The sequence below is a fragment of the Hippopotamus amphibius genome, chromosome 16, assembly GCF_030028045.1.
Source record: "Hippopotamus amphibius kiboko isolate mHipAmp2 chromosome 16, mHipAmp2.hap2, whole genome shotgun sequence".
Lineage (NCBI taxonomy): Eukaryota > Metazoa > Chordata > Mammalia > Artiodactyla > Hippopotamidae > Hippopotamus > Hippopotamus amphibius.
The window spans coordinates 54,133,181-54,200,226 of record NC_080201.1 but is presented as its reverse complement, the minus strand read 5'-3'; the positions used below and the strand labels follow the sequence as shown (position 1 = coordinate 54,200,226).

At 53.1% G+C, this 67,046-nt stretch overlaps 6 protein-coding genes across 14 annotated transcripts in view; 4 read left to right on the top strand and 2 right to left on the bottom strand.

The window, feature by feature from the left end:
- Positions 1 to 271, top strand: part of PLAUR (plasminogen activator, urokinase receptor) — a 14,018-nt gene extending 13,747 nt beyond the window's left edge. Inside the window, exon 7 of the mRNA XM_057710995.1 lies at positions 1 to 271. This exon is cut by the window's left edge and continues 279 nt beyond it. The gene's annotated coding sequence lies outside the window, so the exon portion shown is untranslated.
- Positions 272 to 8,481: 8,210 nt separating this feature from the next.
- Positions 8,482 to 22,401, top strand: CADM4 (cell adhesion molecule 4). Of its 2 annotated transcripts, none has more exons than XM_057710993.1 (9): positions 8,482 to 8,604; positions 17,573 to 17,719; positions 18,020 to 18,172; positions 18,426 to 18,560; positions 18,979 to 19,143; positions 19,274 to 19,364; positions 19,760 to 19,932; positions 20,706 to 20,834; positions 21,340 to 22,401. In XM_057710993.1, the coding sequence occupies exons 1-9, from the start codon at positions 8,541 to 8,543 to the stop codon at positions 21,447 to 21,449; spliced, it is 1,167 nt and encodes a 388-aa protein (XP_057566976.1). In that variant the 5' UTR covers positions 8,482 to 8,540; the 3' UTR covers positions 21,450 to 22,401. The 2 variants fall into 2 exon arrangements, with proteins under 2 accessions (XP_057566976.1, XP_057566977.1); XM_057710994.1 differs by lacking the exon at positions 8,482 to 8,604 and adding an exon at positions 16,908 to 17,166.
- A 2,114-nt stretch (positions 22,402 to 24,515) lies between these two features.
- Positions 24,516 to 32,469, top strand: ZNF428 (zinc finger protein 428). The gene is made up of 3 exons (XM_057711001.1): positions 24,516 to 24,725; positions 27,244 to 27,448; positions 31,938 to 32,469. The coding sequence occupies exons 2-3, from the start codon at positions 27,373 to 27,375 to the stop codon at positions 32,438 to 32,440; spliced, it is 579 nt and encodes a 192-aa protein (XP_057566984.1). The 5' UTR covers positions 24,516 to 24,725; positions 27,244 to 27,372; the 3' UTR covers positions 32,441 to 32,469.
- On the top strand, positions 31,968 to 48,462 carry IRGQ (immunity related GTPase Q). Of its 4 annotated transcripts, XM_057710991.1 has the most exons (5): positions 31,968 to 32,059; positions 34,061 to 34,176; positions 38,963 to 39,100; positions 41,463 to 41,994; positions 43,246 to 48,462. In XM_057710991.1, the coding sequence occupies exons 4-5, from the start codon at positions 41,465 to 41,467 to the stop codon at positions 44,579 to 44,581; spliced, it is 1,866 nt and encodes a 621-aa protein (XP_057566974.1). In that variant the 5' UTR covers positions 31,968 to 32,059; positions 34,061 to 34,176; positions 38,963 to 39,100; positions 41,463 to 41,464; the 3' UTR covers positions 44,582 to 48,462. The 4 variants fall into 4 exon arrangements, with proteins under 4 accessions (XP_057566974.1, XP_057566972.1, XP_057566975.1 ...); XM_057710989.1 differs by lacking the exons at positions 31,968 to 32,059; positions 34,061 to 34,176; positions 38,963 to 39,100 and adding an exon at positions 40,848 to 41,045; XM_057710992.1 differs by lacking the exons at positions 31,968 to 32,059; positions 34,061 to 34,176; positions 38,963 to 39,100 and adding an exon at positions 41,052 to 41,175.
- Positions 37,674 to 40,835, bottom strand: ZNF576 (zinc finger protein 576). 5 transcript variants are annotated; one of them, XM_057710996.1, is made up of 4 exons: positions 40,674 to 40,835; positions 39,942 to 40,042; positions 38,918 to 38,990; positions 37,674 to 38,398 (listed from the first exon to the last, which is right to left on the bottom strand). In XM_057710996.1, the coding sequence occupies exons 1-4, from the start codon at positions 40,747 to 40,749 to the stop codon at positions 37,974 to 37,976; spliced, it is 675 nt and encodes a 224-aa protein (XP_057566979.1). In that variant the 5' UTR covers positions 40,750 to 40,835; the 3' UTR covers positions 37,674 to 37,973. The 5 variants fall into 5 exon arrangements, with proteins under 5 accessions (XP_057566979.1, XP_057566981.1, XP_057566983.1 ...); XM_057710998.1 differs by lacking the exon at positions 40,674 to 40,835 and adding an exon at positions 40,433 to 40,667 and having other exon boundaries at positions 38,918 to 39,028; XM_057711000.1 differs by lacking the exon at positions 38,918 to 38,990 and having other exon boundaries at positions 40,674 to 40,804.
- Positions 48,463 to 50,879: 2,417 nt separating the features above from the next.
- LOC130837953 (phospholipase A2 inhibitor and Ly6/PLAUR domain-containing protein-like) lies at positions 50,880 to 54,251 on the bottom strand. Its single transcript, XM_057710675.1, has 5 exons — positions 54,182 to 54,251; positions 52,992 to 53,108; positions 51,597 to 51,749; positions 51,218 to 51,361; positions 50,880 to 51,025 (listed from the first exon to the last, which is right to left on the bottom strand). Exons 1-5 carry the CDS (start codon positions 54,249 to 54,251, stop codon positions 50,880 to 50,882), a joined length of 630 nt encoding a protein of 209 aa, XP_057566658.1.
- Positions 54,252 to 67,046: the final 12,795 nt, after the last annotated feature.

Genomic DNA, 67,046 nt, shown 5'->3' with positions numbered 1-67,046 from the left:
GGATCCAGGGGATCCCTTTGCCCTTCCCTCAGCTCCCAGCCCTACCGACTTGCTGTGTGACCTCAGGCCAGTGTGCTGCCCTCTCTGGGCCTTAGTTTTCCCAGCTGCCAAAACACCTATCTCAGAGAACTGTGAGAACCGGAGGAGAAAAGCTAAAGAAAGGCTGCGGGCCAGCAGGCGAGAGCTCTTGTGATTATTAATATTGTTGCCGCTATTATTATTAATTAATATTTGTTTTATTTAATATTTTGTACTTAAATAAAGATTTTTGTACCAGTGAACAAGGCCAGATCTGCCCTTCTCCAGTGAGGATGAATGGGAGACACCTTTCCTCAGGCTCCTGGAATTAGGGGTCACATTGTAGGACCCAGGCACTCGAGGTCCAGCCTTGGGAGCTGTCCCACGCAGTCTTCCACTCTAAGCTGCCTCCACATCTATTTCTGGGCTCCAAATGCCACCTTCCAACTCACTCACCCAAGCACTAACCTTCCAGTCTCTTCTCCCACATCCAAAGGTCAAGACTATTTTGTTGTTCTAAGGAGACATGTCTGCATTTCCTAGGGGGCTCTGAGACAGGAGATGACTAGGAGATGACCCCTGGATGTCCCGCAGTTAGGAGTAAGGACCAGACTTCACTCCCCTGCTGCTCCAGGGGCAGGAGATAAAGGCTGGGCTGTATTTCCTAGGATGCCCTCAGACCAACTGAGAAAAAGACAGAACTACCATTTCAATGTACTCTTTGAGCACAACATGGCAGAATTCATGTTTTCCATGGTTCGCTGAGGCAAGCCCACAGACACAAAATTACATTCCCCTGGGGACCTACAGCTTATGAAGAAAAGGACATTTTCCAAGGTATTTGGGGGCAGATGAAGGACAGGGTTTCTTTTCTTCTTTTTTTTTAATTTTTATTTTATTTTGGAGTATAGTTGATTAACAACGTTGTGTTAGTTTCAGGTGTATAGCAAAGTGATTCAGTTACACATATCCACGTATCTATTCTTTTTCAAGTTCTTTTCCCATTTAGGTTATTACAGAATATTGAGCAGAGTTCCCTGTGCTATACAGTAGGTCCTTGTTGGTTATCTTTTTAAAAATATAGTAGTGTGTACATGTCAATCCCAAACTCCCAATTTATCCCTCCCTGCCGAGGGACAGGATTTCTTTTTAGGATCTCCTTGAATCACATATCACCAACTAACTGTCACTGTGGTCGCCTAAAGGGACGATGTCAATATCACCACCCCTTGAGCATGACTGGCTCTTGGACTGCTTTGGCCAAGAGAATGTGGTGGAAGTGACACCATGCCGTGTTCTGGGCCCGGGGTATAAGAAACTGTCAGGCTCTGGGGAAGCTGGTTGCCATGTCAAAGTCCTCCTGCACTGAGGCTGCCATGCTCTGAGGACACCCCAGCTACTCGTGCATGGATGCCACATGGAGAGAGAGCCCCCGATGTTCCAGCCATCTCAGCCCGTGCACCAGCCGAATGGGCAAAGGAGCTACCCTGGACATCGCAACCCCAGCAAGATGTAATGTGCAGGAGACCCAGGAATCCCAACTCTTTTCATTTCCTAGGGCTGCCATGAAAAATGACTACAAACTTCCAAATGAGGTGGCTTCAAACGACAGAAGTTTATTCTCTCAGACTTCTGGATGCTAGAAAGAAAAAATCAAGGTGTTGGAGACTTCTCTGGTGGTCCAGGGGTAAGACTCTGTGCTCCCAATGCAGGGGGCCCAGGTTTGATCCCTGGGGTTGGGGAACTAGATCCTGCATGCATGCTGCAACTGAGAGTTCACATGCTGCAGCTAAAGATGCCACAGCTGAGATCCAGTGCAGCCAAAATAAATAAATAAGTAAATATTAAGAAAAAAATAAATAAAGGTGTTGGCAGAGCCATGTTCCTTCTAAAGTCTCTGGGGAAGAATCCTTCTTGGCCTCTTCCTCACTTCTGTGGGTGGCCCGACAGTCCTCAGAAGCGCTTGGCTTGTGGCTGCACCACTCCAGTCTCCGCCTCTGTCATCACGTGACCTCCTTTCCTGTGATTATGGCCCTGTGTTTGCAAGTCTCTCTGTCCTCATAAGGATACCAGTCATTGGATTTAGGGGCCCACCCTAACCCAGTTCGACCTCATCTTAACTTATCACATCCCAGACCTTATTTCCATATAAGGTCACACTCACAGAACCTGGGGCTTGGGATGTCAACATATTTTGGGGGGATACAATTCAACCCACACCACCAGCCAACAGCCGGAACCAAGGTTTCAGATATAAATCGGCCCATGCGTCTCCAACTGTTCAAGCCAGCCCATTTTGGCCCCAGTCCATTGTGGAGCAGATACGCACTGATCTCACTGTGCCTAGCTCAAATTCCCGACCCACAGAATCATAAAATAAAGAGGTTGTGGTTGTACATGGCTGAGTTTTGGGGGATTTTGTTATGCTGCAGTGGTTGGCTGGAACAGTCACTTTTTTGTCTGTTTTTTTGCTAACACTCCCCACTAGAATCTCCATAAAGGGCAAGGCCTTTTATTTGCTCACTACTGTATTCCCAGTACCTAGGCTAGTGCCCAGGACATGGCAGGCGATGAAGAAAGGAGAGAGGGAAGGAAGGAAAGACTACATCTTCTGTAGTACCTTACGACAAAACCTGGGCTAGGGCTATATCTCCCATGATGCCCTAAGGCAGAGATGAGGCTAAGATGACATTTTCTGAGATGCTTCACAATTAAAACTGAGGCTACTTTCACCTTTCTCATGATACCCTACAGCAGAAATTGTGTGACCAAATTAGGCGAGAGGCCACCCTCTTGGGGCCCTAGGGGAACCAAAGAGCGCCCCCCCCATCCCCACCCCCGTCCTTCAGGAAGTTCTTTCCGGGCTCAGGTTCTGCCAATAACGAAACTGAGTTTGGTGCGAGCAAGACAGGTTTTTATTCAATGGCCCGAGAATGGAGAAGGGAAGCTCATGCTCTAAAGGTACCTTCTCTCTGATTACAACCTGGACAAGTTTTTTATAGAAAAAGGTGAAGGAGGTTATTGGGAATGGGGGTCCTTTGTCATTGTGATTTGTGGAAATGGGTGTTGATTTCCCCGAATGCAATTCATGCATTTTTCTGCCCTTGTATGGACCTTGGGTGTCTGGGTGGGAATTGGGTTGAACCAATATGGCCAGGTGGATGGAGATCTTATTATTACAATGAGATGGTAATGAGCTGTAGAGCAACCTTTGTCCCAGTTTTGAAGTCCAGTCAGCTTGTACCAGTGTCTTGTAGTTAACGCTTTCCTGTGGGGTTTTTTGTTTTGGGGTTTTTTTTTAATACATTTATTTATTTATTTATTGGCTTGTTGGTTCTTTGTTGCTGCACGCGGGCTTTCTCTAGAGGCAGAGAGCGTGGGCTAGTCTTCCTTGCGGTGCACGGGCTTCTCATCACAGTGGTTTCTCTTGTTGTGGAGCAAGGGCTCTAGGCTCACAGAGCTTCGGTAGTTATGGCACACAGGCTCAATAGTTGTGGCTCGTGGGCTCTAGAGCACAGGCTCAGTAGTCATGGTGCACAGGCTTAGTTGCTCCGTGGCATATGGGATCTTCCCAGACCAGGGATCGAACCCATGTCCCCTGCGTTAGCAGGCAGATTCTCAACCACTGCACCACCAGGGAAGTCCCTCTTCCTCTTGTCTCGTAAACATAGCTAGAAGATACAGATACAGTCAGGTTTTTTGCAAGTTTGCCTGGAGTGAGGTTTTTATTAGAAATGGTGGGGAGGGGGATGGCTTCCTTACCTCCTTGCCTAAGACAGGTGTACTTGTTTTACAGAGACAGTTTAGGAGTAGGTTAGGGACTCTCGGGTTGCTCCCCTGGGTGACAACAGAAGGCTAGGATTGCATCCATCATGATACCCCACAACAGAGATTGGAGGCTAAGGAATACATTTCCCATGATGCCTCACAAAGAAATTGAGGCTAGGACTGCATTTCCCAGGAGACCCTGTGGCAAAGACTGGAGGCCAGGATTGCATATCCCATAATGCCCTACAGTGGGGATCAAAGGATGGAAATACATGTCCCATGGTGCAGATATTGAGGCTACAGATAAATTTCTCATGGTGTTCTACACCAGACCTTGTGATCAGGACCTCAGCGTTAACGGCTCCCAAGTTTTTGTTCGGGGATCTCGGTTGCAAGAATTAAAATCTGTTTAAGCTGACTCAAGCAAAAACGACAGCATTATTGGAGGTTTAGAATCCAAGCAAGAGCTAGGTCTCTAGGCTGCACCAGGGACAAGAAACAGAATTGAAAAGCTGGGTAAAATCAATGTTGTCTCCCTTCTGCAGAATCTCTCTGTCTCTTTGTGTCACTCTCTCTCTCCTATTCTGAGTGTGTGGTTTCCCTCATGCGCTGGGCTTTCACTTTATTTTTGTCTCTTCACAGACTACCTTCTGCTTCAAACATAGTAGCCAAGTATGCCCTTGAAATGTCAAGAACTACTTTTGTCTGGTTCTAAAATTTTAACCGACAGCCTCTTCTCTGGTGCGGTCCAGTTTGGGTCAGGGCTCTGCCTATAACCTCATCTGCTATGGCCAGGAAAGTTTATATCAAAGCCACCACATACAGTTGTTCACGTTGTAAACAGGTATCCACTGCTCAGGCAATTCTCATGGAAGGCAACCCACTTGGCCAGAGCTGAGAAAACAACCTTTGTGAGAGAGATCTTATCACAAGAATATGGGAGCAACTAAAAGGGAAACTACCACTTAGAATGTTTTAATCTGCAAGCAGGGCTGCCTCCATGTATTCTCTGTGAATTGCAGGCAATATGGTGGCCAGGGCTGTATTTAAGAGGACACCCAACTCAAAATGGTTGAAACAAAGAGGAAATTGATTCTCTCAGTGAACAAGGGATCATGACTTATGGCAGTTCCCGGGTTGACTTAGTCAATGTTTCCATTATGTCCTAAAGGATCCATTCAAGCTTGTCTACCTCACGGCCTCAAGATGGCCACTGCAGTTCCAGACATCACACCCACATTCAGAAGCAGTAACAAAGGGCCATCTCTTCTTGGGTCTCTTTTTTCAAACAAAGAAAGCTTATCCCCAAACTTCCAGGCTGACTTGTCCTCCCTACATTTTATTCGCCTGATTTGTTTCCCCTGTAGCACTCATGGAAGGGGGCGTGGAACCACAATATTTGGCAAAGTATATTCAGACCCAGCTCCTAGGGCTTCTCACACATCATCTGGCTATTCACGAAAGGGTGATGCCTGAACAAAATCAGGATTCTCTTAGGAAGGAACAGAGGAGGAGCGAATGTGTATTAGGAAAAAAATACCCAGCCAGGCTTCCTCCTGTATAGGGAACAACTCAGTTCTTCCCTACTGTGTGTCTCCTTTACCACACTCACAACACTTCTGGTCAGCAAATGTGGGGGGAGGGTTCCCCCACACCAAGCAATTCTCTGTGACACCAGCTGGTCTATTCTGACACTACCTACCTGGAAATAGCGTCAGATCCCACAGATTAAGGGCTCAGTCACACACTCCCCACCTCAGATGACAATCAAAAGTCTAGATTGTACTTCCGACCAATCGGCTACAAATCAGTGGTTCCCAGGACCGCCTCTTCAGGTTTGATGAACCTACTAGAGCGGCTCACAGAACTCAGGAAAACGGTTACTTACTTTTACCGGTTTATTATAAAAGGATGTGATAAAGGATACAGGTGAACATCCAGATGGGAGAGATGCACCAGACAAGGTATGTGTCAAGGCATACCCTCATACGTCAAGCTTCCATGCCCTCTCTGGGCATGTCATTCTCCCAGCACCTGCATGTGTTCACCAACCCAGAAGCTCCCTGAACCCCATACTACTGGGATTTTCACTGAGGCCTTATCACATAGCATCATGGATCATTAACTCCATTTTCAGCCCTTCTCCCTTCTCCAGAGAATGGGGAGCGGGGCTGAAAATGTCAGGCTTGTAATCATAGTTTGGTCTCTTCAGAGACCAGCCCTCATCCAGGAGCCCACCAAAAATCACCTATTAGAACAAAAGACACCGTTATCACCCAAGAAATTACAAGGATTTCAGGAGTCTTGTGTCGAGAACTGGGGTCAAAGACTAAATTTTAGAACAAAAGATGCTCTTGGTGTTCTTATCACTTAGGTAACTGCAAGGGTTTCAGGAGCTCCTTGCCAGGAACCAGGGGCAGAGACCAATATATATTTCTATTATCTCGCAGAATGATGCTGAGAAAACAACGAACAACTCTGAACCATCACAAGACTTCAGAAACTCAAGAATAGTCAACAAATGGTGTGCAGACCCATCCCCCCTCCAAAATAGCAAGCACAGCAGTTATCTCCCCAATATCTACTTCTGTTAGAGAAATCTAATTTCACCTCTGACCTGGGGGTATGGGGAGCCTGTGGCTCATATCTAATTCAATCAGCTTAATCTCATCCTCTGGCCATTGATAACGGTTCAGTGATAGGCAAGAGGCATCATCTGGACCAGTGAGACACAATGGAAGGTTTTTGGCAGGGGGAGCTTCTAAGGAAAAATATTTCCTCACTCTCTGAGGGAGCTGCTTCAAGTCTCTTTCCTCCGCTCAGTCTCCCACTGTCTGATTCTCTCAGTCTGTCTTTTTCTCTTTCTACCCATCTCCAAATGTGAAGGAAAAGTGTGGCCCCAGGGGTATTTGCCAGCCATCCTGCAACATGAAGGGACCATTTATCCTTAGGACAGACCATACTGAAGCCAGACATACCCAATAGTTTTTTACATGTGAAACAATCCTCTTTTTCTTAAGCCAATTGGGTTGGATTTGCTGTCACTTTCATGAAAACCCTAATGGATAAAGCACCCTGGAGTAAGGACAGGGACAGGACCACCTCAGGTGAAAGAAAAGGTGGGACCCAAAACAGACAGATGAGAACCAAATCAACATCCCCACAGGGTACCCTGCAGCTGGAGGAAGAGACACTGGTTAGAGCCGTGAGCAGGGAAAAGATAACTCTTAGCTACCTCCTAACCCAATATCCCAAATCCAGGTTGGACATCTCTCTCCCACCTATCTTAACATATAGAATGTGAGCCCTGGGAGGATTAGACTGACATCTCCTTCCCCGGCTTACAGAAAGGGAAACTGAGAATTGAAAAGGAAAGGAATCAGTTGGAGCTGTGGTCCTGGGCACATAGAGGTTGATGGGAGCTTGGGTTCCAAGGACAGAAAGGATGCTGGGAACTGGGCACTGAGGACAGAAAAGGTGTCAGAAGCTGAAGTCTGTTGGAGGACCTGGGTGTAGCACTTTTTGGTAGTGATGGAGATAAAGCGCAAGGATTTTTGTTGGCGTATCCCAGTTTCCCTGATTGTCAAAAGGTGGTGGGAGAGTTTGAGGTCTCCTACCTTCCATGGTTTCTCACTCTTCCTGGGTCCTAAGGCTGATAATCCTGCACCAGCTCTACAAGGTCCCACAGAAGTGGGCTCAGGGAGATCCACCTCCCAGGAGGGAGAAGGGACCCAAGTCTGGAGGAGTGAGTCAGCACCAATGAAGGGAGAGAAGCGGAGAGAGCACACAGAGAGACAGGGACACAAAGAGACTGGGGCGGGAAGATCAGGGAAGCAGGGTGGGGAAGCTAGACGCTAGAGCCTGGGAGGGTCCACTGGAGCCTCTGCCTCCAGGGGAATGAATGATGCACAAACACTGAGTTTCCGGGTGAGGACATGAGAGAGGGTGAGACCTGATCCCAGCCCAGCCGAGCCCTGCCCTGGGAGATCCTGGACCTGCCCAGACACCAGGCTGCTGCCTTCCCTCTCAAGGTGGCTCATCTCACAGCCTGTCACATGACACTTTCCACCTCACACTCACCTGTCCACAGAATACCTCTCACACTCACCTCTCCCACAGACCACTCCTGTTCCGTCCAACGCTCACAGCTTCACTTACACTCCGCCTCTGGAATATGTGCATCGGCCCCCTCTTCACCTCCACCCACCTGTCCACGGAGCACCTCCACCTGCCAACTGAACACCTCTCACGCTCGCCTTTCCCACCAAACTCGCCCTCCCTGGACGCTCGCAACCTCACACACATCCTCACTCAACACACTCCCGTCCACACACCTTGGCGCATCCTTCCAACAGCACCCTCACCTTCCCCGTGACACACTCCTCGTCACACCCCCCCTGCACCCGCTCCCCTCTTCATCACCCACCACCTCTGCCCTCACCCAGCGCCCGCACTCTCCCGCCGCGGGTCCCGCTCGCACACGCCCCCTGCACGCCCCCGGCCCGCGGACCCCCAGCTCTCGGGCGCCTCGTCCGGCTCCCCCCATCCTCTCGCGGTGCCCTCTCCCCTATTGTCCGGGGCCTCCCCGTGTCTCCCCGCCCCCTCCCCCGCGCCGGCCCCGCCCCGGCCTCGGCGCCCCGCCCCCCGGGCGGGCAGGGGGCGGGGCGCGGGGGGCGGGGGGCGGGGCGGGCGGCGCGGGCGGTGCAGGTGCCGGGCCGGGAGCGGGCGGCGGCGGCGGCGGCGGCGGCACCACCATGGGCCGGGCCCGGCGCTTCCAGTGGCCGCTGCTGCTGCTGTGGGCGGCCGCGGCGGGGCCAGGTAGGGTCGGGGGCCGGGGCTGGGGCCGGCCGGCCGGGCCGGGGCGGGGGGCGCGCCGCGGTGACAGCCGGGCGGCCGCGGGGCCGCAGAGGCCGAACAATGCGCGCGGGGCCGGGCCGGGCCCCCTCCCCGGGACAAAGCGCAGCGCGGGCCGGGAGCCGCGGGCCGGGAGCCGCGAGCGGGGGAGGGGGCGCGGGCCCCGGCCGCCGTGCCGCAGCCCCCCCACCCCGCACAGGCCCCGATCCCGGTGGGGACAAAGAGCCCGGGACCCCCCCCCCCCCCAACCCCAAGCCAGCCTTCTCGGGACCGGCCCAGCTGTCCTTCTGTCCGGTCTCTGTGTCCCTCTGTCCGCCTGTCTCTGAGTCCCTCAGTCTCTCTCCTTGTCCCCCTACCCTTGTCCTCTGTCCCTCAGTCTCCAAGACTGTCCCTATCTCCGTCTGTCCCCCTTTCTCCTTGCCCCCCTGTCCCCCAGCTCTCCATCCTGTCTTTGTCCCCCACCTCTGTCCCATGGTCTCTGTCCTTTTTTACTGGGTCACTCTGCCCGCCCCCATCATCTTCTCGATTCCCTTCTCTGTCCCCCTGTATTTCTGCTTCCCCTCTCTGCCCCCATTCTCCCTCTCGGTCCCTGTCTCGCTGTCACCTCTGCTTCTCTGTCCCCCATCTGTCCCATTCCCTTGTCTCTCTGTCCCCTATCATCCTGTCATTCCTGTTTCTCTAGCTCCCTCTGTCACCTATCTCCCTGATTCCCCACTCTCTCCCCTCTCTCTGTCCCGCTGTCTCCCTGTCCCCTGTCTCTCCGCCTCCCCTGTCTACCCTTACATCCTCCATCCTGGGCTCCCCCATCGCCATCCTTCATTTCTCCATCTCTCTATCCTTCTGTGCCCCTGGAGAGGAATTGAGTCAGGCAGGGCATCCTGGAAGGCCCTGGAGGGAACTGTGTGTGTGTATGTGTGGGGGGAACCTTGGCATGTGGGCACACACGTGGACTCAGCAAATGCCTCCCAACCGCTGTGCCTCCCCACCCGTTCACACACCCAGGCCACGACCTACAGAGAAGCCCCCTCCAGGACATCCAGGGAGCCCTCCCCATACCCTTCTCACGCACTGTGAAAAGCTGGAGACCTCCAAGAGAGGGTGACCCTGAGACCCGGGACAAGGTCAGAAAATGTCACCCCCACACTCACACTCTCACACTGTGTGTGCCTGGTACTTGCCACAGGGCACCCCATCCCCAGCGGGGGAAGCCACTCCTGGGGGGAATGGATGACTGGGAGGTGGCTGAGCAGAAGTGCGAGGGCCGGATGTCCTGTAGAAATTTGGGAGCTGTGACCAGATGGCACAGGGCTGGGCCCTTGCCTGGGTTTAAATCGTGGCTCTTACCATTTGCCAGAGTAGCCAATGGCAAGCACCTTCCTCTCTTGGGGCCTCAGTTTCCCTTTCTGTAAAGTGAGGATGTTGAACTCAGTGACCTGAAAGGAAAGGAACTCCGGCTTGGACCCCTGAAGGGGTTTCTGGCAAGTTGGGTGCAGGGACATCTTTCTCACTCCAGAGTCCGAGGCAGAGCCTGCCTCTCCTCTCCTCGGGCCAAGGTGAGGGATAGAGTGGATCTGTCACCCTCCACCTTGCTTTCTCCCACAGTCTTCTGCCATCACTTCAGAACTTTCACCGTTAGCTCCTTTCTTTGTGACAGACATGCCACAATTTCTCCGGTGAGCGCTTTGGTGCCTTAGCTACCTCTCCATCCGATTTTGTCTTTCTTTCTTTGTGAGGCCCTAAAAACTGGGCTCATAGACATCTAGAACTAACGAATCCAGTAAACAAAGAACCTGAAGGTACTGTAGACCCGTTGACATCTTTAGGCTTCCAGAACCCCGAAGTCTTTAGAATCTTGACACCTTTAAAATTCTAGAATGTTGCTGGCATTAGCATTCTAGCCTCCTGACATCTTCACAATTCTGAACCCTTGACCTCCTGGAGATCCTGAGTCTTGACACCTCTAACATCTAGAACCTTGATGGTTTAGAATGGTGGGAGTGGGGATTCTCAGAATCAGAATATAGCCCAAGATTCGAGAATCTTTCCTCCAGCACTTCTGGGAGGTAGCTCTCCAGGCTTGTCCCTTGTTTGGTTTTTAAGTCACTGCTTCCTGGTACTCTAATCCCTTCTGTAAACTTTCTCTAAATTAAATGGCGTGGGACTTTACAAGTTGGGAGAGAGCTAGGTGTCATGGGATGCACTCTGGAACCAGGCCTCTCTGGTGTAGTTCTGGGTCAGCCCCTGCCCTGTCCCCTCTGAGCCTCAATTTCCCTTCTGGAAAGCATGGGGCAGGCATCTGGAGTACCTGATCTCAGAGGACCCTGCCTGCTTTCCTTTTCACCGGCTATCTCTGAATGGCTTTGGCCACCAGATTTTAGGAGGTGTCCGTGGTCCCCATGTTTCCCTCTCAGTCACTCCCCTTCCCCTCTCACCTTGCCCCTCTAGCGGGAGTGGGGATGGGAGATGGGGTGCATTTACGCCCTTTCAAAAATGTATTCTCTTTTTCCCTGGCTCACTCATCTACCAAGAATACCAGCAGAGGCTGATGAGATTTATGCCAACAGAAAGAAGGGTCCAGGGTGGGTAGGCGAGAAGACGTGAGAGAGAGAAGGGACGCCTGCCCAGAGATGCACATAGGCAGAAACAGAGACCCACGGGCCAGAAACTGGATGGAACAGAAAGGAGCGGAGGAAACAGATCTCCAAGTCCAAAGAAAAGATAAAGAGGCTTTTAAGAGTTGGGGGGCTTTGTGGAGAGAGAGTTTGTTGATCCCGAATAATGTTTCCCTCCCAAGTGACTCACTCTTCCCTCTCTCCTAAAGTCCTGACCTGCCACTCTGAGAACAGGGTTCTGTCACTGATCCCCACCCACCCATGAGCCAGATGCCTGAGTCCCCAGAGCGGGGGTCAGGTTCCGTGTTGGAGTCCAAGACCTTAGACACAGCAGGGCTGGGGCCTGGGGTGGGTTAATGTTGTGCGAGCCTGGCCTGTCCCCATCTTGGGGAACACAAAGGCAGCTTTCTCTCTCTGGGTGGGGGGGGGGGGGGGCGGGAGACCGTCGGACTCGCCAGCGGCCAATGGCCTGTGGCACCAGGACCCAAGCACCCACTGGTTCCCGCCTGTGCAGACCCCAGGCCCATAGGTCCTCTGGGAACCAGGCACCAAGGCTCCTCAGCTGGCACCCAGTGGGGCAAGAGGGCAGCAGTAGAGTCCGGGCTCTTCTGGAAGGGGGTGAATAGAGGGCACTGGGGGTGGAAGAGAGGACAGTGAGTGCTCAGTGCTGACGCGCACCCTTCCCGGAGCAGGAATTCTTCCCCTGACCCCACCCCCAGGGGGGACCTCCGGAGGACTCCCCCACCGCCTGGCTGGGATCGAAGCCTGGAATCCAGGGAGTTCTGAACATCCTAGGAACGTGGGGGCCACAGGGCGAACTTTGTGTGTGCGGCTGCTGACTCGCCCCTACGCCCCCACCTGATGCGTGCCTGCTTCCCGGGCAGCAGGGGACAAGAGGGCCGGGGAGACAGGGCTGTAGTCCTGGGGCTGGAGGGCTGCGGACCTGGAGTCAGACGTGCCCAGGAGAGTTGAGGGGGCTGGGGGCCTGGACACCTGCGTCTGAGGGAGGAGGGGCTGGGGGCCTGGACTCCTGGGGCTGAGGGAGGAGGGGGCTGGGGGCCTGGACTCCTGGGGCTGAGGGAGGAGGGGCTGGGGGCCTGGACTCCTGGGGCTGAGGGAGGAGGGGCTGGGGGCCTGGACTCCTGGGGCTGAGGGAGGAGGGGCTGGGGGCCTGGACTCCTGGGGCTGAGGGAGGAGGGGGCTGGGGGCCTGGACTCCTGGGTCTGGCGGAAGAAAAGCCTAGGGATCCTGGATGTGTATTAGAGGGAGGAGGGGCTGGGTCCCCGGACTCCTAGGTCTGAGGGAGGAGGTAGCTGGGGTCTTGGACTCTGGGTCCGAGGAAGGAGGGGAGCTTGAACTCCTGGGTCCAGAGGGAGAAGGGGACTGGGGTCCCAGACTCCTAGGTCTTGACGGAGGGTGGGGTGGAGATACAGACTTCTGAGTCCTGAGAGAGGAAGGGGCTGGGGGTCCGCACTCCAGGTTTCTGAGGGAGGAGGGGCTGGGACCCTGATGCCTAGGTCCTGCAAATACAGGCGCCTTCACAAGGCTGAGCTGGGGAAGAATTGATGCTTTGTGCGAGGATGTTCGGACTCCGCCATTGATGGGGGGCTGAGGGGGGGTTTGGTCAGGACGCAGGGATGTACCACCTCCCTAGGGGAGGATGTGGGGGAAGGAGGCATGATGCCACGAGCCCCCTGGGGAGAGGATACGGAGGGGGTGGCTGTGACCTTCCCGGAACTGTGACCTTGAGACTCCCTTGGGTATTCGCTGACTCAGGACCCAGGAAGTGCTCCCCCCACTCCGCTTAGTCTCCGTGGAAACATCCACCAGCTGTGTAGTCTGGACCCCTGGCTCCGGGGTCTTGAAGGAGGAGGGGGTTGGAGGCCCAGAATCCTGGATTTGTGGAGGGAGAAGGGCTTGGGACTGCTGGATTTGAGGGAAGAAGATGCTGAGAACCCAGGTTCCTGGTCCTGATGGAGGAGGGCACTAGGAACAGGGACTCCTGGATCCTGGGAGAGGAGGCAGTTGGGGTGCTGGATTCCTGGGTCTAAAGGAGAAGAGTGCCAGATTCTGGGTCTCTACATATCACCTGCTCAGCCACTCTTTCCTAAACCCTCCCCAGTCCCTTTTTCCAGGCACCATCCCCATGACGACTTCAGGCTGTCAACACAGTTTAAAGGGCCAGTGCCCCAGTCTGCAAAGCTCAGCCCCTCTCTGACCAGAAAGTCCTGCCTCACCACCCCCCAACCCCGAAACAAAAGCTCCTGGGATATTAATATTCCAGGCACAGACACTGTTGGTTACTGACTCCTCAGGAGGGGGAGGGAATAAGACAAAAGCCCCCCACCCTCACCCCATGTGCACCCTCAAGCAGAGAGCAAGGGATACATGTGTGGGGGGGGCAGACCCAGAGGTCCTGATGGCTCCCAAGAGATATTGAGTTTCTGCCACCGACTTGCCTGGGACCCCTGAGCCTCATTTTCCACATCTGTAAAATGGGGGGCTAGCACTGGGCTAGTCCTGAGGTTCAGGATCCACGGATAGGTTTCAAGATGTTTTTTAAAAGTGCCAGAATGTGCAGGCAGGCACATCTACAGTTTTCAGGCGGATGGGCCTGTTTTCAGAGGTTGTAATAACAGCAGCTTTGCACAGAGGGCTCCCTGAGCCTCAGGTCCTGGGCTAATCTTTGTGAATCAGGCACTGGCATCAGCCCCATTTTATAGACAGGGCATCTGAGGCTCAGAAAGTTTAAGCCACTTGCCCCAGGTCACACGGATGGCAAGTGGTCCACCTGGGATCCATCCAGGTGTTTAAGATGAGAATAATGTGATGTCACAAAGTCATTGTGAGGTTGAAGTGAGATTCTGCCTGACACACGCAATTCATGCATCAGTCTCCCCAGACATTTATCAAGGGTGAGGCACGTTTCTAGGCACTAGGGTGCAGCAGTAAACCCAAGGGATTATATCCCTGCCTTCATGGAGTGTATATTTGAGTGATGGGGGACAAACAGACAACAAACAAGTATGCCAATTAATAAAATAATTTCAGTGAAAGTTCCATAGAGGAAATAAAACAGTGGTGATGAAATAGAGTTCTGGAGAGGAAGGCACAGGGAGTGAGCAAAGGCCTCTCTGAGGAACAGAGACCTGAAGGAGAACAGGAGGCAATCCTGGGATAATCGAGGGGGAGGAACATTCCTGGCAGATGGGAGAGCCAGTGCAAGGGCCCTGAGGTGGGAACAAGTTCAGCATGTTTGAGGGACATCAAGGCCTGGAGTGAGGCAAGTAGCGGGAGGGTGGTCGGAACCGTGGTCAGAGAAGGGCCACCACAAAGCACCCGGAAGGCCCAGGGAAGGGGCCTAGAATTTTTTATAAGAGTCATGGGCAGCCTTCAGAGTGTTGTAAACAGAGAGGTGACTTGATCTGATTTAACTTTTTGAAAAGTCTATCCGGCTGTTCTGTTGAGACTGGCCTGCGGGGAGGCAGGTGTGGAAGCAGGGAGACTCATGAGTAGCTCTTGAAGGACCAGGTAAGAGATGGTGTCATCGGACTAGCTGATGGTAGGTGAGGTAGACAACGGTGAACAGGTTTGGGATATGTTTTGGAAACAGAATGGATAGATCTTGCTGATGAGATGGATGTTATAGATAAGGGAAAAAGTAAGAACTTGGATGATTTCTAAGTGTTTTGGCCTGAGCAACCAGGTTGTGACATTTACTGAGACTGAGAAAACATGGGAAGGAAAATATTTGGGGCCAGTATTGGACACGTTAAGATTGATATTCTGGGAAGGGCTAGATAAACCCCTAATTGTGGCTTAAATTCACAAAGCATTATATTCAAAGATAAAAGAAGCCTGAAGCAGGCGTCCAGGGCTTTAATGGCAGCTCCACATCATCACCAGAGACCCAGGCACCTTCCAGCTCTTGGTTCCAGAACTCCATTACATCCTAGTTCCATGAAGGTGACCTGGTGGAGAAAGGACTTGTCCTCTTTCTTTAGAAAGTCCCCTCAAAATTATCACGATAGTCTTCCTGATATCCAGTTGTACAAAACTTTATCACATGGCCTCACTTAGCTGCAAGGGAGTCTGGGAAATCTCTCTTTCTGCTGGATACAGGGCAACCATAAAATAAAACCAGGGCTCTTTTACTAAAGAGAAAGGCAAGAATGGATGTTGGGTAGGAAGCTAGCTGTCTCTGCCTCCTCCCCCCAGAATTAATCTTTTCCACCCCTCAGCCCCCAAAACCAGGTTACCTGTCCCTCTTCTAGGGACCATAACACTTCAGATGGGATTTTACAGTGATCTGTGTCTACCTCCCCATAAATCTTGAAGGCCTTCCAAGACAGGGACCTCATCTGACTCATCTCTGGGCACCCAGCCCCTGAAAACCTCCCCACTTCTCAAATGAATAAATGAGACAGAATGTAAGAGACATGAAGTGATAGTTGTCCAGCACTTAAAGGTAAATAACCAGACCTGAACATGGCTCTTTCCTGCTTCAGTTCCTCCACTGGCCTTCAGGATAGAAGCTAATCTCCTAGCCTGGCATTGGAGACCCTTCAGAAGCACATCCCACAACCCCTCACCAATGGTGGGCACCTTTCACCCAGATGATCAGGAGTGGATGTGGATGCAGGAGATGGAATCAGAGAGGTCTGGAGGCAGGTCCTGCCTCTGCCACTCTCAGGCTGTGACCTTGGCTAAGTCATTTTCTCTCTCTGGACCAATTTTCTCATCTATAAAATGGAAACTGGAAAAAAAAAACTGGGGATTGATAATACTGCCTCCCTTTTTCAGGAATTGTGATGATTAAATAGAAATTATATAGGTAATGACCCTAGCACAAAACCTGGAACAGGTAGTGCCTAATAAACAGTAGCTGTTACCGTTGGTTATTGTTGTTTTGAGGATGACAGTGACAGTGGCGTTGCTGCTGCTGATTAATCTCAGCTTTGAGCTTTCCTCTATGCTGTTTCCTCAGCTGGAAACATCCCCTTATTAATCCCTTACCCTGTGCCTCTGGTGGATGAATCAGGGTTAAATTAACTGTTATAACAACAGCCCTGAAATCTCAATGGCTTAACAAAAAAGTGTACTTCTCGCTCATGCTACAGTCCTGTGCGGGCAGGTCACAGGCGGCAGGAAGTCAGGGCCCTGGGCTCCTTCCAGCTTGTGATCCTGTCCTCTGGGCTCCTGGGAGTCCTTTCCAATCAGCCAGTGTGAAGGACTGCGAGTGAGATGAGCCAGACTGGAAGAGGTGTTTCTCTCTTCTGCCTACAGCCCATTGGCCAGAAATCAGTCACGTGGCCCCACCTAAGCAAAAGGGGTCCTAGGAAATGCAGCCTAATAGTGTGTGGTATCCGGTAACTTTAGCAATGTTAAGAGACCCTCCAAAACATACTGGCTTTAACCAATGATTATGTTTTTGGCCCATGACTCTGGGGGTTAGCAGTTTGGACTGGATCAGTTGGGTATTTCTTCTCTTGGTCTCACCTGGCGTCACTCATATGGCTGCAGTCACCTGGTGGTGGCGCTGGGGCTGGGTGGTCTGGGATGGCCTCACTCACACGACTGGCGGTTGGTGCTGGTTTCTGGCTGGGCTTTTCTCTCCATGTGGTCTCTCATCCTCAAGGAAGGTGCTCCGGGCATCTTCACCTGACAGTGTCAGGACAGCAAGAGGGCATGAGCAGAAGCTGCAAGGTCTCTTGAGACCTGGGCTCCAGAACTCATACGATATCACTTCTAGCAAATTCTGTCGGTCAAAGCAAGTCACAAGCCCTTCCCAGATGCACAAGGTCAGAGTGCTTCGTTCACGGGAAGAGCAACAGAGTCAATTCACAAAGGGCATGTACAGGGATGGGAAGATTATCATGGCCATCTCTGCAGACAAGTTACAACGTGTGCTCAGGTGTGGAAGACGGGGTTTGGTGAACACGTAGCAGTTTCCTGTACCTGGTGAACTGCTTACTCTTTAAAATGTGAATCCAATGAGGCTTTCTTGTAGAACCCTCTCTAATCACCCCTCTCCCTGGGTGGTCTTAGTCTCCGCTTCCCCTGGGCTCCCAGCCTGCCCTGTGCTTACCCCCATTAGAGCACATACCACTGGACCTTGACTGCATCTTCTCTAGAGCAGGGGGCAAGTTTTCTCCATCTCCCAGACTCCAGCCTGCAGAAGATGTTAGGTGTAATGAACCGAATGAGAGTGAAAGGAGAGGGATTGGAGGTTTGGATGGGCAAGGAACAGAGGGAAAGAGCAAAGACTGAATTGCACCCCTCAATGAGTCTCCTATCCTGTCTCTCTGTCACTGATCCAGGGGCAGGACAGGAAGTACAGACAGAGAATGTGACAGTGGCTGAGGGTGGGGTGGCTGAGATAACCTGCCGTCTGCACCAGTATGATGGATCCATAGTTGTCATTCAGAACCCCGCCCGGCAGACCCTCTTCTTCAATGGCACCCGGGGTGAGTGCTGGGGCCCAGAATCCTGAGTCTGAAGGAGGAGAGGGTTGGGGCCTGACAGAGGACAGAGCTGAGAGTCTGGACCCCTGGGTCTGAGGGAGGAGGGGGCTGGGGACCTGGGCACCTGGTCCTGTGGTGGGGGGGCTGAAACGTTCTGGGTACTCAAGGGAGTAACCAGGTGGGCATCTTGGACACAGAGGTATGGTTGAAGAGGCAGAGGGCTGAACTCTAAGCTCCTGGAGGAAGGGTGGGACTTCTGAGGTCAGGATTCCCCAAGTTCACTCTTGCCCATTTACTCTCTAGCCCTGAAGGATGAGCGTTTCCAGCTTGAGGAGTTCTCCCCGCGCCGGGTACGGATCCGGCTCTCAGATGCGCGCCTGGAGGACGAGGGGGGCTACTTCTGCCAGCTCTACACGGAGGATACCCACCACCAGATTGCCACGCTCACTGTACTGGGTAACAGCCTCCCACTCCTCAGACCCATCCCTTCTCCTTTCTTCTCTTCACATCCCTTATCCTGAGATTTTTCACCTCCTGGACATATGGTCCCAGTAAATATGACCGGTCATCCTGATCTCTGGCCTCTCTTTGACCCCTGCTATCTGGGACCTTTGTTTCCTTTGGTCCCTGGAATCCCGCAGCCTGGTTACTTTGAGCCCACCTTGGTGTCTCCCTTGACCTCCTCCTTGCCCCCTTCTCCTTGTGGCAGTGGCCCCGGAGAATCCTGTAGTGGAGGTCCGGGAACAGGCGGTGGAGGGTGGCGAGGTGGAGCTCAGCTGCCTCGTTCCACGGTCCCGCCCGGCCGCCGTCCTGCGCTGGTACCGGGACCGAAAGGAGCTGAAAGGTACTACCTGGGGTCGGCGATGGGGCAGGGTGGGAGAGGTGCCAGCGAAGGGAGGGCCTCAGAGGAGGCGGGGTTCCAGGAGGCGCGGCTTGGGAAGGGCTGGCTTATATGTGGCCGGGGCTTGAAGAAGGGCGCACAGGTTTGGCAGACATTAGCCACTCAATATATAGCTATTGAATTAATCGATAGATGAGAGGGCGTGGGGTGAAAGAGTGGTGAGCTTTGGGAAGAGGCACGTGGGGTTGTGGGCCTCTTTCGAGGACGGGCGATGTTTGGAGAAGTAAAGGCGAGGGCTGTGGGTACGGGGTGGAGCTTGGCAAATTGCCTGCTTCGGGATTGGCTTGGGGGGGGGGATGGTGCTCCTTCGGTGGGCAGAGCCATAACCCCGACCTGACAGTGTCCCGGCGGGTCTTGGCAGGAGTGAGCAGCGGCCAGGAGAATGGCAAGGTGTGGAGCGTGGCGAGCACAGTGAGGTTTCGTGTGGACCGCAAGGACGACGGCGGTATCGTCATATGCGAGGCGCAGAACCAAGCGCTGCCCGCTGGACACAGCAAGCAGACGCAGTACGTGCTGGACGTGCAGTGTAAGTGCCCGGCGGGCCAGGACCCGGGGTAGGGAGGGTACCTACGCCCGCCGCCTGCTCCCAGGAGTTCCTAGTCCTGCATGACAACCCGGACAACCAGCCACTCTCCCATTCTCACTTGTGCCCACAGACTCCCCTACGGCCCGGATCCATGCCTCCCAAGCTGTGCTGAGGGAGGGAGACACGCTGGTGCTGACGTGTGCGGTGACGGGGAACCCCAGGTGAGCTCTGGGGCCCGAGACTCCTGGGTCCTGAGGAGAACAGGACTGGGGACCTGGGCACCTGTGTCTCAGGAAAGAGGGGACCGAGTGAACAGAGGGTACTGCGGCCCAGACTTCTGAGTCCTGAGAAAGGAGGGGTCTGGGGCTAGATCGTGAGGAAGGAGGCTGTGGGGTCTCGGACTCCTGGATTCGCGGGGTGGAAGGGGCTGGGGGAGAGGCTAGGGTTCCTGAGACCCTGGTGATGGGTTGAAGCTGGCCTGGGACTGTTGGTTTTCTAGGAAGGAAAGGGCTAATAAGGACCCTCTTATCTGGAGATGCTGCACATCTAGATTCCTGAGACGTCAGAATGGGGTGCTGGCACCTGCGTCCCTAACTCTTATTATACTTCCGCCCAGGCCAAACCAGATCCGTTGGAACCGCGGTAATGAATCTTTGCCAGAGCGGGCCGAGGCAGTCGGGGAGACACTTACGCTGCCGGGCCTGGTATCCGCGGATAACGGCACCTACACCTGCGAGGCGTCGAACAAGCACGGCCACGCGAGGGCGCTGTATGTGCTCGTGGTCTACGGTGAGGACCCGGCGCGTCAGGCCTGGGGCAGGCCTCAGGCTAGGGGCGGGGCCTCCCGGGGTCTCCGCATGATCTTGGGTGTGACTAGGCCTAGGCAACAGGCCAGCTGGATTGGATGGTGTTTGAGGCCAGCCTGTGCCAAGAATGATTCCAGGGGGTCAAAAGCCCACAGAGTTTATAGTTCTGGGGCCCGACTGATGGTCTGGTTTCAGATTCAGTTCTGCACGTAACTTTGTGCCTTAGTGTCCTCATCGGTAAAGTGGAAATAAACAACAGCACCTACCTCATAGGGTTGTTGTGAAGGCTATGTGAGCTAAATATATAGAGGCTAGAGGCCCCGAGCACAAAATAAGTGTTAAGTGTTTCGCTCCTATGGCGACGGTGCAGCAGGAATTCTGGAGTAGTTGAGCCCTAGCTCAGCATTTTAAATACCTGGAGCGTTTTAGACAAGATGGGAATGGACTTGGACCTGAAGTCAAAAGAAAAGGGTTGTGTTGTTTCTGTTCTCGGGGGGCGGGGGGGGGGGGGGAGGTAGGTATTAGCGAAATGACTCGGGGGCGGGTCGAGCAGTGTACAAACCTACAGACATTCCTCGAGCAAGCGGAGCATTGAGTGGCGCCAGGGGAAGGGCCACCGGGTGGCAGTAATTTGAGGGGTGTGGCATACAGGGGGCGCGGTTGGACGTGGCGTGCTGGTTTAAGAGATTGGCAGCGATGGGCCCGGGCTTGGACCGTCCTCTGATGACCTGGGCCTGCGCCCTGTCCCTTTGGCAGACCCTGGTGCGGTGGTAGAGGCTCAAACGTCAGTGCCCTACGCCATTGTGGGCGGCATCCTGGCGCTACTGGTGTTTCTGATCATCTGTGTGCTGGTGGGCATGGTCTGGTGCTCAGTACGGCAGAAGGGTGAGTGAGGGCGGGGTCTCAAATTCTACGAGGGATGTGGTTGCTTGTGGGGTTCGGAAAGGGGTGGGGCCTAGAACTCGATTCGAGAGGGCGGGCCTAGAGCCAGGACAAGGGGGCGGAGCCTAGATCCAGGATGTGAAACCTGAGGCCCACATCCCAAAAGGGGCAGGTCTTTCAGTCCAGGACGCTAAAAGGGGTGAATGAGAGAAGCTCCATTAAGGCCGTGCGTTTGAATTCCTCATTGCTGAAGTTGTTGGGAGCAGAGCAAGGGGATACTACCAAGAGAACTGATAAGGGTTGATCTTTCCGTGAGCTTTTGGAGTCTTCCTAATTCTGCTTTTACCTCTTTCTCTGCCCCTGTTTTACTATTCCCTGGACTTGACTCCCGCTCCCTGTATGTTCCGTCTCTCTTTTCCTTTGTCTGGTATGTCTTGTCTGCCTCCCTGTCCAACTCCTGGGTCCACACATATCTGTTGCCTCTGCCCGGGGGTCTGTCACCCCTCAGGCTCCTATCTGACCCATGAGGCCAGTGGCCTGGATGAGCAGGGAGAAGCCAGAGAAGCCTTTCTCAATGGCAGCGATGGACACAAGAGGAAAGAAGAATTCTTCATCTGACCCCACCTCCACCCCAGGCCTAGGCCTGGGCCTGGGCTGGGGTCCACCCCACTGCCAGCTGCAAAGACATTCACCAGAGTCTGGGATGGTGGGCTCCTCCCCCCACCACTAACACCTCAGACGCTTGGGCGGGGATGGGGGTATTGGATGCCTGGGGCTCTTCAAGGGCCAGAAGCAAGGGCCCAGACGTCTGGGTCCCCTAAGGGGGGCGAGGGCCAAAGGTCCAGACCCCACCCCGTCCAGGGAGGGCGGTAGGGATTGGGTTGGGGTAAGATAACTGGGGGAAGGCCAAGGCCCCTAGGCTGCAGAACCAGGTCTTGTGGGGAGGGGTCAGATTCTGGGAAGGGTGGGGTGGGCGGGGCAGGGGAACAGCGATATCTTCAGGGGTCCTAGACCCCATGCCAGCCCTTGTAGGAGTTCCACAGAGCTCTGGGCACCTCTTTGCAAAGCCATGTTTGCACGGTGGGGGTGAGGGTGGGGGGAGGGCGTGGAAACAGGGATTCTGTGTCTTTGTGTCATAACTTTGACGGGGGTGGTGAGGGAGACAGCCCCGACTTGTCTCCAGTCCCCTTCCCCAGGCTCCTGGGCTCTCCTTCCTTCCACCTCCTCCCTCCACATCTGTCCTACCCGTATTTGTCTCTCTGTCCACCCACTCCTAGGGGGGCCTTCCCCATCTCTCCTCCAGGCCCCCCGGGGAGGGGGAAAGGAGTTTGGGGGGAGGGTGCGTTGCTCTCTATGGTTTTATATATAATATATTAAAAAAAATCAAAAATCTGTATGAAAATATCAGATTGCACCCCCCTCCCCCCATTCCTGGCTTTTGCCCCCTTTTTCTTGTTTAAAAAAAAAACAAAACACATTTTGTACGGGGCAGGGGGGGGAACAGGGAGGGGGGTGGGCAATCCCACTAACCACCATTAAACTGAGGAGAGAACAAGTGTTTGGGGTGGCTGTGTGTCTGTCTCTCTGCCCAGAGCTACACCATGTTGGGAGGGGTGCTGAAGGGAGGGTGGATGGAGGGTGATGGTTGCTGGTGGACCGTATAGGCCAGAAGAACGTCCTTACTTCTCCAAGGGCACGTCCACCCTTCCAAGAAACCTGTTTCTTTTATGGTCAGTCTTTCAGCCAAAAGTCACCAAGTCTTGTCTCTTCAGTAGCCACTGAACTACCCATCCCCACCCAATAGCCTGGACCCTTCCCCTGGCTTACCCTCACCCCTGACATCAATCTCCAGAAGAGCTTTCAATTACTCACACCTTGCCCTGTCAAAACCTGTCCTTGCCCTACTCAAAAATCTTTCCCTAGCTCCCCATCTCCTCTAGATCAAGTTAAATCTCCTTAGCCTGGCATTCCAGGCCCCTCATTCATTCCTCTAAATTTTAGACAAGTGATTCTAATTTTCGAGTCAAAAATACATTGACCTTACTTTTTGCCAGGTGCTGTTTAAAGGGCTGGAGATGCCATGGTGAATAAAACAGGCAAAAGTTAGGTGTTCCAGACAGCTTAGCACTAACTGCAAACGTGATCCTGTTCTAGGCACCGAGGACCCAAAGTGAAAGAGGGTGACTCCAGTCTTAGCTTCACAAAGCTTTCATGAGGAAACCAGACTACAGCAAGAAAGCAAAACAAACAATAGCAAAAACTTAATTTCAGATAGCCATAAGTACTATTAAGATAAAATACAGAGTAAAGGAATGTGGGTACTATTTTCTTTTAACTTGTTATTATGGAAAACATCAAACATACAGAAGTAGACAGAACAGGACAATGAAGCCCCATGCATCTGTCACCCCAGCTTCAACAACCATCACCTCATAGCCAATCCTGCTTTATCCATAACCCGCTCACTTTTCTTAAGCCAATCTGGAGGTGCTTAGACAGATCAGAGCAAGCCTATTAAACTGACATCTGTGCCAAGATACGAATGAGCACAAGAGCAGCTATTCGACGATCAGAAGGAAAAGCATTTTCAGGCAAAGGGAACAGCAAGGGCAAAGACCTGAGATGGTAAAGAGATTGGGGTGTTAGAAGAGAAGTGTGAGTAGACCAGAGTGGGGGGGGGGGGGGGCGATGGTTTGAAGTCAGAGATGAGCAGAGTTAGACAATGTGTATAGTATAGCTCCTGGGCCATGATAAAGGGTTTGGATTTTTCTCTAAATGTAATGGGATCTCATTGGAGAGAAACTGGAATGTGAGTCACTTCCAGGAAGCCTGGAATGCTGTAATAGCTTCCTATACTCTTTTCATAAAGTCTGAGCTCACCTATAGGAGACTTCCCCATCTCTGACTCTGTGTTCCAGGCATACTAAACTGCTTTCACTTCCTCCAACCAGGCAATTTTTTTTTTTTTTTTTTTTTTGCCTCCAGGCCTTTGTCCTTGCTGTTCCCTCTACCAGAAAGACTCCCTGAGGCAGGCGCCTCCTCTGTCTCCCACAGCTTCCTCTGCTCTGCTCATCCAAAGTCTGACCACTCTGGGTTGTGGTTCTGATTATGTGAATCTTTCCTTTGATTGGGGGGCCAGTAAGATAGAGGCCCACAGTATGTTCACTGCGGAAACCACAGTGCCCTCTAGCACAGGGCCTGACACACAAGACAGCAATAAATATTTATCCTGGTTACGGGGAAAAGGGTTGTGAGGGTTGGTAAAGGTCTTGTCCCTTGTGCCCCCTCTCCGGAAGCAAACTGATTCCGACCGAACACCGAGGATTCCCGCTTCCCGCCAGTCCGCAGTCCCTGTGCGCATGCGCTACGGTCACGCGTCTCCCTCTCTCTTCACCCCCAACCCCCACATATGCTAATCACTGTGCTCGGGAGTGTGGCCCCTCCGGGGAAAATGCAAATCAGCCCTCCCAGCGCCTGAGGCCTCCTATTCTCCCGCGCTAAGATTATGCAAATAAGCGGGCCTCAGGTCCAGGATCCAGGCCGAGCGGATACCCCCCACCCCACCCCCAGCGCATCCTATTTTCTGTAAGGCGCGTTGATGATCGCTCACGCACGCGCGAGCGTTGCAGTTTCTCGTTCCGTCGGGCTGCGGACTGTACCAAGTAAACCCGGACAGCGAGGGGCAAAGCCCGGAACCCCCTGCGCGAGCCTCGTCGATGGCCCGACTCCGCGAGCCCCTCTTCCCACTATACGACAGGAATGGTCTATCTCGCCGCGCAAGCGCCCTAGGCTCTTCACGCCCCTCGCATTCCCTCCTACCCCAATTGCAGCGCAGGCGCAGAGCCTGGGCGTGCAGCCGCTGCCGCCGAGCCGGAGCTGGGGCCGCCAGCGCCGGTGAGTGTCCGGGATGGAGTGCGCAGGGCATGCTGGGAAGCGGGCACTACGGCACCGTTGCATGACGGGAGTGATGGCCCCTGTCACTGAGGAGCCGGCAGCGGTCATGGGCCGTGATGGCTTGAGGGCGAGACCCAGGCTCCCTTTTCTCCCCCCACGCGGCTCCGTGCCGCCCTGGGCATCCTGGGAAAACGGGACGCCGTGCCCTAAAGCATTGTGGGAGTCTGCTAGTCGTTATAAGCCTGGTGCATTCTGGGATTATCCTAGCTTTTGGGGAACGGTCCCTTTTGTCACACACCTTCCGCTGAGCATTCTGGAAGCTTGGAGTGCTTCGACGAAGAGCGCCTTGGAAGGTGGTCGTTATAGGCCCGAGGCATCCTGGGGGAAATTGCAGCAGCAGGGCATTGTGGGGACTGGTCCTTACAGTCCTAAGATTATGCTCTTGCCTCCTCTCCCTGCCGTTGTGGGAACGGGTGCCTATTATGTTTGCTTATGGCATCGAGGGATTTGATTGCTGTAGGCCCAGGACATTGTGGGATCTCAGGCACTGTGTTTGCGTTATGGTAGTGAGGGAGCCTCATTTATGCCCCCTAAGATCGTGGAGGCCAGTTTGGCGGCCATATTCATTATAGGAATGGGACTTGGGCATCAAGGAGTGCCTCTACCTGACATCTCGAATACTCTGGAAGGGGCTTTGTGTGATCTGGGCTTGGGGAAGGGTGGGCTGGACTGGTGAGCAATGGCTCCTGGTAATCCTATAGGAAGTTCTCTTTGTCCCTGGTGTATGGTTGCCAGTTAAAATACAGAACACCCAGTTAAATTTGAATTTCAGATAAATTAATATACCTATGTTCCATGCAGTATTTGAAGTGTACGTTTTTAAAAGACTATCTGAAATGCAGATTTAACTGGATATTATATATTTTTATTTCTAAATCTGGCACCTTATCCTGGCATAAAGTAGAATTACCAAATTAAATGGGGCCCTGTAGGCAATAGGGTATTATGAGAACTCTCCCGGGCCAATTATGAATCCTCTCTGTCCTTAAAGCCCAAAGTAGTTGTCTTTAGAAAACTCACCTGCCACTGATGTCAGCTTTCCTGTGCCCCAGCCTCCTCCAGGCTTCATTCCCAGTCTTTTTCTCTTTAGTCCCCAGCATTAAAGTTGACCCCTAGGCATTGAAGGGATCATGTATTTTCCACCATATTAACCAGTGCACAACACAGTGCATATAAGAGGTGCAGCTGACGGTGTCAGCCCCTTCATAACTTGCTCTGCCTGGCTCTCTACTCCCAGGGAGCACAGTGGGAGGCAAAAGAAGTGATGTGTGTGTGTGTGTGTGTGTGTGTGTGTGTGTGTGTGTGTAGGGAGTATTGATGAAGAAGGAGAGAAAGGAGAGGAGTCAGAGAAGGCTTCTTGGAAGAGGCAGAGGTGGTGTTAGGCTGGGGAAAAGTTTAGAGGTTCTTGTGTTTGAGGTGGGCTTTGGAGAGAGAGTAAGAGTTCTCCAGGCAAACAAGGGGGAAGGCGCACATTCTAAACAGCAATTGCAGGATTTACTAAGACCCACAGGTGTGAAAAGTCCTGTTGTGCACAGGGAGAGGTGCAAAGTCTGGAATGGCTGGGGTTTATAGAGGGTGGGGTGGGGGTAGGGGTTAGTAATAGCCATTGCTAATGGAGTACCTGCCACATACCAGCAATTTATATGAATGAGCCTACTGAATCTTCAAAAAATCTTTTCAGCTGAAGGATCATTCTATGAGAGGTAGGATGACATGGCTTCAAATAATAGTTCACCCATCTACCATTTGGTATAACCTTGGGCCACTTGTTAATCCTCTTTGTGCCTCAGTTTCCTCATCAAAGGAAGATACAAAGGAGATAATACTCTGTCTCAGCATGGTTACAAGTACATAAGTTAAGCCCTGCAAGCCCTTTTTGTACCTAGAAGGAAACAGGCTGGAGAAGGTAGATCTTTTGCTTGAAGCTATGCTGCTAGAATGGCAGATTTAGGATTCACACCTAGACACCATCTTGGCAAGGTATAAATTGATAAAGAATTAGGGCTGACATTCACAAATCAGTGCAGCCACACTAGTTGTTTAAATATAGAACTACTTCTAGACTGGTTGGTGTATCACCCCTATACCAAGTAATCCCTACCCCCAACTGCCACTTTGCACTCTTTCCCCAGCCCTGTACTTTCCCACAGAGCAGCAAGTAAAGGGTTAATGCCTGGCACAGGCCCATGTTCCACTCTCAGTTCTGATTGGGGCCCATGTTAGTACCCACTGTTAAATATTTGGAATGTTACCCTTCCCCACCCCATTGAATGAAAGCCCGATGCGGAGATGAAGGCCTGCAGAGGGGCAGAGCCTGCACTCAAGGCTGTAGGCAGTTAAGGATGGGGTTGGGATCATCTTTGCCTTGCCCACAGCACTGAACACACCGAGTCCTGGGGAGGCAGATGCTATGTAAAAATTTATTGAGTCACCACAGGCCTTTCCTTCCCCTGTCCAGCATCCCTCTCTACCTGCCGACATCCTGCACTAGAGAACTTGTGGCTGAGGTGTGACTGTGGAAAGCTGGCCAGGGAGGGACACTGCCCCGCTGCTGCTCTGCTCGTGTCTCCTGTCCCGTCCCCTGGCCATGACAGAGACCCGTGAGCCAGCTGAGACTGGGGGCTACGCCAGCTTGGAGGAAGACGATGAGGACCTCTCTCCAGGTGAGATGGCCTTAGAGGTGGTGGGGGTGGCTTGCATATCATCCTGGTTTGGGATTGGGGGTCCACTGAGAAACCTTGACGGAGAGTGGCTCCTTGTCTTGCTAGGTGTTCTGTCCTGATGAGGACTCTGTGCCCTGCTAGGGGATCTCTTCCTGCTGAGGTTTCTGGGGGTTATAGATTGGCTGCGATTGCTCTCCTTGTTGTGATCACTTTCTTTGCTGGAAGTTCTGGATTGGCTGTGGTTTCTCCTCTCTATGGGAGTTCTAGATCGGCTGTAATCTCTCTCCTTGCTGGAGGTTCTAGTTTGGCTGAGATCTCTCTCCTTGCTGGAGGTTCGAGATTGTCTGAGATCACTGTCTTTTCTGGGGGTTTTGGACCGGCTGTAATATCTTTCCTTGCTGGAGGTTCTAGTTTGGCTGTGATCTCTCTCCTCACTGGAGGTTCTAGATCGTCTGTGATCTCTCTCTTTTCTGGGGGTTCTAGATCGACTGTAATATCTTTCCTTGCTGGAGGTTCTAGTTTGCTTGTGATCTCTCTCCTTTCTGGAGGTTCTTGTTTGGCTGTGATCTTTCTCCTTGCTGGGGGTTCTAGATAGGGTGTGACCTCTTTCCTTACTGGAAGTTCTAGATCGGCTGTGGTGTCTCTCCTTGCTGGGGCTTCTAGACCATCTGTGACCTCTCTCTTTGCTGGGGGTTCTAGACAGGCTGCGACCTCTCTCCTTGCTAGGGGTTCTAGATCGGCTGTGGTCTCTCTCTTTGCTGGAGCTTCTGGACCATCTGCGACCTCTCTCCATGCTGTGGGCTCTAGATCGTCTGTGACTTCTCTCTTTGCTGGGGCTCCTAGACTGGCTGTGACTTCTTTCCCTTCTGGGGGTTCTAGATTGGTTATAACTTTTCCCCTTGCTGCAGATTCTAGACTGGCTCTGTCTTCCCATCTGACTGGGCGTTCCCTTCCGGGTACGACTTCTTGCCCTGCTATGATTTCTCTTCCAACTGTGACTTCTCACCCTGCTGTAGGCCCTCTCCCGACTGCGGCTTCTTTCCCCTCTGGGCGTCCTAGACCTGCTGCGGCTTCGGGACTGGCTGCGGCTTCCGGGCCGGCTGTGGGTGCTAGACCGGCTGTGACTTTGGGGCCTGCTGGGTGCACTACCTTGGTTGTAGCTCTCGACCCTGCGGAACACTTCAGTCGGGCTGTAACTCCATTCCCTGCCGGGGGTAATCATCTGACTGTAACTCTTCACCTTCCTCAATGATAATGGAGACTGGCTGTAACCTTTCTCCTCGAAGGGATTTCTCATGGGGCTGTAACTCTTTGCCCTACTGGGGGTTACAGCCAGGCTGGAACTCTTCCCCATATGCAAGGCTCCTGGGGGGCTGTAGCGCCTCTTTCTGCTCGCATTTCTAGGTCGGCTCTCACTCCTTTCCCGGTTGTTGGTTCTCGGCCGGCTGTAACTCTTTCCCCTGCTCTGTTTTTGCTGGGAAGTAGGAGTTCTTACCCTGCTGGGCGTACCTGGTCTGACAGCATGAGTTCTTATCCTCCTGGGAGTGCTGGCCCTGTTGGCTGACCTCTTGGAGCTGCGGCTTCCCCTTCTGCCGGGAGTTCTGCCCCGGCTGCGGGTGCCTCTGCGCCAGGGGCGTCTTACCCCACTGGCCTTGCTGGCTTTGCTGGCCCTGGTGTCGGTGCTGGCCCTGGTGTCGGTGCTGGCTTTGCTAGGTGTTCGTGCCCTGCTGTGGACCCAGGACTTGTTGCTGGGCTGGTTAGAAGGGGCTGCCTTTGTATTGGCCCATTTGGGAGATTTGGAACTGCTCGGGCTCGTGACCGAGTTGGGGGCGGTCGACAGTTTGGTGGACACGGAGGCGCTGTTAGGCATTGCCGATTCCGTGGTCTTCAGGGAGGCGGGAGGCTTGGGAGATGCTGCGGGCATCGAGGGTCCGGTGGATGCCGGAGACATGCTGGGCTTCCGGGCTCTCTTAGGTGGAGAAGGCACGGTGGCCACAAAAGGGCTCGTGGTCCTGGAAGTCACGGTGGACACAAAAGGCCTGGTAACCGTGGGTGACCACCTGATTGCCTTTCCCAGGCCAACTTCATGAAGTCACAGTGGGCAGTGAAAACTCTGGAGGGGAGGTGGTGTGAAGTCCGAGGTGGGAGGAGAAAGAGGGGTGGGGCCCGCAGCCCAAAGCTGGAGGTGTTTGCTCTGTGGTTTGCAGCCATTTGGCAAATACCTCCCCAGACTGCCTTATGCTCAGCATTGCAGGGGACACAGAGATGGTCAGACCCAGGTCCTGCCTTCCAGGAGTCTCCAGACCCAGACAGTCACTGCCCATGCTGTGAGGGTGTGTTAGGGGGCAGGGGGAGCCCAGATGAGACAGGCAGTGACCTCCTGGGCAGTCAGGGAGGACCTCATAGAGGAGGTGACGTGGAACTGGCGCCTTAGAGAAGAGCAGGAGTTTGCTAGTCGAAAAGGAAAGGGTTGCCCCAGGTGGAAGAAGAGCAGAGGCAAAGGCCTGGAGGAGGGAGAGCAGGGCCACCCTGTTCATTCAACCCACACATTCTGCTGGGGACCCCAGATGAGTCAGACCTGCTCCTGAGGGATTCCTGGCCTGAAGGAGGAGACATTCAGGGGCCCAGGTGACTATAGGCTTTAGGACAGTGACAGGGGAGATGGAGCCAGGGTGGAGGGAACAGGGGAAAGACCCTCTACCTGAAGTTGTCAGGGGTGGTGACTTCATGGAGGACAGAGCCTGTGTTGGGTCCTGAAGGATGAGTAGGAGGTCGCCAGGCAGATAGGGTAGGGAACAGTGTTCCCGGCAGAGAGAACAGTCAGTACCAAGGCCTCAGGAAACATTTATTAAATGGCAGAGAGATAGCAGGACAGAGGCAGGAACAAGTAAAAGACAGAGAGAGAGGCAGGGAGGGATGCTTAGCAAACATTTATAACCTGTTCTTCTGAGATGGGTGACGCTGGGAACCCAGTGATAAGTTAGACCAGGCCTGCCCACTGGTCTGGTTTGAAAGGACTTTGGATGGACTCAGCCCTGAGGGTTCGGGACTAGGACAGCCAGAGGTCAAAAGCAAGTGGCTGGCTGCCTGGGATTAGGAGATCTGGGATGCCCTCACCAGGGAAGAAGGCCTCTTCCTGGGTCCTGAAGGATAATGGGAGACATTCCCAGCAGAGGAAGTGGCATGTGTGAAAGTCGCAGAAAAGCTCTGTGAAGTGGAATGCCAGGCACAAAGAAAGTGTTGTAGATGCTAGGGGAGGCAGCTATGAGCCAGACGTGGTCCCTGCTTTCGGGGTCAGGCAGTAAACGCATAAGCAGGTGTTGCATACAATACATTGAGGAGAAAAGTAAAGGAGAGTTAGGGGCATAGGGAGTGCGAGGGAGGGGCGGCTGGTTAGACAGACTGACCAGGGTTTCACTGAGATGGCACTTGAGCAGAAATGTGACAGAAGGGAGGGATCAAGCCTTAGTCCATCTGCAGAAAGGGTGGCAAAGGCCCTGAAGCGGATGCCAGTCTGGGGAGTTGAGGGACGTGAGGAGCCGGTGGGGCTGGCCCAGGTCTGCGTACGCTGCTGGAGGAAACTGAGGAAGGGGGGCCAGTGGGTGCAGGGCTAGACTGTCGCAGTCCTAGGAGATGCAGGCTCCTGCCACCATGTCTGAAGAAGCCGGCATTTCCCTCACCACTGCTGCCGACCATAGCGGAGGCTCCCCTCTCCACGACCCCTGCTGGGGTCCATACCCCCATATTGGGCAAGGGTGTCCCCCTTGCCTGTACAGCAACAATTTTTTTTTTAAACCTAAACTTGTCCTGGGCATGTCCTTTATACCCATGAAATCACAGTAATATACCTATACTTATAAATATTTTAACTCGCTTAACTAGACATTTATATATATGTGTGTGTGTGTGTGTGTGTGTGTGTATAAAGCCACATATATCAAAGTGTGTATAAATGTATGTTTTAATTTGCTTAAATACCTGTTCAAGTGTTTGCCTCCCTAAAATGATCCAGTGTGGGCCATCACCCACATTTAGGTTTCCCTGTTTAGCTGTGTGACTGGAGGCCAGTGAGTCACCTAACCGCTCTGTGCCTCGGTTTCCCCAATTGTCACTTAGGGATAATAACAGTACCTCCCTAGGGTTGTTGTAAGGATTAGTTGAGTTAATATATAAAAACAGGGTTCTTAAAATAGCAGTAGACACCGTCATTGTTATTTTTATTACTCCTACTTCTCCTACTTTGTTCTTTTTAACCCCCTAAGATGCAGTTCTTACAAGACATTCATTTGCTTGACACACAGATAGGGAGCACGTCCTGCACACGGGGCTCCGTTCTGTGTGATGGGGATTCATCTGTGGGGAGGGCAGGGTTGGGCCCAGGCTGCCCTCTCCATCCTGTGGCGAGTCTGAACGGGGCTCAGGGAGGGGACAGCCGGGCACAGCCCTCTGTCCTCTGATGCCACCATCTTTCCTGACTCACCCCCACTAGGCCCCGAGCATTCCTCTGACTCCGAATACACTCTCTCAGAGCCGGACTCTGAAGAGGAAGAAGATGAGGAGGAGGAGGAAGAGGAGACCACTGACGATCCCGAATATGACCCCGGCTACAAGGTGAAGCAGCGCCTGGGGGGGGGCCGGGGGGGCCCATCCCGCCGGGCCCCCCGAGCAGCCCAGCTCCCGGGCCCCCCAGCCCAGCCCTGCCAGCTCTGTGGCCGCTCACCCCTTGGGGAGGCCCCACCAGGCACCCCACCTTGCCGGCTCTGCTGCCCCGCTACAGCCCCCCAGGAAGCGCCAGCCCCTGAAAGCAGGGCCCTCGGGGAGGAAGAGGAAGAGCCACCTCGGGCTAAGGAGGGCCGACCAGCTGGGAGGGAGGAGGAGGAGGAAGAGGAGGAGGAAGAGGGCACCTACCACTGTACGGAGTGCGAGGATTCCTTTGACAACCTCGGGGAGCTGCATGGGCACTTCATGCTGCATGCCCGGGGTGAGGTGTAGGCAGAGCCCCCACCCAGGGAGCTTGGCAGAGGGGCAGGGTTGGGCGGGTGGGGTGGGAGGAGGGGGCTGAGGAGGTTGGGGTGGTCGCAGGGGTCATGGGGATGGGGGACCGCCAGTCTGTGTTGTCTTAGCAGTCGATGTGTGAAGGCCAGAATAAAAGCCAAATCCTGTGTGTCGGTCCAGCGTGTTTGGTGTCTGTCTGTGTGTGTGTGTGTAGTAAGCTTGAGCGTGGGAGGCATGTGCCTGGGCATTTACCTCACCACCCCCGGGCTCCTTGGGGAAACCTTAGGCTTGTTGTTGCCAAGATAATTAATGTTTACTAACTGCATGTGTTCAGTGTGGTTTCCATGTATTTAATCATAGACCCTGTGATGTACAGGCTCAAACACAACAGAATTTTGTTTTCTCGCTCACACCGTAGTCCAGGGTGGGTGTTTCCGGTGGGCAGGTAACCTCCATATGGTGATTTGGGGACCCAGGCCATCCTGTAAGCCTTCCGTAATTCACATGGTCATGGCTGGGTGTCCGTGGCCTGGGCTCTGCCGGTGGAAGAGGAAGGGGGCCTTGGAAGGGTGCACATGTTCTCCTAGAAGCCCCAGCCTGGAGGTGGCATGTACTGCCTCCACTTACGTTCCTTTGCTGAGAGATTAGTCACGTGGCCACAGTTCACTGCAGGGGAGTCTGGGAAAGGCAGTCTAGCCAAGTGCCCAGAAAGCAGAAAACGGTTTGTGGAAGCCAGCTAGTGCTCTCTGCCATTTCATCCAAGAACCTTCACAAAGAGGACTTTAATCATAATCATAGCTCTACTTCCTGAGTGCTTCCTGGGTGCCAAGCGCCAGTCCAAGAGCTTTATGTATATTGACTCAGAGAAGTTGTGCATCTAGGAACTTACAAAAATAGAACCTTAATTATAATTACAGCTGCCATTTCCCCAGCACTTACAGAGTGCTGCATTTTATTTGCATGAGCTCATCGGGTCCTTAGAATAATTCTGCGAGGTAGGGGCTGGCATCCATTAATTCATTTCACAAGTATCCTTTGACTGCTCACTGTGTGCTAAGCATTGGGAACACACCAGTTAAAAAAATAAAACCCTTGTCCTCATGGAGCTTACGTGGAGGTGGGAAGGGGCCACTGGCGGGGACAGAGAGTAAACAAGAAATAAACAAGAAAGATGTAACATATGCTGGATGGCAGTAAGTGGTGTGGAGAAAAACAGAGACGAGAAGGGAGAACGTTCAAAGCGGGTGCAGTTTTAAATAGTGCAGTCCTCCCTGTGGAGGTGGCAGAGACCTGAGAAAGGGAGGGAGGGAGCCTGGCACACGGGTGGGAAGAGCGATTGAGGTGAGGTGCCCCACGTGTCAAGGAGGCAAGAGTGGCTGGAGGGGATAAGGGATGGCAGAGCTGGAGGGATGAGGTCAGAGGGGAACAGAGGGTCAGCTCATGACAGCCTCGTGGAAAGAGGCTCTTGCTCTGAGATGGGAAATGCGAATTCACAGAAGCTTGGCATGGAAGCTCCTTTGAAAATAGAAGCCTAATTATAACCATAGCTACCATTTACTGAGCATTTACTGTGTGCCAAGCTCTGTTCTAAGGCAATTTACGTGTGTTAACTCATAGAAGCTTGGCAACTAAGAACCTTCAAGAATAGAACCTGAATTACCGTAATGGCTCACAGCGGACCAAGCCCTGGGCTAAGCGCTTTTTTGTGGACGGTCACATCGGATCCTTATGAGGTAGGGACTGTTATTTATTACTCATTCGTTCAGCAGTGATTTATTGAGCATCTAGGAGATGCAGGCACTATTTGGGGAGCTGGGAATAGAGCCGTGAACACTATGAACAAGAATTCCTGCCTTTGTGGAGGTTATAAAGGGGAAAACAGATACCTGAATATTTAAGTAAAACGTATCGAATGTTAGAAGGTTATAAGCACTGTGGAGGAAAAGAGAAGTGGGATGGGGAGGCTTGTGTGCCTGTGAAGCAGTTTCAAATGGGGTAGTCAGGGAAGGCTTCACTAAGAAGGTTGACATCAGAGCAGAGAATTAGAGGAGGAGGAGCAGGCCATGTGGCTGTGGGAACAGCAAGTGCAAAGGCCCCGAGGTAGGAACCTGCTTGGGATGTTTGTGGAAGTGCACTTGGGATCCAGAGGCTGTTGCTGAGGCAGGCGGGGGAGACTGGTGGGAGTGCCAGGGCGGAGCTGGGGAGAGCCAAGTTGCATAGGCCATAATACCGACTTTGACTTTCTTTCTGAGTCTGTCATCATCATAACCGTTAGAGGCACAGAGGCTGTGATCATGACCATTTTACAGCTGCTACAACCGGGGCACAGAGAGGTTGCGTAATCTGCTAGAGGTCACACAGCTAGGAAGAAGCAGAGGCCAAGTTTGAATCCAGACAGCTGGTGGCAGGGCACACATTCTTAGCCACTAAGCCACACACCAGAAAAGACTGTCCACAACCACCATCTGACTTGTAGGAGTGTATTTGGTCTCCAGAGTTATTGAGGTTTTTTAATCATGTTGGTTACCAACATTTAAAAATGGGCAGATTTGACACAAAAATGGAAGTTTCTGGCTTCCCTATGAGATTGATGGTTGAACCCACAATCCCACGGGGCAGTAGCTTGCGGAGCTGAGTATGGGTCACCTCCTGTTAATGGGACATTCCCTCCCAAATGCCCAGCCCCCACCGTCTGGCATCTGGACCCTTCACACCCTGCTTGCCTCACTGATTTACGGTACCTGCTTGGCCCCAAAGAGCACTTACATTTTGATGCCTGTTATAGGACCTTGACCAAAGCATGTTTCAAAGCCCATACTTTTGATCGTAGAAGCTCAGAATCTGACATTTATCCATTCTTTGAGACTTTCATAACCACTATAGCTTAGCATCATTGAATCTCAGAATCATCAAAGCAGAAATTCACAGCTCATTAAAACAACATGGATGGATCTTATTTCCTGGAGCAGCATGCCTAAGCCCTCTTCTGCCCTAAAATGGGGCTTTCTAAGCACAGGAGTAGAGAATTATCCATTCATCAGCAGAAGTTCCTAAGGATCACAAATCTGGGAGTCAAGAGACCTGGTCTGCTGCCAGGGGGGTCATTCAGTTCTTCATTCTGCCCAGGCAGGATATGGAGATCAAGCTAGGAATTCCAGAGGATTCAGTACTGGGAATTGGTTACACTGGTATTAGAAGGCTAAAAGCACAAACATGGAAAAGTGAGAGAACAGAAATTAGTGTCTGCAAGAAGCTCCCACCTCTAGGACTGAGATGCAGAAAGAGAGTTGCAATGGCCAGAACCCAGTGGGAACTTGGAGGGCAGGCCACGCCACATGTGTGGCTGGTGCAAGGACCAGCGACCATGCAGCTGCTGCTTAAACCCCAAGAGGGGCACAGCGCCTTATGCTGAGAGTGTAGAAAGGTACTGGAGCCCGAAGAGCTGCTGGAGGGGTTCCAGCAGGAGCCCAAGACAAGGGGAGTCCCTTCTCCCCTCTTCCAACCTTCCCTCTGCCCATAGCTCTTGGGGGATGAACTTAAGGAAGCCAGCTCTCCAGGGAGTCTGGGAAGCAGAGTTGCAGAAAGCCCAGCCTCACAGAGCAGTGTGGAGGTGTGGGCTGAGATATAGGTGAACAGCTGGGCGCAGTCAAGTTCTTTTTTGAGCCTCCATGGTAAGCGCTGTCCTAGGTGCTGGGGACGAAGCAGTGAGGAAGACACCACATTTGCCCTCAGGAGCTTGGATTCCAGAGGAAGCACACATATGATGACAAACACAAGTGTGATAATTCCAAGTGGTGAAGAGTGCTGGGGAGAAACTAAATCAGGGGAAGGGTGGGAGGTGCTATTTTAGCCAAGGAGGACCTCTCTGAGGTGGCAGGGGTTGAGACCCGAGTAATGAGGAGACAGCCTTGCCAAGTTCTGGGTAAGAGGGAACAGCAAGTGTGAAGGCTCTGAGGCAGGAGCCCGCCTGGCGTGTGTGACTGGAGTGTAGTGAAGAAGATAGAACCAGCAGGGAGTGAGACTGCTTAGCAGGCTGGGACCTAGTCATTGTTGGGCTTTGCAGGCTTGGGTAAGGTCTTTGGATGTTATTTATGGGATGCCATTGGAGGGTTTTGAATGAGGAGTGATGTAAGCTGATTTACATATACACGAGGTGGTCTGCAGGAGAGAGACTGGAAGGGCGGGGGGGAGCAGTAGTGATAGCAGACCCGGCCTCCTGCTGTCTCGTTGCTCTGCCATCCTGTGGTTGCCCTCCTGGTCCAAGATGGCTGGACACTATGTCCAGCTTCCAGGTGGGAAGGTGGAGGAAAGGCAGGTTCCTTTTTGAAGCTTGAGGACTCAACCCAGGAATTTAGTCAGAACTCGGTCACATGGCCACATCTAGCTGCAAGGAAATCTGGGAAATGCAGTCTTTGTAGCCACCATGTGCCTAGCTAAAAAGTGGGCGCTAGCTCAGTCTCTACCATATCCATCTCACCTGTGGGCTTTCAAAATATCCCTCAGTTCAAACAGAGTCTGTGATTATTGTGTGCCGGGCATCGACCACTGTCTCCAGGGGCAGGGCAGGTAATGCAACCCAGTGGAACTCAGCCCAGAGTTGGACCTTTCAAGAGCTGAAAATAGGACCTTAATGGAATATCTCCCAGTGTTGGCCAAATATAACAGGAAACAGAAGGTATCTCTGTTTGACTCCAAACCAGTTTCCCCACAGGGCCAGGCCAGCTCTGCCCTGAGCTCCCCACTCCCCATGCCCTTATGTTCTCTGGGAATTCCTGCTCAAAAGCCAGAGTTCCTTGTTTAGACATTTTATTATGGACCTTTTGTTTTTAGATTCTATTTCTGTTAGTTTATTCATGACATCTCACCTACACATATAAAAAATATTCTGTGACTAGAATGTACATAAAATTATTTAAATGAACAATAAGTTATCTGGGGAGCAGGGGGACAGAGCCTTCCAATGCCATGGCCCCTCCTTGAGTGGGAAGGGCTTGCAGGGGGTGGGAAGAGACAAGGGCTCAGATTGCAACCCCCATTCCGACTTTGCTCTCCCATTCCCCAAAACCCAAGTGGCTCCACATGTGGGACCCATTCAGTGGCATTACAGGCTGGCAACACCTCACTCTCCCTGCCCCCATTCAGGCACAAATCCAGGCACTTGGCTCTTACAGCCCCGTTGCATCCATCTGGGAAGAATTAACGGTGATTACACAATCTTCAGCTAGCTGTCATTTCAGACTATTTAATTGGCAACGAGGGAAGATACAAATAGCAAATTTCCCTCTTTTGTGTTAATTTCTCTTTTTTAAAACAAAAAAACTCACTATTGTCTGATTTTACTGTTTCCCTGAAGGTTCTGTGTCCTCCAGAGATGGAAGCTCTAAATGAGCATTTTCTGGGTCCTATTTATCAGGAGTCCTTTACCTTTCCAGGGGGGAGAGTAAATCCCTCCAAGGCTCCCATCCCACATCAGAGGTGGGTCCCACCAGCCACAAAGCTCCCATTGCCCCGGGGAGGGCTTAAGCCACACTCAGAGCTCCCCCCGGGCATGCCGGATGTAGTGTTGATGCAGCCCTGCTTCCTGGGCAAAGTCCTGCCCACACTCTGTGCAGGCGAAGGGGCCAGGAAGGGTGCGGGCCTCGTGCACCTGGCGATGCCGCCTCAGAGAAGCGGCCTGCCCAAAAGTCTTGCCACAGTCAGGACAGGGGAAGGTGGGCGGGGTGGCGGTCAGTGCAGCCGGCTGGGAGGGCCTGGCCGGACCGTGGCTGCGCTGGTGGGCAATCAGGGCCTTGGAGGAGGGAAAGGAGCGGGCGCAGGTGAAGCAGATGAAGAGGACCCCCTGCAGCTTCTGGGCCACGAAGTCCGCTGGGTGCTCCCGCTTCATGTGACGCTCCTGGAACTTGGAATCGGCGAAGGTGATGAGGCAGCGGGTGCATTGCAGGGCCCCTAGGTGGCCTGAGGGATGTGGGGAGAGGTTGGGGGAGGCCAGCAGGAGCCACCAGGACCTCTCCCAGCCCCAGGATGTGCCAGCAATGAGCATGCAGGGCTTACTACACGCCAGGTGCTCTGCCAGGCCTGGACAGCAGACTTAATGGGCCTGTTTTGTGGATGAGCAGACTGAGGCTCAAAAAGGTCAGGCAACTTCCCGACAGTCATGAGGCTAGGAAATGAAATGGTGGAGCTGGGACTGGAAGCCAGGAAGTCTGCCCTCCCGACAGAGCTGTGTAATTAGAGCACAGCCTCTGGAGCCAGACTGCCTGGAACTGAATCCCGTTTCTTCCGAGACAGCTAAAAACTTTTCATCTGGAAAACGGGGTAATAACCATATCAGTATCCACCTCATAGGGTTGTTGTAAGGAATACACGCATTAACTTATAAAAAGTGCTTCAAACAGTGCTACACAGTGGTTTGCAATAATTATTGCTGAGAAAGAGAAAAGCAGCCCCACAGCTAGGAGCTGGCCTGGCACTCACAGCTAGGCCTTGGCGTTCTCCTGTTGAGCATAAACAATTTCACAGAACATCGTCCGACAAGGCCGTGCTGTGACTGAGACGAATCAAGACAAGAACACGCCATGACGCCTTCTGAACACAGACAAAACGTGAACATTGTCCAAGCCACGAAAATGGCCAGACACCCCCCCAGTCCTGGCTAACGTGAGTGTGCGCTGCTGCTTTACCAGTTACACCTGGAGCCTTGCTTTGTTTCTTCCTCCTCCTAGGTAAGATTTATTAAGACAGCCAGCCACATAACTGCCCCTGCTTCCTGGCGGCATCCACCCAGAGCAAAACCCCTTGAACCCTTCCCCAAATCCCCTACCGCAAGCCTGAATCCTGTAATAAGTCCTTTCTCACTACTGAGCTGTGCCATGACATGTGTGCTTCCTCAGCGCTGTGAACAATAAGCCTGACTTGTTCGGCTCCAGGTGTGTTCCTGGTGGTCTCTGGCTGGAGAGCATGGACACAGTGCTTTTCATCGTTATAAATACTTAACCTCTCTTTGCCTCAGTCTCCTCATCCGAAAGTGATCATTACCAATTTCATAGAGTTCGTTAGGAGGACAGAATGAGATAACAAATGTTAAACTCTTAGGATGCCCCTAGCACATAATGAGCGTTCGGTGGAAGCTGTCGCTGTGATCCCGTCAGGTTGGCTGCCTTCATTTACATGACGCTTTCCCCTTTTCTGCCGCTAATCCCCATGCCAGCCAGCCCTGCGAGGCGAAGAGAGGCAAGCCCTTTCGACAGACAAGGAAACAGGCCTAAGTCACACTGAGAGTCCGGGGCAGAGTTGGGACTGGGGCTCTCAGCCGTTTCCCGGCCACCTCTCCCACCCCAAACCTGCTCTCTGGGTGCCACTCTGTGCCTCTGAACTGCATCCCGTTCATGCTTATGTGGACAGAGCTGGGTGCACAATGCCCTGGGCACTGAAATGCTCTAGAAATCCTTTTAGCATAACAGCTCCTGCACCCCACCCATCTCTGGTCAGCACTACTCACAGATATCATCTCCTGGACTTTGGGGACTTCTCTCCTTGGACGAATCCTGCTGCTCCATGGACTCTGTGGGTTGCTGGTCCTCCATGGTGACTGAGACCCTTCTGGTCAAGGGAGGAGCACACATGAAAGAACAGTAAATCAAGTGAAGTCACTCATCTATTGCCAGTCTTAGAGGGCCCGCTAATCCTATGACTTGACAGGTTCTATTTGCCAGTCTTTGGCCACAACCACCACCTTCCCCGTCACGAGATAACATCTCCTTGAATTCTAACCAGATAGAGCATCTCACTAGATAAGATTCAATCCTCTCAGAAGATTCAACTCCCTGAGCCACTGACTCCCCTTCGAGTCTTCTCACTTTCGTGAGATCTCTTCTTTGCCTCCTACTTCAAACTAACTTGCTGAACTCAAAGAGCGCGGGACCCTCGATCTTTCACACCAGCCTCATCCCCTTCTCTCCCACCTGTCTTGAGGCAGGTAGTGGTACCCACGCTTTAGCCTGCCTCCTTCCGGGAGACATCTTTCTCTGGCATCCCGAAACTCTTATTCCACCCAGAGCCCGCGGTTTCAGCCGCTGTGACCCGCTGCCCCCAAATACTGCCCTGGGCTCCCTCCCGAGGCCGGTAGCCCAGGCCTCTGCTTTTCTTCAGACAGCAGAGGGCTGCCTTTCGTTGCGCCTGTCAGTTGCTCGTCACAGCGCCGTCACCCGAAGGGAAGCGGGATAGGGCCCACCGAGTCTTAAAGTCCCGGTGGTTTCCACGGCCTTTCGCCTGCTGAGCGTTTCGAAGCCCAGATCTCGGGTTGCCATCCGACTGCAGTGATGCAGGCGCGCCAACCGGGCCCTGAAAATAACGGGAGGGGGCCTTCTCTGTACTGGGTGCGTAATGATGACGTTGCCAGCCTCCCGCGCCTGTAGACCTATGCTTATTGCGCAAGTGTGTTAGGCTCTCCTGGCGCGCATGCGCTTTGGTTCCCTCATTGTTCAAGGCTCGGGGACCGCCGAGTTAGCGATCGCTCTTTGGCCGTTCTGCGCAGGCGCTGCAGAGCCATGTCCCCGAGGTCACGCATTCAAGACACACCCCCTCCTGAGAGGAATGACGTCAGGTTAGAGCCTCCGGGACGAGTCTGGACGCCCCCAGATCTCAGCGCTCAAGCCTCTTGGGCCTCCGTCCCCGGACCCCAGAGGCGGGGCTTCTTATCGGCTGACTGGCTGCTACCGACTGCGCTGTCCCTTGTGCGGGCTGTTTGCTCGGTTGGTGATTTACAAGGGAGGACGGGGCTAAAGGCCGATTTCTGAGTTTTTGAAGCGTAAAGGGAAACGCATCCAGAAAGAGGGCGGACTCCCAGGTCCCCGAGGAATAGGGCGTGGGCGCCAGATTTCTAGATGCCTGCGAGTGATATTCGAGAACGAAAGAAGAGGACAGGATAAAAGGCTTAAGTCTGAGACCAGAGTGGGGAAGCTAAGAAAGGAAAAGGTTGGGCGCTCCGTGACCCGGGTCTTCCTCTCTCCTTGCTTTCCAGCTATGCCTCCGCCGCGGGGTGACGTGACTGTCTTGTTCCTGGGGCCTCCGGGCTCGGGAAAATCAGCGCTGATCACAGCGCTGTGCGACAAGGATGTGGAGACGGTAGAGATCCCCGACGGCCGGCCGGATTCCGGGCTCCCCAGCCTGCGAGCTGCAGGCCCAGGCCTGTTCCTGGGCGAGCTGAGCTGCCCACCCGCAGCGCCGGGACCCTGGGCGGCGGAGGCCAACGTGCTGGTACTGGTGCTGCCCGGCCCTGAGGGGAATGAGGAGCCCTTGGCCCCAGCGCTGGGGGATGCAGCGCGGGCCGCCCTGGCCCGAGGGACCCCGCTGCTGGCTGTGCGGAACCTCCGTCCCGAGGAGTCGCAGAATGAAGCCCAGGCCCGGGATCAGACCTCGGCCCTGCTGGACAGCGCCGGATTGGGCGCCGCGGCTCTCTTCGTGCTACAGACCCACTGCCGTAGCAGCGACGGCTGCGAGGAGCTGGAGCGCCTGCGGGCGGCGCTGCGAAGTCAGGCGGAGGCGCTTCAGAGGTGAGCGCGGCGTTTCAGGGTGGGTTGAAGAGGCCTGGTGCTTTATTTAGTTTGTACCTCCCACCCCTGAGGTGTTCTCTGAGGTACGCGAGACACCCCCAGCCCGGCGAGTTTGGGCCAACCTTAACGGGATTATCTGCTAGAAGCCCTGCTCCTTCATCCAGATCCTGACCCTTAGCACAGGTTTTGAGGTCCACGAGGCTCCACCTCAAGCTAGCGCTCTATGCTTGACTCTTTTCTGTCATCTAGGCCAAGGGTCAATGAGAAGCCCGGACCTGTGGTCCAGGTTCCGCATCCTGCGAGCCCTCTGAGGTCATAAGCCCGGCTCCCTCGCAAGAGTTCTAGGAGGGGCAGGGACCTAGTGCCAAAACACTGACCCAGGCCAAAGTGTGAACAAGGGCTCACTCTCTCCACACAAGTTGGTGATCTCCGCGAAGCTTTTACCCGAAGACTCCACTCTGCAGCCTTCACCCTCCTCCCCACCATCTGCTTGGTTCTCAAGCTACCCCAGTCTCCGGAGAGCCACACCCTAAGAGAGCTCTGTCTTTTCGGGGGCCCTTCCCCACTTCGTTTCTCTAATCCCCTCTCATTTCTGTGCCCACTTGCTGGCTACCTCCTGAATTTTCTCCCCCAACCCAAGCGGCCTCGATTTATAGACGTCAAAACGAGGCTCAGGGAAGGGCAGCCTCTCCTCCAGGCCCAGCACTCATCTTTTTTCCTTAGCCACACACCCTTAGTAAGAGCTAGTAGATGAGGGCTTTTCCCTTCACCTGCCTTAACACCCCTCCTAACGTCTAGTCTCAGGAAAGAGCGCCCTTGATGGCCTTGCCCTTGTCGCATAGGGCTCGATTTTCCTTTCGTCTTCAATAGAGTCGCGATTCTTTCTTTGCTCTAATAAGCCCCACTCTCTGTGAGTTTTGCCCCGCCCAGCACCATAGCGTTTTCTTATTCCTGCAGGTCCCTTGGAAAGCCCCGATCCCGAAGAGTGTAAGGGGAGGGGGACACTTAGCAGGGTCCCCATTTTCAGCTGTCGGAAACCTGATTTTAATCTAGCCGTCCCACCCCTTTTTTAAGCCCCTCTCTTTTCTTCATAGCCTGGGATTCTATTTCGTGCCATTAGCCTGGCCCCTCCCTTTCCTGCTTATTGGAAAGCTCCGCCTTGTCATCATACCCCAGTCCTGTGCCCCTAGCCCAGCTCTCCAGCATTTAGCCCCTCTTCTGCCCTTGACCCATCCCTCCCTTCCCCCGCAGGCTCCTGCCACCGGCTCAGGATGGCTTCGAGGTGCTGGGCGCCGCAGAGTTGGAGGCTGTGCGCGAGGCCTTCGAGACGGGTGGCCTGGAGGCGGCGCTGTCGTGGGTTCGGGCCGGCCTGGAGCGACTGGGCAGCGCGCGCCTGGACCTGGCCGTGGCCGGTAGGGCTGACGTGGGCCTTGTGCTGAACATGCTACTCGGGTTAGATCCTGACGACCCAGGTGCGGTTCCTGCTTCGGCGCCCGCGGGGCCCACACCCTACCCGGCCCCAGAGCGCCCCAACGTGGTGCTCTGGACCGTGCCCCTGGGCTCCGCGGGCACTGCTGCCACCCCCGACCCGACCCACTACGACGCTCTCATCCTCGTCACCCCGGGGGCCCCCACTGAGAAGGACTGGGCCCAGGTCCGGCCCTTGGTGCTACCAGATACACCCGTGGTCTGCGTGCGAACAGACGGCGAGGGCGAGGATCCGGAGTCTCTAGAAGAAGAGGAAGAGGCGGAGAAACCCAGCGGCGAGAGCTTAGAGAACGCGGGCCGAGGCGGGGTTGAGAATGCACGCAGTGAGGGAAGGGAGAAACATGGCCCTGGATCGCAGGAAGCAGGCAGTGGGGAAGGTTCAGAGGAAACCGGCAGCGAGAGTTTGCAGCCGGCTGGCATCGGCGTGAGGAAATCGGGCAGCGGGGACTGTGAGCGCGCGGCGGTGCTCAGCCCAGAGGACGAGACGTGGGAGGTGCTGGAGGAGGCGCCGCCGCCGGTGTTCGCGCTGCGGCCGGGCGGCCTCCCGGGGCTGTGCGCGTGGCTGCGGCGCGCGCTCCCGCCGGCGCAGGCGGGGGCGCTGCTGCTGGCGCTGCCGCCCGCGTCTCCCCGCGCGGCCCGGACCAAGGCTGCGGCGCTGCGGGCCGGGGCGTGGCGGCCGGCCCTGCTGGCTAGCCTGGCGGCGGCGGCGGCCCCGGTGCCGGGGCTGGGCTGGGCGTGCGACGTGGCGCTGCTGCGCGGCCAGCTGGCCGAGTGGCGGCGGGCGCTGGGGCTCGAACCCGCGGCGCTGGCGCGACGGGAGCGCGCGCTGGGCCTGGCGCCGGGGGAGCTGGCCGAGCGGACGCGCTTCCCGGGTCCGGTGACGCGCGCAGAAGTGGAGGCGAGGCTGGGCTCGTGGGCGGGCGAGGGCACCGCCGGGGGCGCGGCGCTGGGCGCGCTCTCCTTCCTGTGGCCGGCGGGCGGCGCGGCGGCCACCGGGGGCCTGGGCTACCGCGCGGCGCACGGTGTCCTGCTGCAGGCGCTCGATGAGATGCGGGCCGACGCCGAGGCCGTGCTGGCCCCACAGGCGCCCGCGCAGTGAGGGGTGGGTTGAGGGCCGGGGCTTCCGGGGTGCCCCGTGTCCCGGCTGCTCGGCTCTGTCAGGGGCTGAGGACTCCAAGTCCCCGTTAGAGGGGGAGGGCGTGGGGGTCCAGACTCTAGCATGGGATGTCTGGGCTTGTGAGATCACAGAGCGGCGGGGGGCCACCGCTCAGAATCCTGGGTGCTTGAAGGGGATGAGGGCTCTGACTACTGGTTGAGATGTGTGACTTCTAGTCCCCAGGATTCCTGGGTCTTGAAGGGGAATAGAGTTCGGGAGACATGACTCCTGGTTTCTCTGGGGACCAGAGGGTGTGACCCTCAGACTCCTGAACTCCAGACTCTTGAACTCCTGAAGGGAGTTGAGGGTTTGGACTCCTGGCAGGGAGTATATCTTAGTCTCCAAAAAGTAGAAACTGGATCTGTTAGGTGTCTAGTCCTTCCAGGGGGAGAGGAGATGGAAGCCCTGATTCCTGATGAAGGGGGTCTCCATCACACTGAGGGTTCTAGCATGGATGAGGGGGCCTGGGTTCCCCAGGGAGCTGGAATCCTTGGACTTCTGAGCCACAAAGGGATGTTAAGGCCTCGGTTTCCGGCGTTGGGGGAATAGCCCTGCATACAAAGTTGGCTTTGAATTTTCACTGCGGGGAGGAAGGATCTCTGAAGTCTCAGAAGTCCTGGCTCCCAACAGGGCTGTGGACCTTGGTTCCTAATTCATGGGTGGCAGAAGGTCTCCATCAAGAGGAGGGAGTAGGGGGCTGTTTCAGAGAGCTGGAGACCCTTTGGTCCCTCTTGGGGAATGGAGGGGTGTCTAATATTTGTCTAATATTGCCTGGTGACCCAGAGTTTTTCCCAGCTGTTGTGGGGAGGATGGTACCACAAAAATGATAGAAAGCAAACGTTCTGGGCATGGTGGGCTCTGGGGGTAGCCAGAGACCAGGAATGAGGCCCTCTGGGCGTGGAAGGGCAGGAACCCATAACTCAGAGGTATCTCCCCAAAATCCCTAATGGATTTGGGTCCTGGTAGCTGCCTTACTCTGAGTGTGAGTGGGAAGGGATATGACTGCCTGCATTTTATAGGTGCTGAGCGATTATGAGGCTCTCTGAGGAGTCTGTTCCTCTGTTCCTCTCTCCTTTAGGTGTTTCTATCTCTTTTTGGTCTTGGTTCCTTCTGTCACTAAACCTTAGCCCTTTCTGGCCTTGGTCTTATGTACACCTGCCTTTTGGGGGAAGCAGCCATGCTGCTGCACTAATCCAAACGCCTCTGTGTTGGCTACCTCAGGTATCCACAAGAGAAACAGAGAATGCCACAGGCAGCGAGGGACCCACAGAGCAAGTGTTCCAGTCTGTGGGAATGTGCCACAGTGGGGCAAAGGCAGAAACCACAGTGCCTGGGATGTTCTAGGCTGCTGGCTACAAACAGGAGAAGCCACAGGTCACAGAACCCTTCAATGCCAAAAACGGGTGGGGCCCGGGCGGGGGGGGGGGGGGGGGGGACCTGAAATGCTATCCAGCAGAATATGTGTTATGTTAGATGGGGAAGGCAAAGCCCAGAGAGGGCAGGCTCTAGGCCCAACAGCACACAGCAAGGCCTCTGCCTGTTCTTATTTGCTGCCCCATCCCATCCCCCAACCAATGTGATCTTCCTTCTGATGCTTGAGCGCACCACCTGGGGTCCTGCCTTTGCACTTTCTGTTATTTCTGCCCGGAATGCTTTTCTCCCAGATCTTCGCATGACTGGCTCCTTCTTGTCAATCAGGTCTCAGCCCAACTGTCCCCTCAAAGAGGCCTTCCCTGACCACTGTAACTACAGTAGCTCACACCCCCACCCGGCTTATTCATCTCAGCTTGTTATTTTTCCTTGTAGCAGGGATTACCATAGAAAGTTACCTTATTTATTTATTTACCTATTTATTGGCTACTCTCCCCGTATCTGTCCTGTTCTCTGCTGCACCCCCAGCACCTAGAATAGTGCTTGACACACACAAGGTGCTTAGTAAATATTTCATTCATTAATCAGTGGCAGAGCTCGGGCTGGAATTTAGGTCATTGGCCTGTTGCCACGAGACAGGGAAGAGGTGTGAGATGGGGGAGAAACAAGCATCTCGTGGGAGAGAAAGCCCCTGTCCGAGGTCAGTGGACCTGGGAAGCAAGCACGCCTTTGCCACGGTGACTCCGGGTGACTTGGGCCAGTGCCTTCTTTTCCCACCTGTGCAACAAAAGGGCTGGACGAGAACCATAAACACTTGTGAGATGCTATTTGCTGTGACAGCCGAAGACAAGGGTAACTGATCTGAGGGCTGCTTCCCCCATGTGTACCTTGAACTCCCACCGCTGGCACAATCTGTCCCATCAAAGTTGAGATGGGCAAGATGGGGAACAGCGTTGTCCTCAAGGGTCTTTTGGCCTGAGGAGACTGTTCCTCACACACATCTGTAATACCCGGTACAACACTGTCTCCCCCTCAAGTGCAGGTCCATTCTCTCCGTCAAGCCCGCCTGTCACGTGCAGAAACAGGAGACGCGCAGAGCAGTTCTGTCTAGTAGAAACAGAATAGAGCCACAAGGGTAGTTTCCAATTTTCTAGTATCCACATGGGAAAAGGAACAGGAAACAGGTGGAACTAATTCTAATTGTATGCTTTCCCTCAATATATCCAAAATATTATCATTTCAACATGTAATCAATATAGGGAAAGTACTAATGAGATATTTCACATGCTTTTTGATGCTAAGTCTTTGAAAACTGGTATGTATTTCTCACAACACTTCCAATTCAAATGATACATTTTCATTAGAAATACTTCACCTCTATTTAGAGTTCAGAAAACTCGTATTTGGAGAAGTCGATTCATATACCCAAGTTGTCCCAATTATATTGAATAGTTTTCCAGTAACTGAGATGAGTAGCAATTTGTAAATTAATCAGAAGCAACTAAAATGTAAACCTCGGTTTCCCAGTTGCACCAGCCGCACATGGTGACTAGCCACAGAATTAGACAGCACAGCCCGAGAACACTTCCCGTTATCACAGGGAATTCTGTTCACATTGCTCTGGGGTCAGATAGCCCTTTGACTGACCAAGGGGGATAAGTCACACAGCAAATGGCACCTAGCTCACAGGGTTTTGGTGAGAATTCAGTGTGTGCATGTGTGTACACGCATCCTGTCTCTGCACAGCAATGAGCTTGCAGCCCCTCCTGGAAGCTGGCACACTGGGAGCTCAAAGGTCCATCTCACCCCTATGCCTTTGCTCAGAGTGCCCTCCTATGTTTCTGCCACTTTGCCGCCATCTCTGACTTGGTCCCGTCTGACATCTCTGCTCTGCGCTTCTCTGTTCCAAATTCCCTCTGTGCTAATGCGCATGGGAATCCTGCCTGAGATCAGATCTGACAAAGCAAAACCCAGCTTTGTTTTCATTTGTCGCTGGCCATTGTGGAGTGTGCTGATTGTGTTTACGTAGTTGCATATCGGTACTCTTGGGTGTCACGACTATCTTTTAGGGTGGTTGCCATTTAAATGATGACTTTGAAAGGGATTGAATTTTAGGCTCTGTGGAGGCAGCACGTTGCTACTGAGGCATCTGTCTTTGGCAGCATCCAAGCAGAAAAGACTAAGACTCCCTTGTGAAAGGATTGCTGGCTGCCATCATGGTGTGTCTACTCTGCACCTGCAGGCTGGAAGGCCCTCGGAGGCAGAAATTCAAGGAAACGGATGATGAATCATGCTGTTGCCACCACCAGAAGCAGAAGAAGTGCAAACACCTAGTGACCTTAGCTGAGATTTGTGCTTGTCTGGATAATGATGGAGAGACTTGTGTCCCTGGAGGTGGGGAACCATGGAGGTGGGTAAATCAAGGGTGGGTTGGCTTGCGGTGCTTTTTGGAGGAGTGAATAAAAAAGTAGAAATTCCATTGTGTGTGTGTCTGTTCTTTGGGGGTTTAAAGAGGGGAATAAAAGGGTGCTTTGGATTTTGACTAGAGCTGGAATCCTAGACTCCTGGGTCTGAGGGAGAAGGGGTCCAAGGGTGGGGACTCCTGGGTCCGTGGAGAGGAGAGACAGTGGGGGTCTGTGTAGGATAGAACCCTGTGGACTTGAATTAACGGACTTTATCTCAGTTTTGCCACCCTGGAGGGTGGGATGGACTAGTAATTGTTTAGCCCTTGGGGCTGTGATGAGACACATCTCAGCTCTGGAACCAGCTTGGCCCATTAATGCCCCCAGTCTGTTCAGCGTCTGTGCAGCCCTGCCCTTGGATGGTCCCTTCTCATCCTAACTCAAGACCTGCCCAGGGGATCTGCTTGCCTACTGGGACAACAGCAAACATAATGCGCAGAGGGTTGAGAAGCGCTCATCTATTGGGACTTCCTCTCTTGCTGTGCTGGCAGGAATCCCCAGGGGTCCACACATCAAGAAGTCCAGGCTAGGGCATTCCTTGTTGGTGCAGTGGATAAGACTCAGTGCTTTCACTGCCAGGGCCAGGGTTCAATCCCTGGTTGGGGAACTAAGATCCCTCAAACCCCAGGGTATGGCAAAAAAAAAAAAGAAAAAGAAAACAGAAAAAAGAAAAGTCCAGGCCTATCTGCTGAGTGATAAGAGACATATGGCCCAGTCAGCCCTGAAACCCAACCAGTGTAAACCCTATGAAAGAGAACTGACTAGCTGACCAGCAGCTGAACCCCGAAGAGACCAACAAAACCACCCCCCAGGTGAACTCAGACCAAATTGCCAACCCATAGAATGTGTTAAATACAAGGCAATTATTCTAAACAACAGAGACTTGGAAGGGCTTGGTATGTGGCAAAGGATAACCGATAGGAGTAATTGTGAAGACAAAATGAAAAGCAGCCCCTAAGACGTCATGGTGGCCATCCGTGCTGGGTATGAAATGTGTCTCGCAGGGAGAGGTGGGGGTGGGGCAATCGGGGACCCGAAGGCAGTACCTCCTCCCCTCCCCGTGGGGTTTCGTAGGGCCATGTGACCAGCTCCAGCTGGTGAGTTGTGTGAAGTCACTTCTGGGTGGCAGCATTTATCACCCATGTGAAACGGCCCTGGGCTCTCTGCTGTGCACAGAGATCACTACTGTTCAACTTGGTGACTGCTCCACGATTCTGACGAGCAGAACGCCCTGTGGACGGTGCTAGACATGGAAGGTCAGGGATAAATCAACCTTTCCTCACTGGGTACTTCTGTAGCAAATACCACTCCTGTCCCTCCCGATGCAGGGGGTGTAGACGTGCCTGGTCCACTGATGTTGGCTTTGACCATATCATCTACCTTACTCTGCAGGACATGAGCGCCCGCGACCTCGGCAGGGGCCCTTGGTGCACCTAGCTCCTGTGCCCCTGTGATGAGCCATGAGAAGGACATTAGCCAGGGAGCCACGGATCCCAGAAGAGTGTGGAACCCCATGGAGGACGGGAACCCCCCTCCCACACTGGAGCCAAACCCACCAAAGCACAGCCAGAAGCAGAGCCGCCCCGGCCACCTACAGACCCTTGGAAAGGAGGATGATCATTGTTCCAAGTCTCAGTTTGGGGATGGTTTGTTATACGAGCATTCCTACAGCATGAATTGTCTACGACAACTCCGTTGCTTTTAACCACGGAGATTAGGGACTTGATGGCTACTGTAGCGTAATCGAGTCTTTCCTGATTGATGCCAGGGTCGAGCACCTTGCCAACTCATGGCCACTCAGGAAGTGGCAGCTATTAGGATCATAACTGTTTGGCCAGACACATTGTCCCAGGACCAAGGCTGTCTTTAAGGTGCTAGGCACTGCCCTAAGTGCTGTTTTCGTGTTTTTTCCTTTGACGCTTCAGACAGTCCTCTGCAGTTACAACTGTTAACATCCACACTTTACAAACATGGAAACCGAGGCAAAAAGAGGGAGAGATGAACCAGGAGAGGTGAGCATGGACTCTGGAGTCTGCCCCTCCCTAGCTCTTTGACCCAAGGCAAGTGACACCACAATCCGTGCCTCAGTTTTTTTCCTCTGTAAAATGGGGAGAATACTGTGGATTTCCCGGACTTGTTGTGATTATGAAATCAGGTACCGCATGGAAAACACTTAGCAGGGGGACCCGACAGGGCGTAATCCCTCAACAACAGGTAGAGTCTTCCCTCTCTCGCATCCAAAGAGGGGGTTCCCAAGGGTTGAGAGCCCTCCTTTTGCGTCCCCCTCCCTGAAATGCATCACATCACAAGGACTCAGGCTTGCTCTGTTCACTTGTTTAATATATTGGCAGATGGGAAGCTGTAGCTGAGAACAAATGGAGTCCAAACGTCACATAAGCCTCAGTCCTTTACTTAGCCTTGCCAGAAGGCTGGGTGTCTGGAGGACAGTTAGCCCGGGTGATGGTGTAGATACGAGAGGCTGAGGGCACCAGGGTCCCAGGCTTGGTGTGGCAGGCATTCTCTGTAGCACAGCCCTGAGTAGCAAATATGATACCTGTGGGGGGAGAGGGATGGCAGGGTCCAGTCAGCACCTCAAGCCCTCCCTCCTCATGACCCAGGGGTCATCCCCCTGCCACCTCCTCACGCAGTTCTCTGGGGCCACTCTCTCCCCTAGAAGCTGGAAGTATGAGCCTCCGTTTCTGGGAGCCTCCCTGTCCCCTCCTCCAGAAATCCAGGTGCCGCTCACCCGTCTGCACTTTGCCAGTGAATGCAGCACAGCGGCTCTCCTTGCCAACACAGGGCACTTGCTGAGTCGAAGAGCATGTTTCCTTGAAGTGGGCGATGCAGGTAGGGCACTGGAGGCCATTCTCTGTCCGATTGTTCTGGGGAGCTGGGGAGGAGGGTGGAGTGTAAGGTATAAGGGAGGATAACCCCTTCCCAACCTCACAACGACCCAGAGGACAGCAGCAGCTAATGGACACTGTGTTTCAGAAGCGAGGAAACTGGGGCTCAGAGCAAGGAAGATGCTTGAACAGTGTTACCACCGGGTCAGTGGCGGGTGCTCACTGCAGGCTCTGGGCCCAGGCAGGAAGGGACTCTGGATGTGGGGCTGAGCGGGCACTCACCGGGCACGGGATCGCGGTTGCAGGCGTCACCCTGGCAGCAGCGTGTGTTGGACACCGCGTAGTTCTCAGGGTCCATGGTGATGGAGAGGAATTCCGAGCTGCAGGCGCTAGACTTCACGCACCCCTTGTAGGTGTTCACCGACCGGTGTCCCTCTGCAGGATGGCATGATGCGGGGAGGGCTCAGGACCCCTGGCCTGGACCCCAGCTCCTGGGTCTCTGCCAACCTTCCAGCTGCCCCAGCCCGCTGCTGTCTAGGGAGGTCTCTTCCAGCCCCTCAGATTCAGACCCCCTTATCTGCCTGGAGCATGGTGTGGACGGTTTATTAGGTCTGTCCCAGCCACAGCCTTCCTCCTCCCCACCGTATGGAGGTCTCTTCCAGCCCTAGGGTTTCCCCTCTTCACCCCACAGGAGGGTGTGTGTTCCCAGCTTCCTCCCACTGCTGCGGGGTCCCATCTCCCTCCTGTGTAAGCCCGGGTGGTCTCTTCAAGGCTTTCACGACCTTCCCCCACCCGCCGACCCTTGCTAGGTGAGTGGGACAGCGTGCAATCTTCTATCCCACGTCCTCACACACCCCCTCCAGTCGGGGTGGTTCCTTCCTGCACTCAACCTGGGCCTCACCTCCTGTCACATCCTTCATTCATCAGCTGCTCTGCGCCCACCATCTTCCTTTACCTAAGGGTGTCTGGGTCTATTTCAGCCTTGAATGAACCCCCCCCCAGCAGTGGTTTCTTCCTTTGCCCCGCTTCTCCCCCATTCTCCCTCAGGTCTGCGACCGTCCCTTCCATTTTAAGTCCTGCCGCTCCTTCCTCATGTACTCATGTGTCTCCCCAGTGGCCCATCTCCATTTCTCTGCGATGATTTGCTCCATATCTTCCCTGTCCTTTCTGTCCATTTCTATCTCTCCCTCTACCCAAATATCACTTCTCTACCTCCTGTCAGCTATGGTCTCTTCCAGCCCACATCCCTGAGGGATCCCTCCCTCCCCAAATGGTCAACCTGATCCCATTCCTTGCAGCCCACTCCATTCTCTTCCTTCTCCTCTACACCTGCCTCCCCCAGCCCCTTGCATATTAGATTTCCCCTTCTGGCTATTTCTCTCTGGTCCCCCCCACCCCAACCCTGTGTGTTCCTTTCCCAATCCCCTCCTGCCTAAGAAAGTCTCTATATCTGCCCCTCCCTGCCCCCCATTGCCTCTTTGGAATCTCATTTTCAGAAATCCAGGAGAACAGTTGTTTCTGTCGTTCCCTCGGATTCTCTTCCCTTCATTCACCTCGAGACGTCCCTCTTTCCTGCCCCCTCACCACTTGAAGGTTCCTCCCAACCCACGGTGGTATCTGGTACCCTGAAGGCACACCGCCCTCCCCAGAATCTGACAACACTCCCGGCCCTCTTACTTCTGCTGGTCTCAGCCACGGTGACCACGCAGGAGTCCTGGTCAGGGTCGCACGTCTGCACATTTCCACTGCACGTGAGTCCGGAGCCTGTACACACCTCACAGCTTAGTGGGTATCCTGCAGTGCAGAGAGCGGGGCTCTAGTCAAGGGTGCTGTGGTCTGCAGACCAAGACTTCCAAGCCCAGAGCGGGATGGGCAGTGACAGGGGGTGGGGCGGGGGTATGTGTCTGGGGGAGGAGGGATGGGTGTCCCCCTGAGTGTTCTTGGCTGGGGCATTGACCGCGGTCCAGGGAACTGTCCGAAGCTCCTCCAGTAGGGATACTGTGCCTTCAGGGTCGGGAAGCCACTCCACCAGGGAGCAACTTTACCTAATTACAAGGCTAGGGACTTTGGACACTAGGGTCCTCTGAGAAAGCTTGGGGACAGGGAGGGGGCCTGGTGAAGGTTTCCATGGACTTCTGTGAAGCTTCAGGTCCAGCTGGTTCTCGCAACTGGAACCCTCTTCCTTGTAGGTCCCAGGCGTAGGTCTCACAGACAGTAGGTGCCCAGGCAGGGAGACCTGAAGCTGGGATCTGCATCCCAGGTCAAGAAGGGAGAGCAAGGACCAGGAGGGCAAGGTCATGGACTCCTTGGTCCTGAGACAGGAGGCAACTGGGTCCTGGGGAAAGTGGGTCTGGCCTGAACTCCTGCATCAAAGGGTGGAGGACACCGGGGATCCGAACTCCCTAGAGTCCTGGGAGAAAGGGAATCTCCCCTGCCCCTCAGTTGTTTTTTAAAAGATTTCCCTTTCTAATCATACCCTCCTCTAATTTCCCGCAATTCAGTTTTTGTTTTGTTTTGGCCACGCTGCTTGGCATGCAGGATGCTAGTTCCCCCACCAGGAATTGAAGGCATACCCCCGGTAGTGGAAGCACAGAATCTTGAACACTGGCCCAGATGTCTTATTTTAAGACCTTTCCTTGGGGACAGGGGATACAGAGCCCATGAAACCTCTCCTTTATCCGGGATTCACTCACACACAAGATTTTGAGCTATGTATTCTTCCCTTGCGGCCCCAGGCCTTCTCTCCTTTAGCCTCTGCCTTCCCCATGAATCTGAATCCCCAGGACATCTCCTCTTTCCCCATCCTCCCTGCAGAATCTTGCTGAATGCTCTGAGGGTCCCAGGAGCCGAGGCCCCTCGTTCCTTACCTAGACCCAGGAGGGTGCAGAGCAGCGCGGAGGCCAGCAGGAAGGTCTGGGGTTTCATGCAAGTCCTCATGATGGATGAGCGAGTGAGTCTGCAGTCCCAGGTCCCCAGCTCTTCTTATAGGAAGCTGAGGAGGGGCGGGTCTGGCCCCACCTTACCCTTAGGGTGAGAAAGAAGTGATGTCAGATCTGGGGCAGGTGTCTGCAGCTGTGGGTTGGGGAGGCAGAACCAGAATCTGAAAGGGATATGGGCCTCTTGTGCCCAGCCCCCTCTTCCATGGGGACTTGAGGAGTCTGGGCCTCCAGCCCTCTCCTCCATCAGGAGCCAGAAGGTGACTTGCCCATTTTCTCACATTCCCACCACTTCCTACCCCCGTGCCCCGTTCTATTTTCTGGCCTGAAGCCCAAGATCAGAATCAGGTCTTTAGATTCCCTGTAGGGTAGAGCACCTGCTGGGATTGAGATACCCTTCCCACTCTTCCCGAGGAGGTGCCCAGCATGGGTGGGGCCCTAGCTGGTAGGGCCCAGCGTGGCCAGGCTTTTTCTGTGGGGGCATGCTTGGCTCCTACTCCCTTTTCTGTGTGTGGGCTGTCTCCATCTCCAACCCCACCCCAAGAGGCACTTCTGGGTCTCTCAGGGACTGAAGAGAGGGGTGCTTGTAATAGGGCAGCGATGGGCATGGCACGAGACAGGTGCCCACAGGTCACATTGGAAACCTGAGGCATGGTTGGAAGCACTGAAACCTGGGTATGTGTGTCTGGTTTCGGCACATGCATTGTGGATTTTGTTGGTTTTTTAAAGATTTTTTTTGCTGCGGATCACTTTTTTTAAAGTCTTTATTGACTTTGTTACAATATTGGTTTTGTTTTTTTATGTTTTGGTATTTTGGCCCTGAGGCATGTGGGATCTTAGCTTCATGACCAGGGATGAAAGCCGCACCCCCTGCTCTGGAAGGCAAAGTCCTAAACCAGTGGACGTCCAGGGAAGTCGCCATTGTGTTTCATTCATTTCTTTACCCACTCTGTCCGCCTTAGGCATAACCATGAGAGATCAGACATTGTGTGTGGGGGGGGAGAGGGCGGGGGCGGGGACGTGGGGGGAAGAGGGGTATGGGCAGGGTAGCCAGTAAGCAGTGCAGGAGAGCCTGTTGCGATAGGCTCCAGGCTCCCTACAAATTGCAATCAGCTTTGCTGGCCTCTTGCTTTCCAGGCTTCAACTGGGGCAGTGAGGGAGGCGAATTTCTTCTGGGGACCAATCCTGGAAGCGCCCCTCTAGCTAGGCGCCCAGAAAGCCTAGCGCGAAAGTCACCGGGAGGAGGGGCTCGAGAGCGGTTTGGTCGGAGGGAGGCGGGAAAGCTCGTTGCTAGGCAACTCAGCGCTGCTCGCCTTTTGCCAGAAAGATGCCCTGGGCGTGCGCAGTGTGGACGATACCTGCGGCTCGATGCAGTTTGAAAGGCGCAAGCCTCGTGCGTTTGCGCGTTGTTGACCGCGCGGGGCACACCCCTGTGTGCGCCTTGAACTCAGACTCTCCCGTGTCTTGGTCTTGCGACGTCCATGACGTTGACATGCCGGAGATCGGCCTCCGCCATGTGGCGTCCTGCAGGAGCCAGGACTCGGTGAGGGACTGGCGTGGCGGGGGGGGGGGTGGGGGGGGTGGGGGGCGGGGGGGGTGGGAGACGTAAGGGAAGTCGTGAGGGGCGCTGCGAGAACTTTTGGAGTCTGAAAGGTGTTGAGCAATAATCAGTATCCCGGCTGCAAAGACACAAGAGCTTTATGTGGGGTGTTAGGAATTGCAATTCGGGAGACACAGGTGCCCGTCAAACTGAAAGAGTGTTGGGGGAGAGAGTCGGGGCTTATGAGGACAGAGGTCACCAGGTGGTTAAAGTTGTCTAGATGGACTGTAATCGACTGTGATACACGTGAAATATTTGGCTTTCAAGAAGAGGCTGTGGTGAGTTACTTTCCGGTCAGGGCCCAATACGATGCCTGTGTTAATGCAAAGATCAGATTCCATCTGGGCTGAGACCTGCATGGTCACAATTCCTCAGTGGCCTCCCAGCTCCACTTTAGAGGGCCCTGTGAGCAATACCTACTTCCTTTTGATTTTCCTTTCACAAAAGGGACTTTGTGGAATTCTAAGGAGGGTCATGGGCGAATTTCTCAGAGGCCATAAGGGAATTCTGGAGGCATGCGGAATAGAGGACCTTCCAGACAGAACAGGAGGGAGGATAGGAGAGCTTCCTTGGAGGGACTGGAGGTGAATTTCCAGGGGAAAATGCTGTAGGGGGCTCAAGGCAGAGTGTGGGGGAATGAATAGGGCAACTGACATCTGGGGGATCTCAGAGGGCTGGGAGAACTCAAAAGGATAATGTGAGAGCTGGGGACGTAGCTCTCATCTCTGGCCTCTAACGTTGCTTTTCCTACTCTTTTCTCCAGACCTACTGTGCAGAAAACCTTCTCAAGGCAGACACGTACCGAAAACGGCGGGCAGGCAAGGCGGGCGAGAAGACCATCTCTGTGGTGCTCCAGGTGCTTCTACCCCTCCCCCCCATCTCCTTCATAGGAGTCTGGAGACCCAGGGTGCAGCCTGTGCTCTGCAGTTAAGTGGCAGTGAGTTGAGGCTCTTTCCCTTTGGGCGTCAGCTTCCTCAGCGGGAAATGAGCAGTGTGCCCCTGTGGCCCTTAGCCGAGGAGAAAGGTGATCCCAGGACTGGGCCGGGGAAGGATGGGTATGTGGCCCACGTTGGTTGCTGCTACTTTGAGGACCTCAGTTTCCTCCGCTGGAGCAGAGTGCATCATTGCCACGTATCCTGTGTTCTAAAGTCACAGGGCTCTGGGCTGGGAGATGTCTCAGGTCATCTAAGCCAATCCAGCTCATTTTATTTAGTTTTCCTTTGTAAACTCTTTATTTATTTGGCTGGGCCAGGTCTCAGTTGTGGTATGTGGTCTCTTAGTTGCCGCATACGGGCTCTAGTTTCCTGACCAGGGATCGAAGCCGGGCCCCTTGCATTGGGAGCGTGGAGTCTTAACCACTGGAGCACCAGGGAAGTCCCCAGTTCACCTCATTTGCAAGGTGGGGAACCTGGGGCAAGGGGAAGTGCAAAGTGATGTGGCCAGTAAAGGTTTCTACATGTGGAGTGCTGAGTGCTTTGGTACATGCTCTGTGGAGTTGAAGGGCGGCAAAGGGAGAGGGTATTTTCACCCAAGATGGTTACAGAATTCCAAACAGGCCGTTCCTATCAGGCAGTAGAAACTGGTGGGAGAAGCAAGCTCAGTGTGCTGCCAAGCACCTGCTGTTTGCCAGGTGCCCGCCTGGGTGTTTGACCTGCGTGACCTGGCTGTTCATGGAGTCAGAGGATGTAGGGACTGTTATCAGCACTAACCAATGGCCCTGCTGAGACTTGAACCCATTGTGGGTGCTCGTAGCCACTTTGCCATGCTGCTTTGTGTTCCTGTGTTGGCTTTATGCTCTTAGCCACATTCCTCGCTTCTGAGTGTAGAGGTGTTTGGGGACAAGGCTTCCCTGATTGTGTTAAACATATTATTGTCTCTCTGTTGCCCAGTGAACTGTCAGTGAAAAAGTTTGGGTTCACAGAAACTTTTGAGAAGTAGAGAGGTGAGAATTGTCTTCCCAGGAAAAATACACAGACCCACAAGATTTTCGGAGTGAATTGAGGAGTTTAAATATCTCCTAGGTCCCTAACATAGTAAGAATAATGAATGCTGACATTTATTCAACCTTACACTGCCCAGGAATTCCCTGGTGGTCCAGTGTTTGGCACACTGTGTTCCAAGGGCCCGGGTTCCGTCCCTGATCAGGCAACTAACACCCCACAAGCCGCACAGTGTGGCAGGAAAAAAAAAAAGATTCCCATTGCTAGTCACCATTCTAAACACCTCACATGAGTTAAGTCATTGAATCCTCAAGGAAACCCCATGACCTCCGGTCTCTTATTATCCCCTTTTGAAGTGAAGAATTCGGCCTAGAGAGGTTTTGCAACTTGCCTAGAGCCAATGTTTTAAACTGAAAAAGATACAGGTTGCTGACCTGTTGGTTTTAGCACCTGGATTCTAATCTCCATCTGTTCCTCATCAGTCTGTGAGCTCAGACAAGTACTTGCATTTTTCTGAACCTGTTTTCTCATCTACCCTTTGGGAATCATGTGATCTGATCGCAGGGTTTTGTGACAATCCCGTGACATGATGTTTACCAAAGTGCCTGTCAGCAGGCAGGTGTTTGTGGAAAGGGAGGGATTCATGTGTCTATGAGTGGGCAGTGGTTCTGCTGGTCTTCTCTATGATCAGGAACAGCCTGTTTGGTCTGCACCCCCCTTGCAGTGGGAGCAAGAAGAGACAGCATACGGGGAGGGAGGGATTCAGAGGAGTCAGTCGAGGCACAGGACTGTTTGGCCTGGCATAGCCAGGGGGATATTGCAAGTGCCAGCAAAATGGAAGCCCCGAGAAGGGGCAGCTTGAGAAGGTGATACATTGGTTGGAATGTCCAGGTTTGCTGTGACTTTGGGACATCCAAGGGATTGCGTCCAGGGGACAGCAAGGGATCGGACATGGAGCCAGAGCCAGCTCTGTAGGAGTTGTCAGCACAGGGACCGGCCCTGGAGACTTGGGAGTGGATGGGTTCCTTTGTTCATTCATAGAAGCACCTTCTGTAGGCCCCGCACTGTTTAGGTCCTGGGGCATCGTGCAGTGCACAGCACAACAGACACGTATGTCAGCTGGTGGAGCTTTCATGTCAGGGAGGAAAGACTGAGAAATCAATACATGAAATGTGCGTCAGGTGATGCGTGCTGGGGAGGAGATTACATAGTGTAGAGGATGGAGGAATACCTCCAGTGGCAGAGGAGGCACTGGCAAGAGGTTTTTAGCTCCATAGCGAGGAGTGAGGGAAGGCCTCCCTGAGAAGCTGCCATTCAAGCAGAGTGAGCTCTACAAATATGTGGGCAAGAAACAGACTCCAAGACAGGCTTGGAGCCTGGTGGGCTGGTGCCGTGCTGGTGCTGTTACCAAGTCCAAGCTTGCTCTGCTTGCTGCACAACAGGCCAGTAAATTGGAGATGAGGTGTTGAGGGAAGGAAAATGACTTTATTCAGAAAGCCGGCTGACCAAGAAATTAGGCACTAAAGTCTCAAGAGTAACTGTCTTATCTGGGTTTGATGCCAGTATCATTTATAGAACAGAGAGGGGGCAGAGATGAGGAAGTAAAGGAAAAGGCCATAAGATTTGCAGATGTGGCCTGGAATGGCCAGGCTCGGGAAGGGGACGTGTTAATTTCTTCTTTCTTGCAACCTTCCGCAGGTGGACAGGGTGAGGATGTTTCCCTGAACCAAGGTGCTTGGGTTTAATATTCAGGCAGAGGGGCAGGGTTCTCCAAGGCAGGCTACTATATATAGACAGTATCCTTTTAGTGACCCAAAGCAACGGGAAGCAAAGCTTAAAGTAAAAGAAACAGATCCAACATGTAGTCAGATATATCTCTTCCGTGTTCCAGTGCCTGCCTGATGCCTAGCGAGATGGAGGGACAACAAGCCCTGTGTGTAGGTGTAGCGGAGTTAATGGGGAGAGAGAGAGGGGCTGATGGGGTGGGAGTAGAGAGCCCCCAACCCACGTGAGGCCTGAAAACCATGGTAAGGATTTAAGCATTTCCTCTGCCTGAGATGGGCACCATGGAAGGCCTCTGAGCAGAGGAGGAACAGAAGCTGACTTTGGTTTTCACAGCATCTTCTGTGAGATGTCCAGGTTCAGAAGAAACTGCAGGCGGAACGTGCAGGAGCAGGCAGCAGTGCAGCAGCAGTTGTTAATTTATGTCGCGCTGGAGACCCTTTAGAACATCTCCTGACATTTTTCAGTTGCCAGTAGCCGGGCTGACTCCAAACTCCCCGAATGCTAATTTTGGTTCTTTTGAAGCAAATAAGGGGACCCTTCAGGACACCAAGACACGTAGACTGCTCTGTGGGTTTTCCTGCTACTCAGTATTTTGTCCCTCAAATAATATGTCGCCGCATCTGTGTGTCGCCGTGTGGGGCTCAGCCCTCTGCTCCTCACAGCCCCACATGCCTCTTTTGTTTTTGGTGCTGAAAGAGGCTCCGTGGGCAACCCATCACCTGCTCCCAGGAGGACAGTTCCAGCCTCTTTGCTCAGGGCCCCTGGGCCAGGTGGCGGGGGCCTGGGCTGCAGCCCAGGTGTACCTCCCATCGCCCCCGAGGTGCCTTCTTTAAAAGGAATGTTCAGTAGCAAGGTGGACACATTCCGTTTCTGCTTTTTGGTGGTTTGCTCATCACTCGATTTGCCGTTGTGGTGTCTTTCAATTTTTTACCTACTTTGACGTGACGTGTGTGTTGTGTACAGCAAAGCACACAGTGCAGGGCAGCCCGCGTACTCTGTACCCAGATGGAGGAACAGCAGCCGCGTCCCTCCCCACCCCCCATATCCCCTGTGCTCCTTCCTGTCACTGCCCCCCACAGGGGTAACGGTGGCCCTGATTTTTAGCAGCTTCAGTTAGCTCTGTCTGCTTTTGAATTGTATGGAAATGGAATCACACAGTGTGTAGTACTTTCTCCTCTGGCTGCCCTGTTCTTTCCCCCCATTTCCCCGCATTGTTTGTTAGATTCACGTGGTTAGTTTCACCCTCCTTGCTGGGTGTGGCTATAGAGGGCTCCTTCTCATTTCTGCACAGTGTTCCATTGTTGGAGACCACCCGTGTGGTTTCATTAACTTTAGTTTTCAAATGGGTGTGGTATGCATATGGTGCATAACTCAGAAGGCACACAGGGAGGGTGTACCCTGAGGAGGACATCCTCGTGGCCACCTGCTTGCATCTCCTCCTGCCCCCTCCCCTGATTTCTGCGACCCAGGGCTTCCGTCCTGTGGCCACCACTGTGGGCAGTTTCTCATATGCCTGCCTGGGTCACTCTGTCCCCACCTCCCCCGCGCCTTTAAAAGGTACATAGAATGTACAGGATCCTCCCTTGCTTTTTGCCAAGAAACTGCATCTTGGAGATCCACTGTCACGGCAGCAAGTTCTACTTTATTTTTTGAAGTCGTGCATGACATTGTCTTTCACGGATGTGGAAGTGGATTTTTGTTTTCTGTTTTTTGTTTTAAGTTTTATTTATTTTTTAAATAAATTTATTTTTTTATTTAATTTGTTGGCTGCATTGGCTCCTCGTTGATGCACTCGGGCTTTCTCTACTGCTGAGAGGGGCTGCTACTCTTCACTGTGGTGCGCAGGCTCCTCATTGTAGTGGCTTCTCTTGTTGCAGAGCATGGGTTCTTAGGTGTGGGGGCTTCAGTAGTTGCAGCACACATGCTCAATGGTTGTGGCTCACGGGGTTAGTTGGTCCGTGGCATGTGGGATCTTCCTGGAGTACGGCTCAAACCCGTGTCCCCTGCATTGTCAGGCGGATTCTTTTTTTTTTTTTAATTGCTTTACACTCTTGTACAAGTTTTTGAGGTACACCAAGGTCAATCATCTGTATTTATATACATATCCCCGAATCCCCTCCCTCCCTCGACTCCCCGCCAGCCTCCCCGGTAGGCGGATTCTTAACCACTGCGCCACCTAGGAAGTCCTTGTTTTGTTTTTTAATTTTTATTTTATATTGAAGTAGTTGATTAACAATGTTGTGTTAGTTTCAGGTGCACATCCAAGTGATTCAGTTATACAAATACACGTACCTATTCTTCATATTCTTTTCCCAATAGGTTTTTACAGAATGCTGAGCGGAGTTGCCTGTGCTATCCATTAGGTCCTCGTTGGTCATCTGTTTTAAATATAGCAGTGGGTACACATCAATCCCACATTCCTAATATATTCCTCCCCCCGGTAACCAGAAGTTCATTCACTAAGTCTGTGAGTCTCCTTCTGTTTTGTGTATAAGTTCATTTGTATCATGTTTTTTTAGATTAGGCATGTAAGCAATATCATATGATATGTGACTTGGAAGAGTTTTTTTTAATAAGATGTCTCAGGGACTTTGCAAACCTCCCATGTCTCATTTCTTCTGCTGGTGAATTCTGTCTTCCTGGGAAAGGTGCACACAGACCTGGGCCACAGATGAGTCATCTTGTGCTTAAGCCTTTCTCCCAACAGCTGATACTTACTGAACACTCTCTTCTTTTGACTTGAGATAGAATTCATGTAACATAAAGTTCATTAGTGGAACCATTTAACGTGTACACCTCAGGGGTTTTTAGTATACTGACAGTGTTCTGCATTCATTACTGCTGTGTAATCCGGACCACGTACATCGCTCTAAAAAGAAACCAAAAACCGTGAAGCGCTCACTCCCTATTCCTCTCTCTCCTTGTTGCCCTGGCAACCACTGATGTACTTTTTTTGAAAATAGGGAGTTCAATTGATTATTTTTTAAATTTTTGTTTGTTTTATTTTTAACTCAAATGAATTTACTGAATTAAAAAGAATACATTTATTTATTTATTGGCTGCATTGGGTCTCATTGCTGCACCTAGGCTTTCCCTAGTTATGGTGAGCATGGGCTACTCTTCATTGCGGTGCACGGGCTTCTCATTGCGGTGTCTTCTCTTGTTGCAGAGCATGGGCTCTAGGTGCGAAGGCTTCAGTAGTTGTGGCTTGAGGGCTCCCTAGTTGTGGCTCATGGGCTTAGTTGCTCCATGGCGTGTGGGACCTTCGCGGACCACGGATCGAACCCGTGTCCCCTGCATTGGCAGGCGGATTCCTAAGCCCCGTGCCACCAGAGAAGTCCCTAATGTACTGAATTAATCTGCATTTAACACTGCTGGTGTACATGTAAATCAACATGATATTGACCTTTTTAATCTGTAAATCTTCAAGATTAAAAATATATCATTATTGTAGTTTAAGCTTTTTTTCCCAATTCCTTAACATTGAAGTGTAGTTGATTTACAGTGTCGTATTAATTTCAGATTTTTTTTCAGATTCTCTTCCCTTGCAGGTTATTACAAAATATGCAGTGTAGTTCCCTCAGCAATACAGCAGGTCCTTGTTGGTTATCTACTGTATATACACTAGTGTGTGTATGTACCGCTGATGTACTTTTTGTGACTGTGGATTTGCCTGTCCTGGACATTTCATGTAAATAAGATGATACAATATGTGGCCTTTTGTGTCTGGCTCCTTTCACTCACCATCACGTTTTCACATTTCTTCCATGTGGTAGCTTGGATCAGTGCTTCATTTTTTTTACAGCTAAATACTGTTCCATTGTAGGAAATTTCATTCATTATGTATCCATTCATAAACTGATGGACATTTGGGTTGTTTCCATGTTTTCATCAGTCATTTTTTACTTATGAAAAAGAAGAAAGACAAGGGAGTGTATGCGTGTGTTTAAAGTAGAAGTGGTCATGTATGACATCAGAACCATTCATTAAAATATAAATATATACATCCTGCTAAATGGAGGGCCCCCTGCTTTATAATGTGGGAGAGGCAGAGATGTTGAGCTTCTGGGGTTTGTTTGTTTGTTTGTTCTGGCCGTGCCCTGAGGCAGGCGGAGGCTTAGTTCCCCAACCAGGGATACAGCCTGTGCCCCCTGCAGTGGAAGCTCGGCGTCCTAAGCCCTGGACCGCCAGGGAAGTCCTGGGATGTTGAGTTTTTACCTCAAGGATTGACACTGGGGAGTTGGGAAGCAGTGTTGGCATGTCGTCAGGCCCTTGAGTCTGAGTTTCTGTTCCAGTCACTCGCTGTGTGTGGCACGGGAGTGTTTTATTTACCTGTCCGAGCCTCAGTTTCCCCATCTGTGAAGCCGGGAGAGTTAGTGACCCTTCCTTCCAAGGTGGTTGTGAGGATTCCGGGGGGCCTGGCCCAGGGAGAGCTTAGCTAAGTGTGTAGACCGAATAATGGCCCCCGAATAGATATGCACGTCCCCATCCCAGAACCTGTGAGTGTGTCCTTTACTGGGCGAAAGGGACTTTGTGGATGGGATGAGCTGAGGATCTTGAGATGGTGAGACTGGCCTGGGTGATTTGGGGCTGGGGGAGTGTGCAGTGGATTCACAAGGGTCCTTGTGAGGGAAGGAGGGAGGCAGGAGAACCAGAGTCCGAGGAGATGTGACGCCGGAAGCAGAGGTGGGAGCGATGGCACGGCTGGCTCTGAGGATGGAGGAAGGGGCCCCAGGCGAGGAGTGCAGGGGCTCTAGAAGCTGGTCACCAGACAAGGAAAGGATTCTCGCGCAGAACCTGTCGAAGGAATGCAGCCCAGCCCTGCTGACACCTGGATTTTAGCCCAGCCAGCCTGCCTGGGCGCCAGCTGTGTGACCTCGGGGAAGTGACACAGCCGCTTCCTGCCTCCAATTGCTCTCGTGTGCATTGGAGATAAGAATAGCTTCTGTCTCACAGAGCTGTTGGGGTGAGAGAAAGTGCAGGTATTTCGGGTCTGCCATGTGGTGAGCACGTAGATGTCCCCTTGTGACTGTGGGTTGCGGTGCTTAGTGTTGTGTGTTATCCTGACTCCCTTGGGAAGGAGGGTGATTATGAGAACTTTCCCTTTCACACATGAGGAAACTGCCACTCAGAGCGGTTGTCCGTCACCCGGGGCTGCACAGCTTGGAAGAGGCAGGGCTGGATTTGAAGTCAGGCCGGCCTCCCCACAAAGCAGGCTGTTTCCTCCCCTCTCGGGATGTTCCTGCCTGTGGGAGTGTGCAGGCAGTGTCCGGGCCACCTCCCAGCTGGGAGGAGACAGGGCGCATCAGACCATGAGATGCTCCTGGCAGCGTAGGGTGGCAGTCTGGGTACCTGTGGGGGTGGAAATAACGTGTCCTCCTAGGGGCCAAATGAAAGAGCCGCAAAGTGGAAGCAGGAGGCTTGCGTCCGTCTGTTATTTCTGCCTAGAATGCTTTTCTCCCAGATCTTCCCATGAGTGGCTCCTAGTTGTCACTCAGGTCTCAGCTCCCCTGTCCCCTGAGAGAGGCCTTCCCTGACCACTGTAACCAGCGTAGCTCACACCCCCACCCGGCTTCTTCATCTCAGCTTGTTACTGTTCCTTGTAGCAGTGATTACCATGGAAAGTTACCTTATTTGTGTATTTACCTAATTGTTGGCTACTCTCCCCGTATCTGTCCTGTTCTCTGCTGCACCCCCAGCACCTAGAATAGTGCTTGACTCATGGAAGGTGCTGGTCAGTATTTCGTTGGTTATTCCGTGGCCGACCTAGGGCTGGCATTTAGGGCGTCAGCCTCTTGCCCCAAGACAGGGAGGAGGTGTGAGATGGGGGGGAAACAAGCACCTCGTGGGAGAGAAAGGCCCTGTCCAAAGTCAGCGGACCTGGGGAGCAAGGTCGCCTTTGCCACGGTGACTCCGGGTGACTTGGGCCAGTGCCTTCTTTTCCCACCTGTGCAACGAAAGGGCAGGACAAGAACCAAAAACACTTGTGAGATGCTATTTGCTGTGAGAGCCAAACACAAGGGAGTCTGAGGGGCAGGGAGTTGAGGGGCGGTTCCCCCATGTGTACCTTGAACGCCCACCGCTGGCCCAATCTGTCCCGTCACAGTTGAGACGGGCAAGATGGGGAACAGCATTGGGCTCTATACCAAACGGCTCCAAGCATTGTCCTCAACGCTCTTTTGGCCTCAGGAGACTGTTCCTCACCCATATCTGTAATAGCCGTTTCAATGCTGTCTCTCCCTGAAGTGCAGGTCTGTTCTCTCCATCAAGCCCGCCTACCACATGCAGGAGCAGGAGATGCGCAGAGCAGCGCTGTCCAGTAGAAACAGAATAGAGCCACAAGGGTGGTTTCCAATTTTCTAGCATCCACATGATAAAAGGAAAAGGAAACAGGTGAAACTAATTCTAATTCGATGTCTTCCTTCTATATATCCAAAATATTATCATTTCAACATGTAATCCTTATAGGAAAGTATTAATGAGATATTTCATGTCCCTTTTCATGCTAAGTCTCTGAAATGTGGTTTTCATTTCTCACAACACTTCCCAATGCAGATGATACATTTTCTTTTTCTTTTTTTTTAAGTATTTATTTATTTATTGGCTGCGTTGGGTCTTTGTTGGTGCACACGGGCTTTCTCTAGGCTGCTACTCTTCATTGTGGTGCGCGGGCTCCTCATTGTGGTGGCTTGTCTTGTTGCGGACCATGGGCTCTAGGTTCACGAGCTTCACTAGTTGTGGCACACAGGCTCATTAGTTGTGGCGCACGGGCTTATTTGCTCCTTGGCATGTGGAATCCTCCTGGAGCAGGGATGGAACCTGTGTCCCCTACAGTGGCAGGCAGATTCTTAACCATTGTGTCACCTAGGAAGTCCCCAGATGATACATTCTCATGAAACACTCGACCTCTATTTAGAGTTCAGAAAACTCATATTTGATGAAGTTGATTCATATATCCAAGTCATCCCAATTATACTGAATAATTTTCCATTAAGTGAGATGAGTACCAATTTGTAAATTACTTAGAAGTCATTAAAATTTAAACTACACTTTCCCAGTCGCACCAGCTACACGTGCTGAGTAGCCACGGCTAGAACACTTCCCGTTATCACAGGGCATTCTGTTCGCATTTCTGTGTGGTCTGACAGCCCTTTGACTGACCGTGGGGGTGACCTTGGATAAGTCACTCAGCAAATGGCACCTCACTCACAGGGTTTTGGTGAGAATTCAGTGTGTGCAGGTGTGTACATGCATTCTGTCTCTGCACAGCAACGACCTTTCAGCCCCTCTTGGAAGCTGGCACACTGGGAGCTCAGAGGTCCATCTCACCCCCATGCCTTTGCTCAGAGTGCCCTCCTGTCTTTCTGCCACTTTGCCGCCATCTCTGACTTTGTCCTGTCTGACATCTCTGCTCTGCGCTTCTCTGTTGCAAATTCCCTCTGCCCTCATGCCAGTGGGAGTCGTGCCTGAG

Bases quoted from the DNA above. Each gene is read 5' to 3' on its own strand.
- CADM4 (XM_057710993.1), top strand. From the start codon at position 8,541: ATGGGCCGGGCCCGGCGCTTCCAGTGGCCGCTGCTGCTGCTGTGGGCG. The intron at 17,720-18,019 runs GTGAGTGCTGGG...TTTACTCTCTAG, and splicing joins CTTCTTCAATGGCACCCGGG to CCCTGAAGGATGAGCGTTTC. The intron at 18,173-18,425 runs GTAACAGCCTCC...TCCTTGTGGCAG, and splicing joins TGCCACGCTCACTGTACTGG to TGGCCCCGGAGAATCCTGTA.
- ZNF428 (XM_057711001.1), top strand. From the start codon at position 27,373: ATGACAGAGACCCGTGAGCCAGCTGAGACTGGGGGCTACGCCAGCTTG. The intron at 27,449-31,937 runs GTGAGATGGCCT...CACCCCCACTAG, and splicing joins CGATGAGGACCTCTCTCCAG to GCCCCGAGCATTCCTCTGAC.
- ZNF576 (XM_057710996.1), bottom strand. From the start codon at position 40,749: ATGGCAACCCGAGATCTGGGCTTCGAAACGCTCAGCAGGCGAAAGGCC. The intron at 40,043-40,673 runs GTGGGCCCTATC...TCCCTTGACCAG, and splicing joins CACCGGGACTTTAAGACTCG to AAGGGTCTCAGTCACCATGG. The intron at 38,399-38,917 runs GTGAGTGCCAGG...CACATCCCTCAG, and splicing joins GAGAACGCCAAGGCCTAGCT to GCCACCTAGGGGCCCTGCAA.
- IRGQ (XM_057710989.1), top strand. From the start codon at position 40,901: ATGCGCTTTGGTTCCCTCATTGTTCAAGGCTCGGGGACCGCCGAGTTA. The intron at 41,046-41,462 runs GTTAGAGCCTCC...CTTGCTTTCCAG, and splicing joins CCTGAGAGGAATGACGTCAG to CTATGCCTCCGCCGCGGGGT. The intron at 41,995-43,245 runs GTGAGCGCGGCG...CTTCCCCCGCAG, and splicing joins CAGGCGGAGGCGCTTCAGAG to GCTCCTGCCACCGGCTCAGG.
- LOC130837953 (XM_057710675.1), bottom strand. From the start codon at position 54,251: ATGAGGACTTGCATGAAACCCCAGACCTTCCTGCTGGCCTCCGCGCTG. The intron at 53,109-54,181 runs GTAAGGAACGAG...TCTGCACTGCAG, and splicing joins CTGCACCCTCCTGGGTCTAG to GATACCCACTAAGCTGTGAG. The intron at 51,362-51,596 runs GTGAGTGCCCGC...CCTCCTCCCCAG, and splicing joins CAACCGCGATCCCGTGCCCG to CTCCCCAGAACAATCGGACA.